Raw genomic sequence first — 72,089 nt, 5'->3', positions numbered from 1 at the left:
TTGCGAATGTCCGGTACATGCAGCACATTGTTGAGAGTGAGTTTCTTTCCTGATGTCATCTTGAGAACAATCTTTCCTTGTCCTTCAACTTTGGAGGTTGAGGAGTTGCCCATAAAAAGTTATTCACCATTGTCCACTGAAGAATAAGATGTAAACATCTTTTTATCAGCACAAATGTGGCGAGTAGCACCAGTGTCCACCCACCATTCTTTAGGATTTCCGACAAGATTTGTCTCGGAAACAACTACAGTAAGATTGATATCATCTATACCATTGGAAATATTATCCACTTTAGTCATGTGGGCTTGAGCAGGCTTCTTACTTGTTCTTCTTTTGTTTTTGCCTTTGCAACGGCAATCTTTGCCCGATGTCCCTCTTTGTCACGGATGTAACATTTGCCATTAAACTTGTACTTTTTATTTCCTCCCCCTTTAGAGCCTTGTGATGAACTTTCTCCAGAAGACTTTCGTTTCTTGATTTTTGAATCATGTTTCACCACATTTGCCTTAGACTCCATAGGATACTTACCAGCCCGCTTTTCAGAATTGCGATTATCTTCCTCAATCCTCAAACGCACAATTAATTCTTTCATAGAAATTTGTTTGCGCTTGTGTTTGAGGTAGTTCTTGAATTCCTTCCAGCCTTTTGGTAATTTTTCAATTAAGGCTGCAACTTGGAAGGATTCACTAAGAGACATGCCTTCTGCGTGAATGTCATGCAGAATGAGTTGGAAATCTTGAGCTTGGCTGATCACAGTTTTTGAATCAACCATAACAAAATCCAGGAATTTGCCAACCACAAATTTCTTTGAGCCGGCATCTTCCGTTTTGTACTTTTTCTCCAACGATTCCCAAAGTCCTTTTGCTGTCTTGATAGGACTGTAGACGTTGTATAATGTGTTGTCCAGTCGATTCAAAATGTAATTTCGGCAAAGGAAATCAACATGTTTCCAGGTATCAACCGCGGCAACCACTTACCGGTCGGTTTCATCCTCTTTCAGGATAGGAGCATCTTCACGAAGGAAACGAGCCTGGTTCAGAGTTGTAAGATAGAACAACATTTTCTGTTGCCATCTTTTAAAGTCAGTTCCTGGGAACTTCTCTGACTTCTCTCCATAATTTATTGGAATTGTCACCATAGGAGAGGGGGTTGTTGCAATTGCAACCACCATAGTAGTACTTGTTTGGGCATTAGTTTCAGTAGTCATCAATTCTAATATATCAAACAAAATTATAATTAGAATTTACACTACGCAGAAAATTAAACCAAATTCACAGAATTAAATTCTGTAAAAATAAAAGAAACAAGAATGTAACTTTTATTTTTCAATTAATTTGGAAATAAAATAAAATTTTATTCAACCAAATTAATTCCACACAAGAAATTAAATTTTTTAAAAATAAAAGAAATAAGAAAATAACTTTTATTTTCCAATTAATTTGGAAAGAAAATTAAATTTTATTCAACCAAATTAATTCCACACAAAAAATTAATTTATGTAACATTTCAATAATTAAAATACTAAAACAGAAATTTAAGTAATGAAAACTCAGAAAATAATTTCTAAAATCCAAAATTAATTTCTGAAAAAATTTCACAAAAATATATTCTGAATTATTAATGACACCAGTATCGTACTACTAGTTGTCAAAGAAAATAGACATTATATTACTACTATCTGTCAAATAGCATATAATCACTATTTGTTTTTCCAACCAGAATATTATTTTGAAAATCCACAGAAAATAATTTTCTTAAAAGAAGAAAGAGAAAAAGAAACAAACGAAAAAATTCTGTAAACAGAATAAATTCGAGTTTGTCTTAAGATTGTTAGAACAATCTTCTGTGTAAATAAAATAAATTGAAACAATCCAAACAAAAAAAAAATAAACTTACAGTATTTATTTTGTAGAACCGAATTAAAAGAAAATTCAAAGACCAAGTCGAGTGTGTGACACTCTGTCCTTAAGACAGATTCGCCCCGCTACGGTGCTTACGATTGAGTGGCGTCTATCTCCCAAGATACAATGATCTTCACAAATTTGTAGAATCACTTCAAATAAATTTGTACGGCGAACCGAACCTGTGTTCTATACTCTCTTTATTTTATTCTAAAACTAGAATGAAGAATAATGCACTACAATAAAATCTGGACAGCAAAAAGAATAATTTGAGACTGTTTTTTCGTATATTTAGACTGCTGGAATATGGCTCTATTTATAGACAAACACTACTGTCCGAACAGGTTCCAAATTTGAATGAACAGATGTGATTCAAATGAACAGGTGCAAACTGTTTCAAACAGATTCTGCCGTTGCACATGGAATAGTTTTTTCCTCCAAACAATTTGAAAAAATAGTCGCTGGTGGACAAGTTTCTAACCTGTTGGAATATATTTTATTTAAACTATTTGTATAGTTTAATAAAAACAAAAAACCTCCACTGTTTGAAATAGTTTTATTAAACTATTTAAATAGTTTAATAAATAAAGGAAAAGGTACAAATTTTAGGAAATCACTTAGGAACCCAAAATTTGAATTTAGAATTTAAATTAAATTCCCACAATAATTTTTATTGAAAAAATTCAAATGAATTTTATCTAAAAAATTAATGTTATACTCGAAAATGACGTCAACTTCCCATTCACTCATAAATGGTTTGACGTTCCGTCTTTACCGTGTGACTTGCCACGCGGCAAGGAACACTACACCTCTTTGGACCCACCCCAAAAGACGTTTGGGGCCCACTCAAATTTGGGCTCAAAATTGACCCAAAATAAGCCTATATAAACCAATTTTTCCAACAGTTATAACTTTCCCACATAATATACATATTATATTTGAAAGACTGAATGTGTAATCAATATCTTTCTCTCTCATAGACTCTCTATTCTTTCTTTCTCTATAGAAATACAGAATAGGCTTTGTGCTGTGAATAGTGTAGGTAATTCTCTACTAGTTCTACTATATTACTGGGAGGGAATTATTTGAAGACATTAATTGAGGCATGTGATTCACTCACATGATCTATGAATTTGGTTTGAGCGTAAAAGGAATACCGGAATCTGTTTATTTTCGTTGTATATTATTTTTTTGAATTTTTTGTACATTGGTATCAGAGCCATTGTTGGGTGTTTTCATATTATTTGTACATGAATATATATATATATATATATATGTGATTTGTGCATAAAAATTGATGTTTTTTGAACCATCTCTTATCGTCCTGAATTTTATATATGTTGCAGACCATATTATTTAGATCATATTTGTAAAGTTTTACAAAAAATCGGACGTTCAGATTTTGAAAAAAAAAATAGAGATTTATATTTAATGTTCGCAACTTTGACTGGATGTTGTTTTTACATGTTTTGTTTTTATGTTATGAAAATTATATCTTTGAAATCCTTATTTCGAGACTTTAGAAACGGTATATTATAGGTTTGATTCTGACTTATGAATTGAGAGAAATCATAAATCCTAATTTGGGTTCGTTTTTGTGTTTTTGGTGGTTCATTATAGAAGATGAAGTGCAGAAAATTTGCACTCCCACTCTCACTAGAGAGAGAGAGTGAATTATACTCTTTATTTTAAACTTATCAAAATAAAAAAATCCGAGACCACCATTGAATTTCTCTCAAAAAATTGAGTTAGATAGTCCCAAAATAGAGTTGAAACGGAGTCTGGGATGTGGCGCGTGGGCCCCATGCACTGAAGGCTGGATTTACGCACTTCCAAGAATTGACGTGCGTTGACACAATCGTTGACATGCTCTGACGCACATTGACGCAAGCGTTGATGTGCTCTGACGTGTGCTAACACGAGCGCTGCATGTGCGTTGACGCGCTGACAAGCTCACTAACGTCAACGCTAACCCAAGCTGCTAATGTCATCTACTGATGTAAGCGCTGATGTAGGCGATGTGACTGTTAAGGCTCTGTTTGTTTGTTTTAATTTAAAAACTACTTTAATTTCTTCTATATTATTCGTTATAATTTCAATTGAAGCATGGCTTATACCGTTGGGCTCGTAATTCATTTTTCTACAATATGATAAAAGTTCATAATTGTTTGAAAAATAAAATGTTTTTCATTAATAAATAATTCAATGTTTTTACGTTAAATTACTATTGAGGGAGCACGACTTGAATTTTGAACTTGAAATTTTTACAGTAGACTATTGATTTGTAATCTTATTTACTGGTATGATTTTTTTTTTTATTGTTTCAGATTTTGTAATATTTATTTCTGATTTTCTGTGTAATTATTAATTACTTGTAATTCTAGAAAATTTCAAAAAATTGCAGAAATTATTAAAAATATGTTGTGGCATTATTTAAATACTATATATAGTATGTTAAATTCTTTTAAATAATTGAAACTTGTAGTATGTTATTATTTTAAATAGCATGATTTATTTATATTGGTAAATTTTAATTCCATGATTAAATTTTTTTTTTTTTTTAATGAATTACATTGAGATGTTATCATGTGGAGTCAAATATTTTATTATGCTTTAGACATGCCCTAGTTAGTGAGAGATTATTCGGTTGAGAGAAATCTTTATAGATTTACTTCCGAAAATTAATATTTTGCGCATGAATTAAATTAAATTTTGGATAATTGTCACTTGTGACACAAGAGATGATTACGAGCATAGCGTATTTTCAATCTTGCGACTTGTGTAATATTGTTACTATTTAATTTAGATTTTTGCAGCAAAATTCTATTGTGATATGCTAATCAAATTAATCCCAATGCGCATTTTTTCCTCTAAATTTGGTTGACCTAGACTTAGTAGAGATGTTCGAATGTGAACAATATAATCCTACTATTTAGATGAGTAGAAAGTCTTGGAGACTTTAGGTCAGACCTTAATTGAGCCAGAATAAGGAAACATGACCCAACGTCGCCGTGGTTTTGTTGTCTTGATTGGTGCAATAAAAATTGATGTGTGCGCTATGATTAGCAACATGCTAAGTAACTTTGATTGACGCGTTTGGAGTTGTGAAATTAGTAAGCCCTCAATAGATCTAGATATGATCCTAACTATTGAGCTGAGCAAATTGACTTTGTAATTTGACTTGTAATAATGTTGCATTAGTGGATAAAACAACATCCAAGAGTCACGTCATCTAAGAAATGCGAGCTTAAATGAGTTAGTCATTAAGTGTAAAATGAGTAGCCAGTATGAACAGTGTTTTGCTCTCTACCCAATTAATGGAAGTGGATGGAGCAAAATTTCATGCACTATGATAGTGTGCGTTGAAGTATATCACTTGGAGTTAAAAGCTTAGCACTTTGAAGCTACAAAATCTATTAACACTAAGTGAGAAGATTAGTGCCTAGCGGCTACAAAATCTATTAGCACTGCGAACTTGTCTAAGCCTAGACACTTACTATTTCCACACTTGAATGTGAGACATGAGGAGGTGCTTCTTTGTATGATTCTTTAGCTAGGCTAACTCTTTTGAATGGCGTTTACTACTAAGTACAAAAATTGCAGCATAATAATGAAAAAGTCAAGGTCGACAAAGTTGTTATGACTTTAAGAATTTGACGCATTGCTCGTGAGAGTATTGTGTTGAATTAGACTCTTTAGCCTAATTCACGCTTAAATTGCTTCAAGAGCTGTTATAGATTGATAGCTTATTCTCTCCTTCTTAATAGTAGAATTAATTGCAATTAACTATGAAGCAAGAAATAGAGATGGCAAGAGAAGTATCGCCATGTTTCAACTAGATGCAATAAAGTGTATGGAGAATAAAATTGACTTGAAAGTGCAGGGGACTAGCACTTATTAGTTAAATATGCGACTTAAGCGCACTAGATATTTTCATGACATCCTTTTAAGATTTAGTGAACATGAGTTAGTCATGAGTCATTGCCTAGTTAGACCTAAGCCTTCACACTTGTCTTTGAGAACTCACATATTAGGATGATTGGAATTAGTTTATGACATTGGTCATGAACCGGTGGCTTATTGTACTTAATCACATTGATGAGAAGGTGACATGGATGGTTTGAGTAGGCCCCCTTGGACCCACTCGCTTGTGATATTTTGCTCTTATGTGAATGTGCAACTTTGTTCGCAATCGCTGTGCACAAGTAAGTTAGAAAGCCGCAAAAGGGCATCTGTATTGGCGCATTTGGTCACATAAAGTTTTCTTAGCAAATGTGATGTGAATAGAGTTTTGGAACTCTATAAGATAGAGAATTCTAAGTATGGTGTTTTATGTAGCCTAGTCGAGAATGGAAAGAAATTTTCAATATCCTAGGGACAGTGGGAGCGACGTGTCTGCTAGTAGATTACTCCATTAGAGAAGAATACTCTACATTTTTAGTTGTATGGTAGCGAATATGAAAATTTTTAACATCATCACTGGGTGATTGAAAGGGAAACATTCATGATTGCTCCGCAAAATGATAAAGAGCCTAAGATAGTATCAAAGGCTCTCTAGTTCTCTATTTTTTGAAAGTGGATCAATGTTGCGCATTTTAAGACAAAATCTTTGAGGATTAACCATTTCTTTGAAAATTAACCATTTGGTTGACTTTCCATTATGACGCAAAACTATTCTAAAGTTATGCGCGATTTGGATAGTCATTTTTGAGGCATAATGCTTGCTAGATATCGAAAAGTTGCACCATTGAGGAAGGTGTAGATCATGAGAAGACTTCCTCTTAGGGAGCAAGGCTTACTTCGACTTAGCTATGATTGACTTGAGTTCAGAATTTTACTTTGTGGACATTGTGACCTAACTTCTTGCTGGAGAATTGGATAAGTAGATCTGTAAGGATTTACCTTTTACTTTTACGACAAAAAGTTAGGTGCGCAAAAGATTGCTAGTTCCAATATATCTTTTACGGCCTAAAATAGTTATCCAAATAGTGGTTCTTAGATTTCATCGGGCCATGATGGACTAATGAGGATCGATGAAGACCACTGAGGCATGATCAATGGTCTAAAAGAAGTTTTTCCTTATTTAGTCATTATGAGCCATGAATTTATAGGGTTGTCGCTACCTAAGGTTGGCAATCCTCTGTTTTAGACATGATGGACATGGGTGATGTAATTTATATGCTTGGATGTTCGATCCTTAGGGATTGTTCTAGGAGAATTTTCGATTTGTCTTTAATGACTTACATAAGGAATATCCTAAAATGATTCTAGATGCGAAATTACAAATCCATTGACTTACCTATCGGTAAAAGCTAGAGCCTCAGCTATTGAGTGAATCCTTAGATTATCTTAAAGAGAAACAAATAACTTATATTCCTTAGCCTTTTGTTGTGAGAGCTTGAAGTATGTTATGTGGGCGAATTTGGCATGATGAGTGTTATCTTTTGTAGATGGTCAATTAAGTAGTTTAGACCTTGACATTGCTCATTAGACTATGGATAAGATACTCTACTAGTAATGTATAAATTTTCCCTTTGTAAGATTTAATGTGCTAATTGGGTGCATTTTGAATGAACGCAAATTGGTCACTAGAATGTCTTTAGAGAGGTAGTTGCGTAAGAGAAAGTAATCTTGAACCACTTCATGTGAGGTGCACATAGTAGATTCCGTTGTATATGCTTATCGCAAGAAATGCTGATAAAGCCTATGTTTGGAATTTAGAATTGCGCAAATTGTGGTTGCATTTTTCAATCGATCGGTTATTTTTGTGAGTTTATGTGATATTGATGCTATTATGATTTGTGTCATAATGATTAGCAGATGATGATGTCAGCAGACAAGATTGGCTCACTCATACGAATAATCTCTCTTGGCGCTTAGGAGCGAGTAAGGATGAGACTAGCGGTTGGTTTTATTTGGAGTCAAGAGAAACTTAAAATTATCTACTATGTATATCACCTTGGTTGCAGCCAAGATGAGTACACATCCTCAAATATTCATTTTGACACTCTCTCCTATTGCAAGTAGAAACAATATAAATCCCAAAACTTGAATTATTGTTTGAGAAACATAAGCTTACAATTTACAACACAAAGAACACAATCGTGAAGACACAACATGAAAAGTCAGTCAATTGGTTTCAGAGAAACCATTTTCCTTTAAAACTGCTGGCAGCCCCAAGAGAGACACAACATATAATGGAGGGTTTGCCAAGTAATGACCGTGATGATACAAATGCTTCTTTCCACAACAGAGTCATGAAGTGCCAAAATGAATTGAATAGCCACAGGTAGCATCTCAGGTTATTATACATCTGTGATGCAATAACTGTCTGTTCCAACCATCAAACACGTTCATTCCAATTTGCTTATACAACATTTTGGCTGACTCCAACATAATCTTTTGCTGATAATATATATATATAAAGATTTCATCACCATAACGAAATTGACAATCAATTCTTTTATCATTTTTCGTGTTCAGACGTAAGCCCCAGTTTTCAAATGACAATGCACAGTAACTTGTAATTGTGTACATCATGACCCAATGGAAAGTGGAATACTTCGACTGGACAACCAATCCGCCTCTACTCATGACTGACTTAAAACAGAATCATTAAAAAAACAAAAATTAGACTACATATATATGTCTGAGGCAGGCTGGCAGTATCTTTCTAGATTTCCCAGGAAGAAGTAGAGTCTGGCAAGGGCAAACAAAGATGTGCTTGTATACATCAACAACCATTCCTTAAATGTAGTGACACAAGTATTAATGCTTAAAAGTAGTAACTGAAGCTTACATGATACAATTCCCCACTGTGCTAAAATCTCAGTTGTATGACAAAGGATCAATTAACATCACAACAAAATTCAGTACCTGCGCCATCACAGTCAACCAGTATCCAGAGAGAATGAATATTCATAATGACATAGAGGACATCACAAATGGATTCACTGTGTTTTTGTTATGAATCCATCCACCTAAAAGACATTTTCATGATAACCTCAGTACGGATATGATCTTGGAGCCAATGACCCATAATAACAAGTTATCTTCCAGCAATGTTTTCCCAATGATGATTGTAAAATTGTCACATTGGGGTTCTTAGACCATGGCTAGTAAGCAATCCAGCGGTAACATGTACAACTCTCTCATTTTGCCTCCGTGTAGTTCAACATTGCTTCCTAAGCTAGCTCTATTGGCAATTACTACCCTGATCTGGGTTTGAAAAGCACTCAAACCATTGTTTTGGAGCAGCAGGGTGAATTCCAAAAACACGAGCTATAAAATTTTTCTCACTAGTCGCAATCATGCTTGAAAGAGAGTATTTTTTTGCACACAAACCCTTTTCAATAAGCCACATATGGAATCTGCACCTGGGTTTAATTCTTTTCTCTAAGTCATAGCACAAATAGGCAGGAAAAGGATCGAGGTACTCCAATGAGTATCCTATGTCCTGGCAAAGGAACTTCATTTTCTGTTCAATAATCTCTGTGTTTTGGTTTAGGATCTTTGGTGACAAGGTAACCATTTTACAGAGTTTTGAGAATTGAATCCCATTTCGAAGAAGGCAATGAAACCGCTCTTGTAATTCAGAACTAGTCCCATGCAAGTTCGCTAGGATTTTTATGGTCAAATTATTTTCTCCAAACCCAATACCGTGCAAGAAATTCAACTTCTGAAGTGTGTGAATAGAGGTTCTTGAAGATTGAATTATGTCCAAACTCCCTTTGTAGTCCTTGTCCAGGTCTTCATTGCCAACAACGCAAGTACATAGTAGACGATGCTTCCCACTTCTCATCTTATTGAAGAACCATTCCTGTAGATCCAATGCTCTCATCACATGAGGCAAATTAACCATTTTGTGTCTTCCCAAAACATAAGGATACTTTTCACTGATGAACTTTAATTCTTTTGTATTCATTCCAAAGTGTTTCAGCAGCCCCAACACTGAAATCATTTGATCCTCCAAATCAAAATCAAAATCCAAAATCTCAGGTCTCTCAAGAATCAAAAGACCAACATCACTCTTGTTAACACTCAATCTACAAAAGAACTCCACTTTATTGACCAAAACCTCTTCTGGGTACTCGAGAAAAATGCTTTTTCTCTTACCCATCAACTCCCCCATCTTCCCTTTCTCGCAACCCAAATCATAAAACACCTTTATTTTCCTACAAACCTCAATCCAAGCATTCACATTTCCCTCAACGCAATTCAACAAATCAAAATCAACAAACAACTTCCCCAAATCATCAAACAATGCACTAATTTCATTACCCAATTCAGTCTCCCCATTCAACACATAAGGAAAAACCAAACAAATCCCAATAACAGTCACACTACCAAACCCATAATCCTTAAACCCATGAAGCTTCCTACTTAATTCACTAGGGTTTTTGCTGAAAATCGAAATCTCCTCTCTATACAACTCTCCCAACCTATTCCAAGGAAACCCAAATCCCGAAAATGCGAAAGCCGCATTCAAAACCCGCGAATCCTCGGATAAGAAAAACTTGTTGGGGGGCAAAAACCCATTAATTTCATGATAATTAATGCCAATACTCTCATAGAAAAATTCAAATTCGTTGATAGGGTGGTACCTGAGGAACCTCTGGAAGGATTTGAAGAAAGTTGAGGGAGAGAAGTGGACTTTGGAAGCGACATCGGAGAGAGAGAAGAGGGCGTTCTTGCTGATGTGTTCGGCGTAGATGAAGGGGAGAGATCTTGTGGTGTGGAGGTAGTCAGTGAGGGCTTTCTGGGCTAGGTGGATTGCTTTGGGTCTGTATCTGGAGGGTATTTTCGAGAGCTTTGGGAGCTTTGTGGTGGAGGAGAAGTGGCGGGAGAGGGTGGAGTAGAGAGAGAATGTGGTGGGAGGATGGAAGTGCATTGCAGAGAGAGACAGGGAGAGAGAGATTGGTGTTAGGGTTTTACCAGTAAATTTGTGTATGAGATTTTTTTTTTTTCTTCACTTTAATATTCTAACCTTAATTTTGAATTTTTAATGTTTTTTTTTTTGGTTGGACATCCGAAAGATCTAATTATTTCCGCTTTTACCCCTTTCACTGACAACCCTGTCGGGATGCCCACCATCGCTCGGAGTCAAGAGCCTCTCCTTGCAGGTTTGTCCTTGCGTCTGTCCTTACAGGCCTTCGGGTCTACTTTTAGATCCAATTTTGATAATCTGAACCGTTCATATTTTATGATTTATTCAGTATATCATACCTGTAAAAAATCAAGTTGATCGGATATCAGAAAGCATGTGTTCGAAAATTGAACTAAAAACTATTTTTTAAAGAATTTAATAAACAGTTTTCTGAACATATATTTTCTGATATCCGATCAACTTGATTTTTTACAGGTATGATATACTGAATAAATCATAAAATATGAACGGTTCGGATTATCAAAATTGGGTCTAAAAGTAGACCCGAAAGCCTGCAAGGACGGGCGCAAGGATGGGAGCTGCAAGGAGAGGATCCTCATTCCATCGCGAGATCACCCTTTGTTGCTGAGGAAGTTGCAAGTACAGGCCAGTGGTTGTGTATGGCAACTACGGGGATGCATAATATTGTCGAAATTGTCAAAATTGTTAAAATCGTACTGTCAAGGTAAATTCGTTATTATTTGTCAATCGAATCATCAATTTTTGATAAGAAAAATGATAAATTTTAGTGATACTTTTATTAATTCGTCGGTTTCTATTTTTCTTTCAAACCGCACCGACCCGCACCACTATTAAATCATATTTTATAAGATTTAAAAAAAAAAATTTACTTAAGTATACTTGTTGTTCTATACTTTAGAATATAGTATTATATTACTGCTCGAGGGAAATTTAATATCAATAATCCAAAATAAAGTTGGATTCCAATTCAATTTTCAATCTTTTCTTTTTTTCTGGCGCCATGTTGCAAACTTGCATCAGCTCACTTTTCAATCTAAATACTTCTCAACAGTAAACATTTTCAATATATTGTAAATCCTGAATGATATTAATTTTATGTATTGTATTTGATCATTATAGCTTCCACAGATGCTTGTAATGAACTGATTGCATAGTCGTTGATATTATCATGTTGTTGCTACACTTGCTGTATCAGAAGAAAGTTTCACAAGATGCTTAACATCACGGTATCTCTCGTCTTTTTTTTACTCTTTGATTTAAGTTTTGTAATTTGAATTATATTTTTTATAAACCGTCAATCCGTCCGAACCGCCAAGGCAAATTCGTCATTATTTGTCAACCAAACCGCCGGTTTTTGATAAGGAAAATGGCAAATTCTAGTGACACTTTTATCAATCCGCCACCCGCCATACGGTTTTTATTTTTCTCTCAAACCGCACCGACCCGCACCGCGCACACCCCTAATGGCAACGATTGTGCTATCTTTCTCTCGATCCTGATCTATTCTTTGCTCCTTTCTCCAATCACGAAAAATCCCTTAAGCCAGCTCGAATTCGATTCTCTTTATCTATCAAATTTCTCATTCTGAATATATATATATATATATAGGGGGGGTGTGTTTTGCATTGATAAATACACAAGTAAGGTTAAGTTTGGCATCTTCTTAAAAAGATAAAAAGTAAAAAGTTATTCAAAAAGTTAAAAAGTTATTACTATTTATCAAAAAAAATATTAAAAAATTAATTTTCCATACATCCATACAACTCAACAATCATGTATGGCTGGCGCTGTGCAGCCTTTGTTAAGAAAAATTGCACTGTTTGAGTGTAATTTTTACACACTTCTGTTCTTTCTGTGGAGGCCCATCACGGGTCCCGTTTTGATAATCTGAACCATTCAATGTGTAGAACTCGTCGAGTACTATATGTCTGTAAAAAATCACATTAATCGGATATCAATAACTACATGATCAAATCAGTTTTGTATAAAAAAAATAAATGGTGTTATAATTAACGATTGAAAAAAAAAACAGATCAAATAGCTATCGATATCCGATCAACATGATTTTTTATAAGTATATAATATTTGACGAGTTCTACACATTGAACGGTTCAGGGACTCGTGATGACCTCCACGGGCCGAACAAAACCATCCAGTGCAATGTTCGAAAAGTAGCCAATAATTTCTTACCATCAATTCAGCTGTTCAGATTGTACAGCTGTGGCCCACACATCTCTAATTTTTTCCTACACACTTCTTTATATAATTTTTTAATACACATTTTTTCATAAAAAGTCAAAAAATTAACCCAAACATTCATATTTTTTTCCTCAACTTTTTAGTCTAAAAAGATAAAAAGTGCACTTATTTAGGATATCTATTTCTTTATCAATTTAATACATTATTTAATGGGAAGTATAAGCCAATGCTTGAAGTTGGTTGCTATGGAGATTTCATACCTATAGTGTTGTGGGTTTCATATATACTGTTAACAACTATAAATTGATCCTTTTTTAATTGGATTCTGAATCTCAATTTTGCCAGAAGAAGAAAGAGGAAGGGTGACGACAATTGGGATTAGAAGAAGAACAAAAAGATGATGATAAAGAAGGAGGAGTTAGGCTTTTGGCCAAAGCAACCTCGTTGGTTAGGTTTAGGATTTTGGCCATTTGGGTCATTTAGTTAGGAGACAAAATTGTATTAAAAACAACTAGAAAAATGAGATGTTTAACTTAATTTTTAGGGTGTATTTAGGTGATTCTACTTACACCACTATTTAATCTTTTTACACCCTCTATCTCATTACATCACTAAAAAAAATGTAATTCTCATTACACTTCCAATATATTACCAAAATTAATCCTAAATTAACTATTTTATCTCTTTACACCACTAATTTTGATAAAACGATGCTAAAAAATTTACATTATTTCGGTATTATGCTGTTGAAAAAAAATAGATATCTCCGACATTTTGTTGCTATACATTTACAGAGAGATTTATAAAACGGTGCTAAACAATTTACATTATCCCGCTATTCTGGTATTCTTCCAAACAATGATTTTTTTAATTTGTGGTGGGCTTGTTCGGTAATACAACGCTAATTAATTTGAATCACTCTAGTGCTATGTTATCAGACAATATTTTTTTTTTCAACATTATGTTGCCATCTAATTAGATGATAACAATAAATTAATTTGGGTCACTTGTGAAGTGCATGTTCAGTGATACATTGTTATACAAATAAAATTACTCTAGTATCATATTGCCAAACTAGAATAGAGTTGTCTAGGCCCCTATCGTTGTACATTGAAAAATTTTTTTTTTCCTTAAAGCATCCATAAAAAAATTCATAAATCAAACACGCATCCATAAAATCTGTCATTGTTTGCATTTATCAATAAAACATATTATCACAATTTGTCTTGGTAATTTATAGTTAATTTTTTCCCTCTTCATAGAAGTAGACATCTATACTTTTTAGAGCGTGTCAACCTCAATCGTTCTCCCTTGATCTTCCTGTTATTTCTATAGTAACTACTTCTTTTACACGCAAGTATAAGTCTTGATTTTCTGTCATTGCCTCCCACATCTGATGTCTTTATAACAATAACAAATTCAGTCTTCTTTCCAACATCAGAAGCCCATTTAATTAATGCTTCACGACTACGAAAAATTTAAAGATAATAAATACATTTATACATCAAATTATTAATAAAACTCAATACAAATTAAAAATAAGAAAAAAATCGTATTCATAAAAAAAACTTAACAAACCTCGTCTATAATGAATTCATGACTAGAGTCTACTAATATTGTAGTACTTGCGTTGTTGCAATGAGTATAAGTATAATTCTTCTAGGCAAAAATATAAAAAAATATAAAAAAATGAAACTGAAAATACATGATAATGAGAAGCCGAACAAATTAAAAAAATTCAGTTTGGGTTACCGAAAATGTATATTTTATTTAGTAGTTAGTTACCAGACTTATATTTTTTGTTCGGCAATGTGATGCCAGATTATTTTACTTTGTTCGATTTCAAACTACTGAACGAAAGTCGAACACCAGTCCAGAAAAACGAAAAAAAAACCTACTAAATAAATTTAAAAAAAAAAAAACTCACTATTTCATTTTTTTGATTGTTCACCACTGTTTCTTCATCCAATACTTTTTTTTAATGATCAAATTACTATGATTCTCACTTTTTGAAAAGAGATGTGTAAGAGAAAAGAAAAATTAAGAAAGGAAAAAGAGGAGTAGGGATTAAAGACTAAGGAGTGTAAGGAGATAACAAAATATATTTAATTTTTGTGCTTTGTCCTAAAAGGTAATTTCACACATGGATAAAAAAAAAAATTGGAAGGGGGGGGAGAAAAAAAAAAACTCATATGACAATTGTAAAGAGATAAAGTAGTGGTGTAAGTAAAATCACCCGATGCATTTAGAGCTACGCATATACTTTGTGGGAATTATATAGAAATTGACAAAACTATCCTTTATTGTTTTTAAAACAAAGATGGAGGGACGATGTAAAATGTATGGTTAAAATTTATAAATTAAAAGTTCATGGCATGTTTGATGATGTTTAGGTATTATTGGGTAAAGTTTATAGAAAATATTAAGTATGTTTATATTTATTTTTGATCAAAACGAAAACAAAACATGTTTGGTAACATGTTTTTAGAAATTTAAGCATTATCAAATAAGCTCTTATTATTACAATTGTTTGTTTTTATTTACAAATAAAAACTTATTTGAAGTGAATTTGTGTATGAAGATTGGAATGAATTTTTTTTTTTTTTTATTTCAACTTTAATTTTGAATTTTTAACGTTTTTTTGTTGGACAACCCAAAAATTAATCTCACTTTTACCCCTTTCACTGGCACACCGCTGAGATGGCCACCATCGCCAGATCCTACTCCTCGGTTGCCGAGGAGGTTGCAATACATGCCAGTGGTTGCCCCCGACAACGGTTGTACTATTCTTGAGATGTCTTTCTCGACCCTGATCGGCTTCCTCCGCGCTTTTCTTTAATCGCGAAAAGTCTCATAAGCCAATCCTAATTTGATTATCTTTTTTTATTTGATTCCTCAATCTAAATCTATACATATATATATATATATATTTTTTTTTTACATCGATAAATACGTAAATATGTATTATTTCTTTATCAATTTAATATTTTACTTAATAGGAAGTATAAGCCAATGTTTGAAGTTGGTTGCTATGGAGATTTCATACATACAGTGTTGTGGGTTTCATATATATCGTTAAGAATTATAAATTGAACATTTTTTAATTAGATTTGGAATCTCAGTTTTGCAAGAAGAAGAAAGAGGAAGGTGACGGTGACGGCGATGGCGACGGCGACGGCGACGCCGAAAACGGTGACAACTACGGTTAGAAAAAGAATAAAAAGATAATGATAAAGGAGGAGGAGTTGGGCTGTTGGCCAAAGCAGCTTTGTTGGTTGGGTTTAGGGTTTTAGCCATTTGGGTCATTTAATTAGAGGATAAAATTGTAATTAAAAAAGTTTAAAAAATGAGATGCTCAACTTAATTTTTAAGGTGTATTTAGAGCTACCCATATACTTAGTGGGAATTATATAAAAATTAACAAAACTAACCTTTATTGTTTTTGAAACAAAGATAGAGGAACGATGTAAAATGGATGGTTAAAATTTATAAAATTAAAAGTTTATGGCATGTTTGATAATGTTTATGTTAGAAATTGGGTGCTCATGTGACATGACCCTTTGAACCCTTTGAACCTTTTGAACTTGAACCTTTTTGAACATTATCCATGTAAGTTTGAATTTGAATTTAAAACTTATTTGGATAACCATTCAGGATATCTATATCCATCATATCAATAGATATGGATAGATGGATAGATAGATATTGGTGGTTATATATCTGATTTTATATTTTAAATAATATATTGATATATTAGATATCTATATCAGATACGTTATGTGATTTTTACCCATAATCTTTTTCTCAGACTCTCTCTCTCTGACTCTCTCCCATTAAACAACGATCAAGTCATTTTGCATTGTGACTTGTGTGGGTGATATTCATTTTGTAATATCACTTCACTGCTAGGTTGGTTGTTCACTTTCTAGAAGCACGTGATTTATCCACGAGATCCTTCACTTCAGACTCTGCTAAAAGGTATGACTATGAAATTTTTCATCCATTGCGTTTTACCCCAATTGACATTCGTATCAGAGCATGTATGGATATTTTCATGCTTTCTTTAATCATGTGTATATTTTTATATATATATGTACACATTATATACATGAATATTTATAAAGGAGGAAGATGTCCACTCTCATTAGATTAAGAGCGTAAAATACCTCATTTTTATGTTCATTAAATGTCATTTTTAATGCCATAAATGTATTTATTTTGGAAAATAAAGTCTGGCAGTATCGAAATTGGACTAGAAAACACCGTGGAAGACCGCGTGTGGGCCACACGCGCCATCTGACGCCGTCAGCTACTTCCACGCTCCTTCACGCGCTCTCACGCGCAAAGACACGCTTTCACGCGCTGCCACGCGCACGCTGTCCGTGTTTTCACGGGCGCGCCGGTCACTGAGCCACGCTTTGAGCCGTTCGCTGAACCGCATGCTGCGTCGCACGCTGAGCCACACCGTTTTTCCTCCGCGGCTTGGCTGGCTTGGCTGCTGGTACTAAGGCGCTGTTTGTTTTGTTTTAAATTCTGAATCGCGTTAAATGGTCATAATTAATTCGTTTTAGCTTTGTTTTAAGCATGGTTGGAACCGTTAGACTCATAATTAAATTTTCTATCTTCTGTAAAAATTTTCAAAATTTTATGAAAATAAAAAATATTTTTCTTGAAATAATAATTCATTATTTCTGCTTTAAAATGCATCTGGTGTTGCATGATTAAGTTTCTGGGGCTGAATTTTTTATTGTAGACTACTATTGTAGTTTACTATTTACTGGTATGGTTATTGTATTTTACCAGATTCTGGAATATTTATTTCTAATTTTATGTGTGTTTATTAGTTATTTAAAATACCAGAAAATTTCAGAAGTGATATACTTTCTGCTATGGCATAATTTGAATATTAAATACAGCATATTATTATTTTTTGTCTAAAATTTCTAATATGTTGTAATTAGAATAGCATGATTGTAGACGGTGCCCGCGTGGGCCTCGCGCTACAGTTCGGACTCGATTTTGTGTCACGGTTCTTAATCTGAACCAAAGAGTCCAAATTTGGCAAATCGTTTTGAGAAACAGATTTTTGAAAAAGTAGTGCCAAACATGGACTGCTTTGCCAGATACAGAGTCGCCACCTAAATATTTTTAAAATGGGGAAATTTAGGAAACCCTGACTCGGTGCCGAAGGCCACATGTCCGTCATCACCGGAGTTGTCTCGGCTCGGGAGCTTGGGTACGATCGGGGAAGGTCAGCTATGAGCACCCCCTTTCGCCCGGTCCGAAGACCGGCCTCTACTAACCATGATATCCGATTTTGAAAACGTTATGTGTTCTTATTCCAATTGTTAGCCTAGAATTACTATGTTATGCGCACAGCAAACAAGTATAGACTAGATTGCCTAATTTGGAAATAAACATTGCATATCCGTTTGGTTTTGAAAATGCTTTGGATTTGCTACTCGCAAGTAGGCTAAAATACGGATTTCAACGAGTTTTTCCAACTCAAACAATCCAACCTTCACCCACAGGCATTCAAAACAGTTTAACACATAAGCATCTAGCCACATGTTAAGCATGCTGTCATGGTAACATTCACACTCATGTGATATGCTAAAGCGGAAATACTTACATAGTACTCCACGCCAAAACAAAGAACTTGTTAGCAAACATGCATGATCCAAGTCCATGTTAAGTGCCTAATGCATCGCATACAAAATGTCGCTAAGATAGGCTCGGCTAATCCTAGACATATCATGTGAAAATGCACAATTAACACATATTCAATTTTTGAATTGAAGTACTGATGCAGTTAGCGTGATGTACCGAGCTTAATGCATGCAATACAAATGCATGGATGCACACATGCATAGCATAAGGTATGCTAAATTAGACGTGCCCTAATACTAACCATCAAAGCAGGTAAGTAAAAGGGAAGAAAGAAGTGGGGATTGGAAGACATTCACACACCCACACACACTTATTACAGGTTTGCCCTCGCTCGGAGGGACCGAATAAATATTACAAATTAATTAACTACGTAAGCTAATTAATATTACAAATTAACTAATTTAATTAACAAATTAAATAAATTAATTGAAACAGGAAAGCGTCTCGGGAAACGCGCCGCCATGCGCAAGCTGCCTCTGTTTTCCTTCCTTTCCTCCTCTGGAGGCTGTCAAAGCCTCAGGACTGCATCCTTGGACAGAGGGGATCACCACCGGCTGAGTGGGATCATCACCGGCAGTATAGTATGGCCATCGGCACAAAATAGGGTTTGTCGGCAGAGAAAATTGTGCCGGTCGGCACATTACACTGCCGGTCGGCAGAGTATTCCTGCAGAACCTGCAACTCACAGCAACAAAGGGCAAAACAAGGCATGGCAGCATATTTCAAGGCATGTATGCATCAACCATGTCTCTTATCATTGTGATGACTCAAAGGGACATGTGCCTCGGTTCTCGGACCACCAATCACGCATTTCCATGCATGATGGCCCAATGAACCAAGTATGCAACTTTGGTTTCAAATGCAATGCACACCAATCAAACAAACAAGGCCCAATTCCTATCACCAATTCAAGGAACAAGGCATGCATGCAAAATGTAATGCAACCTAGGCATACAAGCTAGGAATGCAACATGACATGGCAATTAACTCATGCAAGCATACAAGCATGCATATGGCAATACAAATGAGTGCAAAGATGGACTTAAACATGAATTAGGCGGCTCTAAAAAGGCCTAAAACAGTAGCCAATGTGCTAAAGAGTGAGGGCTAAATGGCATGCACACACACATGCACATAAGGACCAACACTCAAGCATGAATCAAACAACATTCAAGCACACTTGAAAGGTATAAACAAGAGCAATTAGCATGCATTATAAGCTCTAAAATCATGTTATAAAATGATGCCAAATCAAGTTATAAATCAAGCCAAAACATGCAACGAATAGTCCAAGTGTTCAAGGCAAATCAATAATGCATTGAACTACACTTATCTTGATCAAACGTGGCATGCATTAAACAACTAAAAACAGATTTTTAGCATGTTAAAACAAGGCCAAAGGACTCCTTAGATGGCATCTAAGTGGCCCAAATACAAAGGCATACACCATGACCAAAACATGGAGCATTGCAATACATGCTTTCAAAGCATTAAAGAGGCATGCAAGGCAATCAAACAAGCATGGAAATGGGACTGAAATAGCATGCAAGATGATTCCCAATCATCAAAACAATGCAAAGATGGCATGCTACACACGCACATACTCAAGGCCAACAAGCCCAAATGCAAAGGAGCCATATAATGCATGCAAAGATCAACCCAAACGACTATGGACAGAGCTAAAACATGGCAAAATAAGCACCTAATCTTCACAAATGCAAGCCTAAAACATGCTCCAACAAAGGCTAACAACCTAGATCATGTTAAGGCACAAACATGGCATTACAAGGCAACTATGCTAAACATGCATGAAGTTCCAAAACCAACTTTAAATCATGTTATATCATGGATATATAAGCATGAAAAACAAACCAAACATGCTCAACACACACTCAAGCATAGGCTTCCTTAGGAGGCCAAAATGTGCCCTTTTCAAGGACAACAAGGAGAGGGGGTGGCCCTCTCCTTCTTGGGACTTCAAAAGATCATCTTCACCACTGAAATCCCTCAAGATTTCAGTGGTGAAGAGACCTCAACACCAAAATCCCGGAGCTAGCACAAAATGGCTCAAAATGAGGCCTTTTGAGGCCTAAGGGTGGTCAACACCCCTCAAACAACAAAACACTCTTAATAAACAATAAAGAGGGGTTAAAAACAGAACTTTTTTATGTTATACAATAATCACAAAAACAGCTCTAAGACTAGTAGAAAATCAATGCAAAAAAGGGGGAAAAAAGGGCTAGTTTCTCACCCTTGATGCCTTCTTCAACAAAGATGCTCCAATGGCCTCCTTGAGCTTGAATCCAAGACAAAAACTTCAAAACACACTCTTTGGAACCTCAGCTCCTAGAGGAAGGTGAAACACTAGGTGTTTGTGTGCAATAGTAAGGCACAAAACACCTAGTGAAAAAATGAGAAGGAAAGAGAGATAGGTGAGTGTATCTAACCCTAACCCTAGAAAACCAGAGCTCTTCTCTGTATTTTCCTCTCTCAAAAATGTCTAAGCCTCCCTCTTTTTTGCCTTAGAGAGAGCTCTCTCTATAAGCCTCTTGTAAAGCTTACAAGACAAGCTTTGCAAGAGGGAGATCCCTCCATACACGTGTATGGAGGGGAGCAAAAGTTATACAGCTGTCTAAAAATATCTGCAAAAGCAGATGAACAGCAATCGGCCGGCAAAAAATGCCATCTTGGCCAAACAAAGTGCCAACCGGCACAAAAAAGTGCTGACCGGCAACAAATAGTGCCGACCGGCAGACTATTTTGCCGGTGACAGCAAAAACCAGCCGGTGGCATCTAGCCACTGCCGGTGATGGGTGGGGATGGTCTACAAGCCCCACCTTGCCTCTCAAGGGCAAGATGCAAGTGTTTGGTGCAAAACCAGACACTAAACGGTCGAGTTCGGGGATCCTGAGGCGGGGCGCGCGAGCCGAGACCTCCGGGAACTCCAAACGAACACAAACATGGATAATCACCGAGTGTTCAAATGGTGACGTCCAAGTCTTGAGAACGGTCAAAAATGGGGTGTCTACAATGATTAATTATTTTTTATTTTAATTCTGTTATTAAATGTAGCATAGTATGCATTGATTGTGAATCTACATTATGATGCTATTATATGGAATTAGAATATTTTATCATGTTTTTTAGACATGCCATAATCAGTGGAAGGTTGTTCAGTTGAGAAAAATCTTTGTAGATTTACTCCAGAAAACTAATATTTTGCGCATGAATTAAATTAAATTTTAGATAATTGTCACCTGTGGTGCAAGAGATGATTACGAGCATAGCGGATTTTCGATCTTGCGACTTGTGTAATATTGTCACTGTTTAATTTAGATTTTGTGGCAAAATTATATTATGTTAATCAAATTAATCCCAATGCGAATTTCTCTCTAAATTGATTTAGCTTATAGAAGTTAATTTGGTTGACCTAGACTTAGTAGAGATGTTCTAATGTGAACAATGTAATCTCATTCTTTAGATGAGCAAAAGTCTTGGAGACTTTAGGTCAGACCTTAATTGAGCCAAAGTAAGGAAACATGACTCAAAGTCGCCCTGATTTTGTTGCCTTGTTTGGCACAACAAAATTTGATGTGTGCGCTATGGTTAGCGACACACTACGTAGTTTTGATTGGCAAGTTTTGGAGTTATGAAATTAGTAAGCCCTCAATAGATCTGTATATGATCTTGGCTATTGAGCTGCGCGGATTGACTTTGTAATTTGACTTGTAATGATGTTGCATCATTGGATGAAGCAACATTCAAGAGTCACGTCATCCAAAAAATGCGAGCTTAAATGAATTAGTCATTAAGTGTAAGATGAGTAGCCAGTATGAGCAGTGTTTTGCTTTTTATCCAACTGTTGGGAGTGGATGAAGCAAAATTTCATGCACTATAATAGTGTGCATTGAAATATCACTTGAAGTTAAAAGATTAGCGCTTAGTAGCAGCAAAATCTATTAACACTAAGTGAAAAGATTAGCGCCAAGTGGCTGGAAAATCTATTAGCATTGCCAATTTGTCTAAGTCTGGACACTTACTGTTTCCACAGTTATGTGTGAGACATGAGGAAGTGCTTCTTTGTATGATTCCTTAGCTAGGCTAACGTTTTTTTAATAACGTTTACCACTAAGTGCAAACGTTGCAGCATAATAATGAAAAGGTCAAGGCCGACAAGGTTATTATGACTCTAAGAATTTGACGCATCGCTTGTGAGAGCATTGTGTTGAATTAGACTCTTTAGCCTAATTCGCGCTTAAGTTACTTCAGGAGCTGTCATAGTTGATAGCTTATTCTCTCCTTCTTGTGGATAGTAGAATTAATTGCAAGTAACTATGAAGCGAGAAATAGATATGGCAAGAGGAGTATCGTCATCTTTCAACTAGATGCATTAAAGTGTATAGAGAATAAAATTGACTTGAAGGTACAGGGGATTAGCACTTACTAGTTAAATTTGCGACTTAAGCACACTTGATATCTCCATGACATCCTTTTATGATCTAGTGAATATGAATTAGTCGTGAGTTATTACTTAGTTGGGCCTAAACCTTTAAAACTTGTCTTCAAGAACTCACACATTAGGATGATTGGAATTAGTTTATGACATTGTTCATGAACCGGTGGCTTATTATACTTAATCACATTAATGAGAAGATGCACGGATGTTTTGAGTAGGCCCTCTTGGGCCCACTCGCTTGTGACATCCTGCTCTCATATGAATGTGTAACTTTGTTCGCAATGGTTGCGCACAAGCAAGTAGGAAAGCCGTAGAAGGTCATTTATATTGGCGCATTTAGTCCACTATGATATTTGTGACTAGATATGTGTAAGGGTATGATAGCTAAGCCTCAATCTCGACACATTTATAGATTACGATACGCATCTGAGTCAAGATTATTTGATCTCCCATAAGTCAAAAGTTTTGAGATGATTTTTGACATTGCACATATAAAGTTGAGATCAATTAGATAATAGCTTTCGTGTTTTTAGTTTTGACCAAGGTGGTGAGTATCTATTTGAGTTATTTTAGAAAACTCTGTGAAAAGAAATGGATGCTTAGAAAATTGATTATTCCTAATACTCAACAACACAATGGTGTAGTAAAGATAAGGAATTAAGTATTGTTAATGTTAGGGGGATGATGGCACAAAATATTTCTCAATTGGGAATTACACTTTAGTTTGTTGCCTATATCCTTAACTAAATGTCCTCCATATCAGATTTTACACTCCATTTAAGTAATGGGTTAGCGGATAGCCATCTATGGGCGATCTGTAACCGTTAAGCAGCTTACCTTTATTTTTACTTCTCATAAGGTTGCGAAGTTAAGACCTAGGGTTTTATAGCGCATTATTGTATGTTGTCTTGTAAACACATAGGGTCGTGTGGCGCATTATTGCATGCGGTCATGTAAACCCTCCGGGTCATGTGCATATAGGTAAGCAGTTTTGTGGTAGTGTAACTAAGTCACATAAAGTTTTCTTAGTAAAGGTGACGTGAATAGAGTTTTGGAACTCTATAAGATAGAGAATTCTAAGCATAGCGCTTTTATGTAGCCTAATTGAGAATGAAAAGAAATTTCCAATATCCTAGGGACAGTAGGAGCGATGTGCCTACTAATGGATTGCTCCATTAGAGAAGAATACTCTACATTCTTAGTTGTGTGTAGCGAATGAGAAAATTTTCCACGTCATCACTAGGTGATTGAGAAGGAAACATTCATGATTGCTCTGCAAGATGATAAAGAGCCTAGGATAATGCCAAAGGCTCTAGTCCCCTATTTTTAGAAAGTGGATCAATGTTGCGCAGTTTAAAACAAAGTCTTTGAGGATTAACCATTTCTATAATTTGGTTGACTTTCCATTATGACGCAAAACTGTTCTAAAGTTATGCGTAATTTGGATAGTTATTGTTGAGGCATAAGGCTCGCTAGATATCGAAAAGTCACACCATTAAGGAAAGTGTAGACCATGAGAAGACTTCCTCTTAGGGAGTGAGGTTATTTCAACTTAGGCTATGATTGACATAAGTTCAGAACATTGATTTGTGGACATTGTGACCCAACTTTCTCGTTGAAGAATTAGATAAGTAGATCCGTAGGGATTTACCTCCTGTTTTTATGGTGGAAAGTTAGGAGCGCAAAAAGGTTGCTAGTTCTAATAAATCTTTTGAAGCCTAAAACAGTTATCCAAATAGTAGCTCTTAGATTTCGTCAAGCCATGATAGGCAAACGATGATCAATAAAGACCACTGAGGCATGATTAATGGTCCAAAAGAAGTTTTTCCTTACTTAGTTATTATGAGCCAAGAATTTATACGGTTGTCGCCACCTAAGATGGGCAGCCCTCTATTTTAGATATGATGGACATGGGTGATGTAATTTATATGCTCGGATGTATGATCCTTAGGGATTGTTTTGGGAGAATTCCCAGTTTGTCTTCAATGACTTACATAAGGAATATCTTAGAACGATTCTAGATGCAAAATTGCAAACCCATTGACCTATTAGTAAAAGCCAGAGCCTTAGCCTTAGCCATTGAGTGAATCCTCGGATTGTCTTTGGGAGAAACAGATGACCTATATTCCTTGATCTTTTCTTTGTTGTGGGAGCTTAAAGTACGCTATGTAGGCGTATTCGGCATGATAAGTGTTATCTTTGGTAAATGGTTAACTGAGTTGTTTAGACATTGACCTTGCTCATCAAACTGTGGATAGAATGCTTTACTAGTAGTATATTAATTTGCTCCTTGTAAGATTCAATGCGCTAGTTGGGCGCATCCAGAATGAACACAAATTGGTCACCAAAATATCTTTAGAGAGGTAATTGCGCAAGAGGTAGTGATCTTGAACCACTTCATGTGAGGCGCAAATGGTGAATTCCGTTATATATGCTTATCACAAAAGGTGCTGATAAGGCTTATGTTTGGAATCTAGAATTGCAAGCTGTGGTCATGTTTTTTAGATTGATCACTTATTTGTTGTGAGATGATGGGATGTTGACACTATTATGGTTTGTGTCATAATGATTAGCATATGATGATGTCAGCAGGCAAGATTGGCTCACTCATACGAGCAATCGCCCTTGGAGCTTGGGAGCGAGCAAGGATGAGACTAGTGGTTTATTTTTCGTTTGGAGCCAAGAGAGGCTTAAATTATCCACTATGCATGTCGCCTTGGTTACAACCAAGATGAGGTCGTGTTAAGGACCAAACATGGATGTTAGTACCCACTTTCCATGTTATGCCTGTTATGATTAGCCAGATGCGAGATCTCATTTGGCGCCTGGAAGGCGAACAAATAGAGAATTCGGGTTAGGCACTAGAAAGCGACTAGACTAATATTTGTACAGTGTATCGAGTATGACGTCACTCTTTTGGAAGAGTTACTCCACCGAAGCATGTATTCATATTATATGTGCTTGGCGACCGAGTAATGAGGTGAGAGAATGGATCCCTGTTTCCTCACCGTGTGAGTCTTACGTGTCATTATTGATATGACTTTCATTTATGTACCCTTTTGAGATTTTTGACTATGTCATAAGGTAAGGGGTTGATGTTCTGCTACTTTGGTATGTTGCCTGCGGTCATGTATGATTCGGCCTTAAGGGACATCACTGGGAAAGCGATCAATTCTAAACTAAATGGCATGAGGGCAAAAGGAAGATCATCTAGTATTACACCACTGTTGTATATTCACTGCCGGCAACTCACATCGCTCTGTATGAGAGTCGGATTGAATGTAAATATATTGCAAGAATTGAGAGGGTCAAACATACTCTTTTTGAGGGATTAGAGATGTTTTTTGGACCGGTGTAATTAGATAAGTCTGGAGTATATGAGACACTATTTCTATTCCTTTTGGGTTGATGTCTCTATGCTGACTCATTTTCAGTTTCTAGTATAGAACTCCCACATGCAGGTGTTCTCAACAGTCGCACGGTGCATTGACTAGTATGAGATTGTTCATTTTTTGGGAGATTGAGATAGAGATGTGGCAGTGTCATGCCAACTCATGTGCGAGTGGGAGATGTTAGAAATTGAGTGCCCATGTAGCATAACCCTTTGAACCTGCAACTACTCTCACTTTTGGCCACCATTGTTGGTAACAACAATCTGCACCTGTACACCACCTCTTGCCACTACATCTAGCCACCATATTCAATCCCATTTTACCACCATCACCAATTGTTAAGAACTATTTTGATCATCACCTTCGGTACCAAACAACCACCTATGGCCACTATCTCTAACCAGGGACAACACCTTAGACCACCATATCTCGCTGATAATCTCTTACTTGTTTATTTTTAACAATGTGCGTACCAAATAAGGTATTTTGTTTTCATTTTTACTAAAAATAACAAAAACCTATTTAAAATTATTTATGTAAAGCCAAGTTTGAAAACTTGTAAAAAAATCAAAAAGTTAAAAAATTACTCAAAAAGTTAAAAAGTTAACACTATTCACTAAAAGTCAACAATTACTGCTGCACAACTCCCAATTCGAATTTTTCCCTACAAATTAATTTTTATAATTTTTTATTACACATTTTTCCATAAAAAGTCAAAAAATTAACCCAAACATCTATATTTTCAACCTCAATTTTTTAGTCTAAAAAATACACTTATTTAGGACATCCCAAACAACCCCTAAATAAAAACAGTATAACGTAAGACAATACTTTAATATTTAATGGTGAATTCCTAGTTTGTTTGAGCCATAGCGTAATGTACATGTGGCCAGCAATTAGGGGATAAATACAAGTCTTAGGCAAGAGCCAACAAATAAATTTAGGTTGTGGCCAAATCATAAATTTGAAGAGTTTGTACAGAAAAAAAAATATTTATACTATTTATTTCTGATTAATTTTCACTGTTTATTCCCACAATGTACCTATCAGATGTTGGGTCTACATGAAAACAAAAAATACTGAACCAAAAAAGCATCCTAATAAAAACACATTCGACATGTGGCAGTGAAACAAACATAACAAAACAAAATTGGATACATCACATCAATGAGCAATTATATCAAGTAAGATCACAAAAAATTCGAAGCCTTATTATCATCAGGTTGTGCTACTCCACAGAGACGGGTTTCTGGGTTTTGAGGCCGAACAAATTTTCAAATAACTTGGGGGCCATGGGAGGAACCTGCATGGGCTGAGGCGCCATGAAATTGACAATCTTTTCATGTACATTGTACCTGATCTTGCGACACTTTGAGGCACGTCGATCAACAATCTTCCTTTTCTTAGTTTGCATTCTCTTGAGAGCATAAAAGGTCGACTCTGTGGATGATCAAACAATGAGAAGTTGAAGGAAAAACAAGCACTTAGTACAGAAACCCATAAAGGACAGTGTTAAACTAAACCACTAATTTGATAATATTGTGGGTCACAGAAGCAACAATAGATCATATTAATGGTTTGATAATTTGTCAGAGGATGCATATAATTAGGACTGCACAAACAAACCAAGTTCATATGCAGCTGGGTCTCCAATTGTTAATAAGGCTCATTTGAGTTCCTTTATATTATAAACTAACCAAGCTCAAGTTCTTTCTTTAAACTCATTTAGAAAATGAACTGAGCGTGAGGACAACTAAGCTTGGCTCATGAATAATGTGATGGCAATGATGAATGATGAATGTATGTGTATATTAAATTCCATGTTTCGTATTGTCAGTGCAAATGAACGATGGCATCATGGCATGAGATTTGAATGTTAATATCATGATGTCTCAGCTATTTTGATTTTGAATTCATATGTTTGAATTGATAATCTATGTCACATCAACTAGAACAAGACAAGTGGTAGACCATAAATAGAACTTTTGACATTGATCTGGTTAAAAAACCTTTGTAGCCCAGCAAACAAGAGCTGAGCCAAGTTTGAACAAAGATTCTCTGGCTTGATTCAAGCCTGAGCTCTTAAATTCAGCTGAGCTAAGCTTGAACAAGTCACTGCTAAGAACAGCTTAGTTCCTTTGTAGCCAACTTTGTTCGTTAGCAACAAAAATGTCAAACTCTGATCCAACTTCGTTTATTTCTCCAAATTAAGTATAAAAAAAATTGCTGGAGTACTTTACCAGATGATGCTGGGTCAAATGTCTCAAAAAATTCTTTCAGTAGCTGCTGGTAAAATTCAGAGTCATCCAGAAGCTCGGGGTCACCATCCACTTTTGTGTCCTGATCACACAATAGAGGAATGTATTGAACTGATATGTTTCACAATGACTTGATTCATGATGGTGATGGTGGTTTTATCAAAAGATTCCTCCCCTCCCCCCCGCGGAGGGGGGGGAAACAAAAAGAGAAAAGGACAGAAACACGAGCAGCAATATAAAATTTTCATATGGTGCTCAGACGGAGAAGAGAAATCTCAACTTCCAAAACTGCCACCATTTTGCAAGGTGTCCCACTTATTTTTTAATTCATATTCCTAGAATGGAGATCAAAATTAAAATGATATGCCAAACAACTCATTAAGTCACTAAAGTAGTATAAATTCAGACCTGTTCCTTGGTATTGCTCTGTGCATCTGGAACCTGTCATTAACAATAGCGCAGGTAATTGACGGTTTAACAAACCCATAGATATTAAAATAGGTAAAACATGCATTGTCCATAATCACATTACAGTAAACTCATTTAACTTTTGAATAAATTAAAAGGGCAGACTTATGAACTTACAATCCCAAATATAGCAACAGTCGACCTGCTCCGCTGCATTCCCTTTATCACTCTACTTGGATCCCTCATATAAGCAGCAACTTGCTCACTAATATTCTGTATGCGGATGACTGAATCAGATAAGTACCACGACCATTATACCTCTAAGATAGTGTTTGGTTCATTGGAATGGAAGTAGATTGGAATGGATTGGTCATTCCTTAACTTCCTTATAAAATGAGCATTTCTTTACAATGGTGAATGTGATTCCATTTGCAATACATTGTCTCTCATTTTTTTTCAAGAAACAAACATGAGAATGGACCATCTGATGGAATGATCATTCCATTCCACTCTATTCCAATGGATCAAACATAACATAAAAGTGCAAGGATATCACTTGAATCATGGAGGCAAACCTGATTGAAGGCATGTAATTTGCTTTTAAAAGCAGCAGCACCAGTTGTCACCTGGGACTTCCTCTGCCATTTATCTATCGATTTGTTTCTAAAATGAGCTATTCTACAAACACAAGAGCATCATCAGTCTCAGTAACATCAAGAATGCTGAATTTATGTGGACTGGACAAAAAATTCTAAAGAACGCATGCAGATAAAATAGTAAAACAGAACAAAATCCAAAAAAGAAATTGGAAGTTAGTTGGTCAAAATCTGATGAGCTGCTGGCCAACTTCTAGAGGTTGGATGTTTTATTTGGCACTTATATGCTTTCTGAATTGCAGACAGGAGTGATGCAATGCGGTGGAAGAGGTCTAATTTTGTCCTGATTAGTGTGAAGTCTTACTATGAGGCGCGTTTGGGTCATAAAGGGTCTTCCTTTTCTCGGAGGGCAATTTGGGATACTTAGGCTCTGTCTAGGGAAACGTTCTTTGTTTGGTGTGCGGTGCATGGAAATATCCTTACTATTGACAACTTGATTAAAAGAAGGTAAGTGCACGTTAATTGGTGTTCTATGTGCAAACATGACAAGAAGACAGCAAATCGTACTTAATCCACTGTAAGGTGGTGCAGGAGTTGTGATTTTTGGCTCTCACATTGTTTGAATTTGAGTGGGTCTTCTCGAGGAAGATAATGGAGCTTATTTGGTCTTGGAGGAGGTGTTCGAGTGCGTAAAAAGAAAAAAAAAAGGGCTTGACAATTGGTTCCTTCAGTGATTGTTGGATGATATAGGGAGTGGAATACAAGAGTGTTTGTCGGAAATGAAATGCCCGTTTTGAAAATTAAGATCCTTATTTTGTCTATATTGTATAGTTGGTGTTCCAGGATGATTAACCCATCCTTGAACCAATTTTTGGATTCTGTAGAGAGGCTCTAGAATAGGTTGTTCTTGTATAACGATTATAGTTTTTTGTATATGGGTTATGCACCCCTTTGGTGCCATTTCTTTTATAATATTTTACTTTATCAAAAAAAAAAAAAATCATGTCAACATTTTAGATGATAGGAATCTTTTGCCCTGATGCTGTGCACAGAATTCTCACATAGGATTGGTAAGGAACTTCTAGGACACTTCAATTGTACACAGATCTTCAACATTTTTTATTTTTTATTTTTTATAGCATAAAGAAAATAAGGCAAAGCTCTTAGTAACCACCAATTTATGTAAGATGGTGAAGTTTGTGTGCTCCCAACAATACAGAGTTACATAAGTTTAAAATTAACCATACAACATAGAAAGATAAACAGAACAGTGCCACCATTCCCCTACTAGTATCATAGTATGTGACCTAACAGACATGTTGGAAACACCTTGAAAGTAAATAAGCCCCCTTTTGCTAGAGTACTGAGTCCGACTGATCACAACCCTTCAAATGTCTTAACATTAAATACCTCTAGCATGACATGAAGCATGTAAAAACAAAATGTCACTTTACCCACAGAAATTGCAAGTTCAACAAAAATTTTACTATAACCAACAACTTAGTTCAAGAGGCTCTATCCATCTTAAATATTTAATGTTCTACAAATCAAATGCAATTGAATGTTGATTGTACAAATACCTTGAGTGCATTTCAGATATTTGTGACCATTCTTCATCATCTTCTCCATTTGAGCTCCTAGAAACTTCTGAACGCGTGGGAGGTTGGCCGGAGTTACCTTAGAAAGAAGAAAAACAACTCAACTCCTTGGGCATACGCATACTGATAATTACACACTCGTAAAAAATGTTCTAGATACCATCATATACAGAGTCACATAGACATATAATCCCAAAGTATAAATTGGGAGGGTTCAAAATTCCCATATTGACAATCTTATATATCATAGAGAGTACTACCTAACAGTTTATTCATGATAAACAGATTCTTCAAGAAAAATTTAAAGGATATACTTTCATAACTTTTTTGCTCAAAGCAAAAGAGGAGGACACAAACTTCATTATATTACTTGATACAAAGAATTTTAAAGAAAGTACTGCCTAACACTCCGGTTTCAGAATGGCCTACAAAAAATTACATGCCATACCATCTGCAGCTTGAGCAATGGATGGATTCTTCTCAAGTAATGCCTGTCAAAATAAGCATAACATGTAAACAAAGGAACAGAGGTTGACAGGTACATCAAATTTTAATAATGTTTCGAAAGCATCAACTACTCATCACATTGTTAGAATCCTACACAATACAGAAGGAAAAGAAAAAAGGCAAGTAAATGGGTAAGATGTTCTCTTACCTCCTGTAATTCCAGTAGAGAATCCAAAGTCTTCTTAGATGAGGTAATCAGACCTGAATATGCTTCATTCACCTTACTGTCTGAATCACAGAATGAAGACTTGAGTGGTTCCTGCACAATTCACCATGTTTCAATTAGAAGGTTCCAACAGAACATAAATTGCCATAGACATGCAAGATTTATCAATCAAACAGACCTTTGGAAGTCTATTAGAACTTGAGAATGCTTTTTGCAGCAAGAATCTCAACTCAAGAGTCTTGTCCCAGAGAACCTTGAAGGAAGAAAGACAAAAGGCAAAAAGGAAAAAGTTTAGCAAACGATATCAGAAAAGAAATGCAGAAAGCTGCTACAGGAACAAAAACCACAAACAGGGTTGATTACCATATACTTAAATAATTAAATTTTTTGATAATTATTGATGATGATGGGAATGCTTAGGAACCTAAACATTTTCAGGTCTACGAGAAAAGATTAAGGGAAAAGAAAAGAAGAAAAAGTTTAGTAAATGTTTTGCGAGAGAAGGAAAAAAAAAAAAAAAAAAGAGCTCAGAAAACAAATGCAGAAAGCTACTACAAGAAAAAACCACAAACAGATGTTGACTACCACAGATAATATGCTTTTTTGCTAATTATTGATGATGGCAACGGCAAAATAATCTTAACATTTTTAGGTCAAGTTCATGAGAAAAGATTACACAACAAGCAGCAAGTGCAGTTAAATGTGAAAACCCCACTCATAGTTCTTATCTAAAGCAACCATATGACCTCCAAAGTTTGGAAAACCAAAAACATTGCAAAGTGAGAAGAAGAAATTAATAGAGAAATGTTCAATTAAAGGCCCATTACTACAAGTGCTCCTGTCCAATGGAGGTTGGGAGAAAATTTTTACATAAGCAGCCATAAAGTACAATATTAAGAAGACACCGAACCTTCTGGTTTTTGACTGCTTGACCTTTAAGAAGATCCTCATCCTTGTGACGCTTTAGATTCCTCAAAAGGTCTCTGAAGAAAAAGAAGTGAAATATCATAACGAAATATATATACATACAAGAATAGATGTGTGTGTATATATTAATTCATTTCTAAGATACTCCTAAATCCTAATTATTCAAAGCAAACAATAACAAAGATAAAAGATTGGGCAAAAGAATTGCACATTCATGACCAACAAATGAGGTACAAATATAACAATATATGACCTTTTCTATCCTCTTCTATGTTCTTAGTGTACAGGGAAATGCTTAGCCTTTAGGAGCTAGTGTTTGTAGATGATACAAGTATATAGTATCTATTTTGTGGGCAAGAAGCCAAGCAAGAGTTAGCTATGCAAGATACACCTGGACACCATGAGAATGGAACGTAATAGAACATCTACATCATCATAAAGTAAAAACATAATTATTTCTCCTCATTTACTGTCACTACATAAACACAATCATGATTTGGAAAGACTTTCCAATACAACGTACTTCACAAAACAGCCAAAAAAAGACTCCTTAGCACTATACAAAGGCTTCTCTACATCTTGAAAAGATAACCTATCATTTGACAATTCTTAGATAAGCACAGCTCACCTAAACACATCAAGTGTATCACAATCATTAAGCATTTCCATAAATTATTTGTAGCATCTATTTAATGGTAAGACCTTTTCTTAGCATGGATTCTTATCCATTCCCAAAATTATTATTATATTTCTCCAAATCATTCACTATATTTCCTAACATATGAATTACAACCTATCCTGATATTCACTAATTCCCACATCCTAACACTTTCATAATTTAACAAGAAGAATAAATTGATACAACTTAGAAGGTAAAAACTACAAGCTTTTGCATTAATTTATGCTTAAAAAAGATCTTACTGCTCCTGGTGACGGAGGCCTGTCAATTCTTTATTGAGTTCTTCCATCTCAACGTCCTTCCGGATATCATTTTGATCATCACCATCTTCATCCTCCTCATTTTCCTCCACACTATCATCTTCCTCATCACTGTCATCGCTATATTCATTGCCATCGTCATCATACTCATTCTCCACCTACATTACAAAAACAATAATTATAAAAGCATAATCAAGAGAATGAGAAACATTAATGGAGCCCAAAAAATTAAAACTTAAAATTATACTAACATTTAGCATCTCTTCTGATTCACTATCCTCTTGCGAACCAGCATCACTATCTTGTTCTTTTCTTGGCCGCTTTGAGAATTTACCCATTTTGAACCCCTAGAATCCAAAGATCCACAAAATTGTTAACTTCTTCACCGCCGTTGTGCGTGAACTAGAATCTAAGAAGCACGGATACAGATACGGGTATGATACGATACGAATAGGGTGATACAACAAAATTTGAAAAACTAGGATACGGGTACGGCAGAGATACATTCATAAAAAATATTATTTTTACAATTTTTAGTAATGTAGCATACATAAAAATAAAACTTCAACAATATAACATCACCTATAACAACAACATAATGCAATTCAAATTAAGGAGGGGAAAATTTACAAAATTCATTTATTTATTAATAAGTTTATTTATTTATTTATTTGCTTATAAAAAATTAATTTAAACTAATATACAAAGTTCAACTTATTTTTATTCTTTTAAACTAATAATCACAAAATTTATAAATATAAAAGCTAATATATATATGATATCAAATGGACCAAAAGTTACTGAGTATACTTACAAAAATATATATATATATATATATATATCAAATGGGGCCAAAACAGATTGCATTATACATACAGTCTACAGAGGTCGAAAGGGAGAGCGAGAGATAAAGGGAGAGGTATAGATCGACCGAGAGAGGGAGACAGAGAGGGAGTCCGATCGAGCGAGATCTGTCCATCCAGACCAGAGAGATCGAGCGAAAGGGAGAGGGAGAGGGAGAGGGAGATGGAGATGGAGATGGAGATGGAGATGGAGAAAGAGAGAGCGAGATCGAGCGAGAAGAGGGACAAACCTGATCGATCGACGAGCTGCTGTTCGACGAGATGACGAGCTGCTGTTTGATAGAGACGACGATGAAGACGACTCCTCTCCTCCTTTGCTGTTGCTGTCGCGACTAGGTAGGGTTTGGTTGATTTGTTTTATTTTTGTTTTTTTTTATTTTACCTACTTTTGTTATTTTATAGTTTGACCCTTTTATAAGTTTTTAAAATTATTTTTATGCCCGCCGTATCCCGAAAGTATCCTGACCGTATCTTGAAGTATCCTCGCAAATCCCAAACGTATCCGAAATTTTAAAAAAAAAAATTTAAAATAGGATTTTTTTCATATCTGATACGTATCCCGCCGTATAGGCCGCATATCCGTATCCGATACATATCCAATACGCGTACAAGGGCCATTTCGAAGTATCCGTGCTTCATAGATTAGAATCCATAGCATATTATACAAATAGTTTGATGAAAAAAATCAATAAAGTTGTTGTATTCAATTGCAACAAACCAGAACAATTGATTTCTTCACTCTTTGATTTGATCCTCATATACCACTAACATAGTTCCACCCAAGGTTTAAAAAGCGGCCACAACCGTTACTTAGTGATAGTTACCGCCATCCGTTACAACCAGTATAGTAGTGTGACAAAAATTCACGTGTAACAGCCATTTCGGTGTTACGTAAAGGTCGTAGCGGTACCGTAACAGCTGTAACGGTCCATTACACACCGTTATACCCTTTTACAATATTCTGAATAGTTTTCTTTCCCCAAAAAAAATAATAAAAACTTACAAAAAAAGAACAAATACTCAAGTAATCTAAACCCAAAGAAAAAATCTTATATAAATTTTTTTTAAAATTTTTATTTCATTACATTCGCACGTAAAATAAAAAATATGTAAACAGTGGTTGCATTTATTTTGTAATCATTTTATTTAATATTTTTTATTTTGTTAATGTGTCGTCTAAAAAATGTCTTTAAAAAATAAATAAAATTGGTAGTTCAAAAATAATTTTTGTTCATGGCACAATTTTTCATGGCACAATTTTTATTTTTATAATCATTTCATTTGATACTTAATTGTAAATAATTGTATTTAATTAGCCGTAAAGTGTTGTCTAAAAAAATGCCTCAAAAATAAATTTTGTTTATGGCATAATTTTTATTTTTATAATCATTTAATAATTGCAAATATTTTTTATTCAGGTAGTTCAGGTATTGGTCAAAAATAATTTGTAAGCATTTAAAATCAATTATTCTTAAAGTCATTAACTATTGAAATAAAATGTAAAAAACTTTTTTCATAGTTATTTGAAAATATGTATATTGGATCATACTTAAAAATTAACAAGAATTGATTAAAATCTATTTTAAACCTCGTGATTTTGAAGAAAAAAAAATATGCGTACCGGTAATTTTTCTTCAAATTGTGCGAAAAATTAAAAAAATCACGATTCCGATTACCGCAACCGTTACGCTACGGCCTTTACACCCCGTAACCACAACCGTAACCGTGCCACCGCAAATTGCAAATTAGCTGGAAAAGAAGTGGAAAACGTACATCCTCATATTTTTTGGTCTCCTTGTGCAGTTCACACATTGAATTTGATTTTTAAAGATTTGGCCCAAACTTTTGATTGGTTCACAGATACATATCATAAGGGGAAAAAAATTGTCAAGTATTTCATAAATCATTCACATGCATTGACAATTTTTAGGTCACACTCAAAGCTAGAACTTTTGAAAGTAGCTAAAACAAGATTTGCTTCACATTTTATAATGTTGAAAAGACTTCTTGATGTAAGAGAGGCCTTGACAACAACAATTGTTTTAGATTCTTGGAAGGAATTAATGAAAAGTGGTGATGAACATAAAAGAGATGTGGGTGCTCTGATTACTAGATATATTGGGAGTGATTATTTTTGGGATGAGGTGTACAACATAGTGGCAATCACAAAACCAATTTATAAATTAATAAGGTTTTGTGATAAAGATGGTCCACTTATGGGTGAAATATATGAGGAGATAGATAATATGCTTGGGGAGATCAAAGATGTTTTGAAAAACAACAAATACAGTGATGCTTATAAACATTAAAGCTATAGTACTTGGTAGATGGGAAAAAATTAATGTCCCTATGCATTGCCTTGGATTTGCTTTGTCACCTCGATTTTATGATTCTACCTATGTAAATACTCCTGCCCCTGGTGGAACCATTAGAAAGAGACCTAATGAAGATAAAGAAGGGGTTTCTGGTGTCTTAAAAGCATTTGAAAAGATTGCATCGCATCCTGAGGAAGAAAGAAAGTTACGCAAACAATTTGTGGATTTTCATATGCGAAAAGGCCTTTTTTCTGCAATTGCTGCCTATGCTGATGCTTCTACTATGGGTGCTATAGAATGATGGGCAACATATGGGTCAGAAACACCAGAGCTAGCAGAAGTTGCACAACAAGTCTTATCCCAACCAATCACTACATCATCTGCAGAAAGAAATTGGAGCACATACATGGTTGTTAAAATCGCGATCCGGATCGTAGGATCGTACGATCCTACGATCCTACTTTGTCAAAACGATCCAAATCGTTGTAGGATCGATGTTATAACAGGATCGCAAGTAGGATCGTGTAGGATCGCATGGGATCGTGTAGGATCGTATGGGATCGTATAAGATCGTAGGTAGGATCGCAAGTAGGATCGTAGATTTTATAATTTTTTACCTTATTTTTAATATGTATCATTTTAATTTTAATTTTTATCTTTTTTTTTAACAGAAAGTAGGATCTTACGATCCTCGATCCGATCCACCAGTCCCTCTCACCGATCCTACTTAGGATCCCGATTTTAACAACCTTGCCGCCACCACCACCACCTCCACCTCCACCTCCACCTTTTCCCCTTTCCTAGCTATGTATTTTTTTTAGTTTTCTTTGTTGGTTTTTTTATTTTTGTATGTATATACTCTGTTGCCTTGTTGTCATGTTGGAATTTTGACAAAACTTGATATAATTTCTTAAATGAATTATCGGCATCAAGAACGAATGCTTATATATATATGTGTGTGTGTGTGTGCGCGCTCTTTTAAACCTGTAAAATATAAATTTTGATTTTGACTTTGATTTAAAAGTATATATGTTGTGTACGGCTCGAGTAATAAAGATAATAATTTCAAAAATCAAAATGTCACATTGTGTCAATACCATCTCAAGCATTTATATATATAATAGTATAAATAGAAAGAAGATAGATAATAGTGTATATATATATATATATATATGTTTGTATATAAGCATACTAGGGATTGTGCAAATGTGATGGATTTAGATTTTATATTGAAATTTTTGAATGGTTTGATAATTAAGGACTGTTTGATGATGAAGAAAAATCATTATTGGACGTGAATTGACAAAATTTACAATGGCTCAAGAATCTTGTATAAGCTTCGTAAGAATAATTTACAAGACAGAACTAATTGATCATAGATCAAGTTCAAAAGCTTCATGGATAGTCAGTGTATTGGGGAGCATAATTTTAATCTAAGTTACCTAGATCGCGAATCGTTGTGGTACGTGGAACGGGAACGGACACGTAGTACGTCATGTCGTGCGGAACGTGGTACAGTAAGGGTAGGCTTCTACGAATCGCTTAGTCAGAATGAAATACGTTTGTTCGGAATGTGGAACTTTTTTTGGACCGTTTAGTAATATTTGTAGAAATGTATGATTGTGTACATGTAAGTACGAGTGTCCGCGGTTCGGTTTGGACCCACCCGCATATATGCGGTTTGGAAAAAAAGTCAACCCGCAACCGCCCGCAATGCGGTTTGCGGTTTGTGCAGTTAGGGTTTGCGGATGTGCGGGTGGTTTGCGGATTGAACTTTTTTTCCAAAAATTTATTTTTAAACCTTTTTTTCCCCCATTTTGTCAATCTTTATTTTGGACCTTTTTTCTCATATTTTCTAAAATGCTCCAACATTAATAATTAATGAATTAAACTTAATGAATTAATTCAGATTTCAGAATCAATTAACATACAGTCACAGAATAGGCAATTTTCAGATTCAGAATCAATTAACAAAATCAACAGGTTGTCAATTTTCTGATTGTTAATTGATTTTCAGAATTTGAATCTGAATTTTCAGAATCAATTAACAATCCATGTGCATTATTTAGCTTAATTTTCTCAACTAGGTTTTAAACCTTATCTGGTTCTTCATAGGCAATTTCTGCAAAGTATGATGTTCACACACTTCACACGGAGTTGAAAATCATATCAACTGGGATCAACAAAGATACATTTATATTATCATGTCATTCATGTTTTAAATACAAATGTATGCTTTAAAATACCCAAAGCAAAACACCCAAACATCTAGATAAATAAAATACAAATGTATGTTTCAACACTTCTAGCTGCTGAGAGCTGCTACACTATGTTAAAAATTATCACCCTAACTGAAATCCTTCTTTTCATTCTAAACCTTCTTTTTCATAATACCCATTATTTTAAACCAGGGTTCACAGTTTAATACTAGTACACTAGCACATTTGATATCTCTCAATTATACTAGCACAGTTTAATACTAGTATACTATGCCTCTCAACTAGTCAATTAGATCATTATAAAGAAAAAGAAAACTACTTCATCAGGTAAGTAGAATCCATGTTGTCTACAAAAAAAAATGTAAAAAGTCTTCATACAACATTCAAACCCATCACAAAGATAGCATGCTTATCAATTAACAATCAGAATCAATTTTCAGATCAAACAAAACAAATTCATATTTCAGATTCAGATTTAGATTTCAGAATTAATAAAATTAACATACAGATTTCAGATTTCACAACTAAGATCAACATTACACAGTGTGAGACACAACTAAGATCAGATTTCAGATTACACAGTGTGATCAACTAAGATCAACATTTCAGATTCAGATTAACATACAGACATTACAGACATCACAGAATGAGGGAGACATTACACACACAGATTCGATCGGTGCAGTGCGGAGATGAGAGATCAGGGAGAGAGAGAGAGAGGCTTACCTGTGAGACAGTGTGAGTCTATCGGGGCGAGAGAGGGAGAGACAGAGATGAGACTGATCTTATGAGATGAGAGAGTGAGGGAGACAGATTAGATCAGTGATATATCTGATATATATATATATATATATCAGATATATATATATATATATATAACAACCATCGGGCCGAGAGAGAGAGACAGAGATTGAGAGAGAGAGTTTACCTGTGAGTAGATCGGCGGTGCGATGATCGGTGCGAATCGATGAGATGAACAACGAGAGAGTGAGAGAGTGAGAGAGTGATCGGTGCAAAGATGAACGAGATCGGTGCAGAGATGAACGAGAGGGTGAGAGAGAGAGAGAGAGAGAGAGAGAGAGAGAGGCGACTGAGAGAGTGATGTGAGGGAGATGATTAGATTTAGGGTTTTTTGTTTTGTTTGGTACAGTATAGATAGATGAGGACCAAGTATAGATGGAAGGTTAGATTTGTTTGAAAATAAAGAAATTAAAAAAAAAAATAATGTGGGCGGGTGCTATTCAAACCCGTAATTTGAAATTTATGAAAAATTCAAACCGCATTCTATCCTAATGTGTTATAAAACCGCCCACATGCGTGCGATTCGGATCGAGTATGGCGGTTTGGACGGGTCGGATAACCCTATAGCCAACCCTACATGTAAAACTTTTTATATATATTTTTAATCAAATGAGATTTTTTACATAACAATGGAATTCTATAAATTAAATTACTTGAACTAATTTCCATACTTGCAACAAGTTTGTTCCAAAAACATTAATAACAAAACGATCCAAAGATTAAAAGTACTGCAATAAAAAATAACTAATGCAAAAATAAAACTAAAACTAAAAATAAAAAGTTCATCATAAAAGGTAATTATTCCTAACTCTTAAATTGAAAAAGAACAAAAAAAGGAGAAGTTAGGCCAGCCTTTTCCCTTTATCTTTTATGGATGATGATGCTCCATTTTGTCTAATAAAACTAGAAATTTGAGACTGTTGAGATCTCATTCGAGGTGCAGGATTAGAAGTTGTAGCTAATGATGTTGAACTTTGTCTAGGAAATCTCGAACCAGACGTAGTATGTTGCTCTTGGGTCCTTTAATCTAAATGTGAGTGCTCTTGCTGAGTATCATCTTTATCATCCTCTAAAGATTGCCATCGTATCTCTTCTAATCACACTTGGGAATCATCAATCATTGTATCTTCTGGATTGATGTCCCATTTTTTGAATGGCCCTTCTTTGTAGTTTTCTTGAAATCGTGATAATAGCCGAATGTTGGAATGAATAAACACTAACTTGCTCACTCGTGATACACTTAGCCTATTTCATTGCCAAAGATAAATAAATAAATTAAATTAAAAATAATAATAAAAATAATATGCAAAACAATAAATAAAATAAGATCCAAACTATAAAACAAAAATAAAAACAAAAACAAAAAACTTGCTCCGTTTAACAATGTGAATATACGAATATGTGCTCCAATTTCTTTCTGCACATGATCTAGTGGTTGGTTGGGATAAGACCTTTCGTGCAGCTTCTGCTAGCTCTGGTGTTTCTGATCCATATGTTGCCCACCATTCTATAGCACCCATAGTAGAAGCATCAACAAAGACAGTTGCTGTAGAAAAATGGCCTTTTCGCATATGAAAATCCACAAATTGTTTGCGTAACATTCTTGCTTCCTCAGGATGCGATGCAATATTTTCAAATGCTTTTAAGACACCACTAACCACTTCTTTGTCTTCATTAGGTCTCTTTCTAATGGTTCCACCAGAGGTAGGAGTACTTACATAGGTAGAATCATAAAATCGAGGTGACAAAGCAAATCCAAGGCAATGCATAGGGACATTAATTTTTTCCCATATACCAACCAATGTTTTCAAACCCGGATTGGATCGGCCAGTTGGATAACCGGGCCTTGTTCCAGTCCGGTCAACCCACTAAACCCGGAGTGGGAGCAAAACCGATGAAATTCGGTGACCCAGTGGTCGAACCGCAAAACCGGTGACCCGGACCAGGTCGAGAGGGTCGAACCGATTTGTGTTTTTTCTGATTTTTTTATTTTTTTATTTTCTTTCTTTTTTATATATTTATATATATATAAACTAGTGAATGCCCGTGCCTAAAGGCACGGTATAAGTAATGTTAGGATCAAAATCAAACGACACTAACTAATAGGGAAAGAAAAAAAAAAAAAGGAAAAACAAAATCTAAATCAACAACTAACATAAACACTCAGTGATGCGCTTTTGTTACAATAAATCAAAAAAAACAACTCCAATTTGGCCAGAAATTGAACTCATCTTGGTAACCAATGGTGTTCTACACAAAAGAAAAGAAGCAAAGAATAATACTCAATGGTATGGAAAAGGTTGTACACAATTAAAACTGTTAATTAATTGTAGTGATATGAAGAATTAATTAAGTCTATATCAAGATACAAAGTAATAACAACTTAGTATTAGGACTATCAACTGATAAAACCAAACGACACTAAGTCATTATATCAAGATACAAAGTAATAACAAATTAGTTTTTAATTTTGTTTTTTATATAACTTTTCTGGGATTTAGAGATTTTTTTTAATAAAGATTCTTACTTTTTCCCATTGCCTATAGATTGACTTTTAACCAGGCAAGTTCAGAACTTGTGTTGCAATTATTTGCACTCACTCAGGTCCCATCTTTCCCCAAGCTTCAAGTCTCTGGCCATGCAAGGTGTCAACCATTACACCATTGCAGCTTCAATCCTATCACAATTACATAGGAAAGAATTCAAACAGAATTAGTTGCACAGTAACTCAAAACATTGATCAAGACAAAGATGGTTGACGCATATCTTATAAACACCATATTATGTTATCTCAAACAAAATTTTAAGAGAAGCAAAATCAGTTCTCTTGACTAATAATATCAATATACATATCATTCTAATTTCCACCCCATTAAACAAAGAATTTTTCTGCACATGCCGAAGGTCGTATACAATACACCCTACTTTGGATCTTATCAACCTTGATAAAATGTCATTTTAAACAGTTTCTCTCTCTCTCTCTCTCTCTCTCTCTCTCTCTCTCTCATGAATTACAACGCCACAAGCTGACTGAATTTAGGAACCCCATACAAATGACGACTAACTATAATCATTATCATCCTACATTAGAATTCTCTAAATACTCTACACCACCCCAGTAGTTCCTTCCATCAGTAGCCAAGCCTTTGCACTGGGACACCGCCATGATTCACCCGTGCAAAACTAAAGAAAATTCGGGAAAAAAATTACTGAACTGGTAACCTCCAAAAATGTATGGAAGAGAAGATATTCCAGGTGTCCATAGCAAATTTGGAGTTAACATGAAAACTGTTTCCATAACAAATTAGCTATGTATGAGTCTACCATCTCATCTTGCATTTAATTTGGATTTAAAATATACCTAATATATTACAATAAATTATAATAAGAGGGACCCATTTTTTTGAGTCTATTTTCAATGGATAACAATGTTAATTTTTTTAAATGGATCTTTTAATTTTTTAATGGGTTAATTTATTTTAAGTTAATTTGAGCCTTCTTTAAATTTTTTTTTTTTTTTTTTTTTTTTAACTTAAAACATACCTAATATAATATACTAAACCATAATAGAAGGGGACCTATTTTTTGAATCTATTTTGAGGGGTCCTAGGCCATAGCCTTAGTGACCCATGCCCAGGGGAGGCCATCGCCGGCACTGGATATAAATTCACAAAATGTTATATGCTGTATATATTATACTATTTATACTAATTAGTGGCAGTGGTGGTGGCGTTAATACGGGTGGAGTGTAGTTTGATTGGTAAAAGTTGATACCCAAAACATTTTTTACTTTTAAAAAAATTAAATTAGTTTCGTAATTATAATGATATAATTTTATCATATTTATTTTATAAAAAATATATAATTTTTTTAAAAAAATTGTATTTATCTTGTATATTTTAAAATAAACATAATAAATTTGTTTAACATTTTACAAAAATCTATATATAAAAAGAAATGATATGATCTAAATAAATGTATTTATTTTAATCATTCCCAAACAATCCTTAAATAATAATAATTAAAAAAAAAAAACTACGAAATAAATAATAAAAAAAACTCCCCTAAGAGAGATCAGTGGGATTAAAACCGTTGGATCACGGCGGACTCAAGGCGCCAGTTAAAGTAGTCGAGTCGAGTGCGCTCGGAGCTCCAAAAACCTGCATCCTTTACCCAACCCAACTTCCAACTCTTTCGTTCTAGATCCAATCAACAGATAGATTTAACACTCAGATTCAACAGTGTTTGTACATATATAATTATGTTGTATCTTTGTAATTTATAGTTTGCCAATCATCGATCAGTTTCAAGATATGGATCTATAGATTCGGCCTCAAATTCTAGGTTTCAAGTAATTCTCAAGAACTCATCTCTTTTTTTACTTCAGAACAGTTCCCAATATTCGATTCAACTCTAAAAAAAATTCAACATCTACGGATCTGAGTGAAGAAGCTCTGCACTTATGCTAATTTTATGCAGCTTATTGAAATCATAGCTAGTGTTCACATAAAAAACATTTCAATAACAGAGGAGAGAAATCGAACCTTGCGAGTGGTGATGATGAGCAGCGGCAAAAGTTGAAATCGATTACCCAAAAGCAGCAACCAAAACATTGCAAAATCAGAGGAGAGAAAAATACAACAGAGAGAGGGAGGGAATGACCGAAATTACCTTGTGTAAGGAACAACCGAGGGTGGGAGAGAGGGAACCTTGCGACTGGTGATGATGAGCAGCGGCAAATCGATTTCAACAAAGACAACAACGATGAACAACAGAGCCAGATGCAGAATCCAGCAACAAAAACATTTCAATAAAACAAAATACAACAGAGAGAGGGAGGAGGGCCAAAATTACCTTGCGAAGCGAATAACCGAGAGTGGGAGAGAGGGAGGAGGACAGGAATAAAGGTGGTCGGTAGTGGCGATGGCGGTGGTTGAGAGAGAGGGAGAGAGAGAAATAAAGAGGAAATGGGGAGGCAGTTGGTTTTGGTGGTTTTGTTCAAGAAGAGGGAGAGAGAGAGATAAAGAGGGAATATGGAGGAGACGTGAGAACGGGAGGGAGAGAGAGATAAAGAGGGAATGACAGGAGACGTGTGTGGGTGGGAGAGAGAGAAGAAAGTGTTTGGGCGGGAAAACAATTAATCTCAACCTTTAGATATTGATTAGAATTAATCTAGACCATTCAAACGAATTGTATCTCTGATATATTTTGACATATTTTCAAAAACTGTTCTATCTTATTATATAGATATATTTCAAAATTTTGCCTAAAAATTCTTATTTCAAGAGTCTCCTCTCATAAGGAAGAGTCTCATTGAAAGCTTGAGAAGATTATGAAAGTCTATTCCTATTTATAGGAAAAGATTTTTCAAAGAGAACCTACAAAATTCTATGTGGGATTCAATCAAATTATTTGAAACATATTGATTGGAGGGAGGGTTGAAAATTTCATTTCCCTTTAAAATTAAATCTAACATTTAATCAATTTGTTTGGAGAGAATATTTAAAAAATTTAATTTTTTTTAAAATAAGTGACTTTTTTTTTTTATCAATTATGACTTTATTAAATATTATTAATAAATACTATGCAATAATTTTTATTTTTATTTGATTATTTATATATATATTTATTTATTTATAATTTATAGTTATATTTTATAATTATATAATATTAATTATGACGTCACGGTTCGACCTCTTTGTCCCGACGGTTGAACCAGTGACCCGTCCACCCAGTCCCTTTTCCGGTTCGCTCACCGGTCCGGTTCGCTCACCGGTCCGGTTTTGAAAACATTGCTACCAACCACTATAGCTTCAATTTGTGTATATGTATCACTGTATTTTTTGTTTTTCAAAACATCTTTGATCTCCCCAAGCATATTATCCATCCTCTCATATATTTCACCCATAAGTGGACCATCTTTATCACAAAACCTTATTAATTTATAAATTGGTTTTGTGATCGCCACTATGTTGTACACCTCATCCCGAAAATAATCACTCCCAATATATCCAGTAATCAGAGCACCCACATCTCTTATGTGTTCATCACCACTTTTCATCAATTCCTTCCAAGAATTGAAAACAACTGTTGTTGCCAAGGCCTCTCTTACATCAACAAGTCTTTTCAACATTATAAAATGTGAAGCAAATATTGTTTTAGCTACTTTCAAAAGTTCTAGCTTTGAGTGTGATTTAAAATTTGTCAATGCATATGAATGATTTATGAAATACTTGACAATTTTTTCCCCTTATGATATGTATCTGTGAACCAATCAAAAGTTTGGGCCAAATCTTTGAAAATCAAATTCAATGTGTGAACTACACAAGGAGACCAAAAAATATGAGGATGTACCTTTTTCACTTCTTTCCCAGCTAACTTGCAATTTGTGGCATTGTCAGTAACAACTTGGATGACGTTAGAAGGACCCACCTTGTCAATTGTTTCCAGTAGCAATTCAACAATATTGATTCTTGATTTCTCAACTCCAGAATAGTTTTCAGCATATAAGAACATGGCACCACGACTATTTACTGCTTAAATATTTATCAGTGGATTCTTCCTCACATTTGACCACCCATCAGAAACAATTGGCACTCCATCAGTGTACCACGTGTCTTTTACAGGAATCAATTCTTTCTTAACACTTGTTTTTACTTAATCTAGCTAAGTAGTTCTTGCCTTTTCAATTTGTAGCCCTTTGGTGCGTTATTGATGGCTGTCACCATTCGACAAAAGTGAGGATTCCTAAGAACATTAAAAGGAATTCCATTTGTACATAATGCTCTTACAACCAATGTTTTGAAAAGCGCGCTTAGGCGCACGCCTAAGCTCAAGGCGAGGCAAGGCGCAGCTTTGTGCCTCAGGCATGGTGAGGCGAGGCGACATAGGGGAAACGCTGCCTAGGCGATGAGGCGAACACCTTATTATGAAGCGCAAGGCGAGCGCCTTGTGCACCTCGGCTTTCTGTGTGGATACCCACATGGGATGAAATCACATTTATAGTATAAAATTTTCAAAACGTGAGCCAAAAGAGCAAAAACATTAAATAAATAAAAAAATCCTAGTGGAGAAGAAGAAGATGACGCGACGAGTACATGCCACGCCACGCAGGTTGTGCTCTCTTCTTCTCTTCTTTACTTCTCTTCTCTCTCTGCTTCTTCTCTTTTCTTCTCTTCTTTCGTCGTCTTCTCTCTCATTTCTGTCTCTCTCGCGATCGCTCTCTCTCGCCTTCTCCCTAGCGATCGCGATTGCGATCTCTCTCTCTCTCTCTTCTGTCTCTTTCTTTATCTTTCGGATTCATATATACATATATATAATATTATATAATACCTATTATATACTATATTTTTTTTGATCAGCACCTACTATATAATATATAATATATATTATACTTACAAATATTGGATAATATATAAAATATAATTGATTCATATATATATAATATTATACAATATCTATTATATAATATATAATATACTTATAGATAATATGTAAAATATAATATATACTTATACATAGTAATAAAAAAAAACACACATGTATACAAAATAAACTAAAAAAATTAACTGAAACACATTATTTAAAAAATATAATAAATAAATAAAATAATATATATATTAAAAAAATTAATTGTTGTTTTTCTTCTCTTCTTATTCAAAAAATTAATAATATACATATTAAATATTTACTAATGTTGAAAATTGTGCTATATTAATATTTTGCTTAACTTCTATAACTTGCGCTTCACTTTGGTGAGGTGCGCGCCTCGCCTCGCCTCGCCTCGCGTCTCGACGCTTAAGCTCCAGGTAACCTTGGCGTTTCGATGTGCCTAGAGCTTTTTAAAACACTGCTTACAATAATGGCATCCAATGCATGTCTATCCATCAAGGCGAATGAATCTTTTGGTGGAGCTTTGCTTCTTGGTACATGGCGATGAGTAAGTTTTAAATTTTTAAGAGAAGAAGAAGCACCACCTTTTTTCTTGACGTTTTCAACCTTTTTATGCATCCTTTCCAATTATGTGCGATTTTTCAACAAAGTAGGGCACCTTTTACTTCAGCTTTTTTTCTAGTAGAAGCACCAAAAAAGTTTGTATGAATACGAGTATACGTACTCACAAAACTAGCATTACAATCAGTGGCGGAGGGAGTAAGGAACCAGGGGGGTCACGTGCTCCCCTGATTTTGGGATTTTTTTTTTTACAAATATAAAGAAGATATTTTAAATAAAAAAATTACAAAAACATTATTAGAGTGAAATGTCAATGATATTTTAAAATTATGAGAACAATAATGGTTTTCTGAGTAAAAATGAAGAGACTACTATAAATCATATTATCTATGAAAATTTTATGAAAAATTTGGAATGTAACGGTGATGTCATTATTATTGATATGCAAGTATAAGTAATCTCACTATAAATATATGAAATTTATTAAATTGTTAGTTACATTTGACATGTGAGATTCACTCTCTATGTGTTTATTTACTATTAATTGGTGATATCACATACTAATGATGACGTGATATTACCATTATATTGAATTTTTAATCAAATTTTGTATAAAAAATAATTTATCGCTGTATAATTTATTTAAAAACTTATATGCATATTTTTTTATATTGCCCATGATACGCTAGTTATAAATAACATTATTTTTCTGATATTTCTCGAAATCAATTGTAAAAACTTGCGTGAAATATTTTTTGTAAAAATTTTTAATATTGTAATTAATAAGCGCTCCCTCTAATTTAATTTTCTAGTTCCGCCACTAATTACAATACTTACACTCCCAATGTTTGGCACCCCCGGGATTTTTTCCGCTTGCAACATCTTTCATAATAACTTCATCCAACAAAGGATTAGACTTCATATCAACCTGATTCTCTCTTGACTCTGTGAAATTTCTTGCTTGAGCACCAATATTACCACCATCTTTGTCATTCTGAATTACATCAATTTCTTCAACATTCTCATCATCACTGGTTGGAATATCTTCATACATCATTATGTCCTCCTCGTCTTCTAAATTTTTAGGAGCATCATCCACATGCTTTTTTCCCCAAAAACAATGGTTCTATGAAGCACGGATACGGACACGGACACGGGACATGGTAATTTTCAAAAAATGGAGGCACGGACACGGCAGGAGACACGGCGTATTTTTTTATTTTTTTTATAAATATTTTTATGTGTTATGTAGATTCATATTATATTCATCCTAAATTAAAATTAACAAATGCTAACATAGTAACATTAATTCAATAAATATAAGAGAGACAAAATTTGAACTAGACATTTTTCTAATCTAGTCACATATTTCCACAGTGGCTTCTTATCTTCACCATCAAAGGCAGATTGGGTGTTATTGGCAGAATTTGAACTAGACATTTTTCTAATAAATTATAACCATTATAAATTAACATTAACATTAGAATGATTTAAAAAAAATGAGAACCATTATATATAAATGAGAACCATTATAAATTAATATCAACATTAACATTATATATAAATTATAACCATTATATATATAAACTCATAACCATTATATATATAAACTTACAATTTTTTTTTATAAAAAAATACAGTTTTAGATATATATATACATGTATATTAACATATAATTAAAAAAAAAAGTCTTACATATATATATATATATATATAAACGTATAAAAAAAAAACAAAAACAAATATCAACTCAGTTGAGCAAAGAGCAAAGGGAGAGAGAGAGAGAGAGAGAGAAGGGCTTACCTTCGAAGTCGACTGGATCGGAGGTCTGAGACAGAGACTGAGACGAGTGGTCTGAGACAGAGATTGAGGCAGAGACTGAGACAAGTGGATCGGAGAGCTTCGATCGACTTCGACTGAGAGAGAGAGTGTCTTCGATTGAGATAGGTCTTCGCAGGTCTGACTTCCTTCACTCTTTCTTTGTTCGATTTAGGGCTACAAGTGTTGTTGTTGTTGTTGTTTTTGTTTTTTTGTTTTTTTTTTGCTTTTAATTTTTAAATATTACACTTTGCCCCAAACAAAATATAACAAATTTAAAACTGAGTCTCGCCGTGTCCCATGGTGTGTCCCTATGTGTCCCCGCCGTGTCCCCTTCCAAAAAAATCATTAAATTAATCGGACACGCCAGATGCCATGTTCCGTATGTGTCCCCGGTGTGTCCCCATGTCCTTGGCGTGTTTGCATGTCGGACACTGCCACGACACCAATTTTGAAGTGTCCATGCTTCATAGCCATGGCTCCTAATTTTTTTGTTTTGTTTTGTTTTGTTTTGTTTTGTTTTTTTTTTCTTGATGGGAATCAGCCTTTTTTTCTTATGAAAACAGCTAGAGAACCAATCTAATTTAAAGACAATTATGTTGCATGAAAATATTTGTTTTCTATTTTTGTGTTATTTCTTTTCTATTTTGAGAGAGAACAAACATTTAAAATTGTGTACTTTCAAAAAATTGTTATTCATATTTGTCTTTCCTATTTTTTTTGGCTATTGTATTTATCTTTTCTATTATTATGTATAATAGAATATATAATTGTTTAGGAAACTGTGTAATATAATTTTAAAATTGCGTATTTTTAAAAAAATGTTATATTCATATTTATGTTTCTTATTTTTTTGGTCATTGTATTTATCTTTTCTATTATTATGTATAATAGAATATATAATTGTTTAGGAAACTGTATGATATAATTTTAAAATTGTGTATTTTTAAAAAATTGTTATTCATATTTATCTTTCTTTTCTATTTTTTTTTGGCCATTGTATTTATCTTCCATATTAGTATGCATAATTGAATATATAATTATTTAGGAAACCGTATAATATAATTTTATATCTAGTATATATTATAATTGTTTTGGAATAATAAAATATTTTACCCAATTATTTAGGAAACTTTACATTTAATTGGTTCGGAATCTTAAAATATAATTTTATATACAAGATATTTAAGGTAATTGTAAAGAAGACCAAGGGACCTTTTGAATTAACACCTCTCAATTTCTAAAACAGACGTGTGTGACAGACCATGGTTGTAATAAATTATAACAACTTCCCAAATATGTGCCTATGTATACAATCACTCCTCCTTTAGTTGAACTCTACGACTTCTCATGTATGTTTCCAATTATTTGACTGTAGAATTGGAAGAGGGGAGACGACAAATCTTTTTGTTTGGTTGAGTGGATTAGAGTATGAGATTGAGATTATTAATTTGTGAGTCTAATTATTTTATGTTTGTTTTAATATTTTAGTTTATGATTATTAATCTAATGAATAATTAATCTAATAAATTTGTAAGATTATTAGTAATGGGGTAGGGGTGAGATTATTAATCCAATGGATATTAATCCAATTGAATAGTGAATACCACACTAATTTAATAGGATTATTAATACTTCACTATTAATCTTGCGAATCAAACATGACCTCAGTGTACTACAGACATTAATTAATATATATATTGGTGTATCAATTAATATTAACTTTATTTATTATACAAATTATAAATATTTAAAATTATATCATATAATCCGTTAATATATTAATTAATACATCCAGTACATATAGCATTATTCAAAATATTTTCCAAAATAAAAGCTATTCCCAAATTTGCTTCTTTATATTTTACATATTTTTTTCTCAATCGTTCAATCATCTCTTGTATGGGCCTGTTCTAGTTGAAAAATGTCGAACCCTTCATCTTTGACAATCGCAACCTCTAGGGTTTCCATTGGAGACGAAGAAGCACCAACTTGTTTCGAAGATCTGGTGGTTGACGATGATGCGAAAAAGACAAATGATGACAGCGACGCATAGGGAAAGCACTATAAGTTTCTATTTCTTTCTTGTGTTCTGCGTTGATTTTTCATTGGAACGCTCAAATCTGTGATCCAGTTCACAAACAACCTGCGATTGGGATCGTACGATCCAGATCGCAAATCCCCACCTCCTTAGCGATTTCTGGTAACTTAGGTCTGGTGAGTCTTCTCTTTGCTTCTTTAATGCAATTTAATGGAAGTATCTTTAACTTAAATTCTGTAATTTCTTTGCCCTAATTGATTTTTGGTTTCATAATTTCTACAATTAAAAACTATCAAAAGACAACTTCTTCATCTCATCATAAAAGAAGTACAGGATTAGGGAAATACAAAAGAAAACATTTCTGACTTCTGTGTTATGGTAGTAGTTCCATTCGGTAGGTTCTTTTTTGTTTTTAGGTTAATGGATGTAATTTGGGAAATATATATATATATATATATATGTATGTATTCGGCGCTCTTTGAACACCACGTTTCAATCATCTTTATTTTGCTTTGTCTTTCAAAACCCATTAGATTCTTATTGTGTTGCTCTGCTTTGTCCTAATTGTTGTTTTTTTAAGTTTTGGTTTCAATCTTTGGTATTATGTGTGGGAACATATTTTTTGAATAATCTGAACATAACATATCTCCTCTCTCTCTCTCTCTCTCTCTCTCACACACACACACACACACACACATGGAAACTTAATCTTTGTAGATGTAATGGGTTTGATTACATAATTTGTGTCTGTGGGTTGTATTTATGTGGATTGGAATATGACTGATTGATTATATAATCATGCTTCCTAGAAAGTAGATGAAAAAGAAAAAAAGAAGCAAAAAATAAAAAAAATTAATCCAATCTTGGGAGCTCTTGATAATTTTTTTTTTAGTATGTAAGAAGGCCCCATCTTAATGAGTCTCCTAGGGCCCCATACAACTCAATTTTGTTCCATTTTTTATTGTTAGATAATATCATTTGCTTTAGAGATTGGATCTTGCAAGCTGTTCCCATGGTCAAAATTTCTAGGTTGGAATTTTCTTCAAGTTTCAACAGAACTGCGATGTTTGGATTTTAGGATCTAAAAGGATTTTTCCAAACTTTATCATCACGGAACAATGTTCCAGAGCCAGTACGTATTTGAGTTTTGTAATCAAACCTGTCACTTTATTGGACCACTTTAAATAGCTCTAAACTTGGGCTGCCATCATTATCATATCTTATGGTAAAGCCCCCCAGTCCCTTTTTTGAACCCTATCTAGGAAATGCTTGTACTAAAAAAAGCAGCAGATTTCTCACTGAGCTTGGTTTTTTGTGATGAGTATGTAGTAGAAAGCTCAAACTAAGTATTACTATGTATTATTTTGTGAAAGATTGGATTGGATGGATTAATTAAGGAATGAAAACATTTGAGTGATATGATTTAAGGGTGAGCTGCATGTTGAGTTATTTATTTGTTCATTTACAATGACAGGTGGTGTTTTTCCCTAGTGTTAAACCAACTATTAACACCTTATTATATGCATAACCTCCATATAGTGGCTTTAAAACTTCTTGTAAAGTGTGGCCTTGTTCCCTTAATCCTTTAAATGAGTTCATTGAAGAAGCCCTTGTATCCTGATTTCTTCGAGTATGGTTTCCCTTTTTTTTTCTTTTTCTTTGGTATGGTTTTCACTTTTCCATTAAATAGAAGAAAGTAACTTAAGGTTTTGGCATCTGGCATAAGTTTCATAGATTTCTAATTTGTAGGCTGGCCAAGAATGTTAGTTACTAGTAGTACAAGCTCATTTAAACCACAATGTGACTTATTGCTAGGTACCTTTACTTCATGGGATGGGTTGGGATACATCATACTTCACATCTTAGTTATGATTTGCATTGTAGAGTTTAGCCTGCATGAGCCTCATGTAGGGGTGTTTGTGGGGTGGTTTGGCAAGGGTTCACCCTTAATCCTCAGCGAACCGACACATTCAGATTGGAAAATCACTGAACTGCCATCAACTGACTTCCTCTTTGAAATCGACCGAGTCAACGGACTCCGTTTGGCTGTCGGATCAGTTGAATTCGAAAATCTCTTAGATAAAGAGAATGGGGAAAAAAATATGAGAAAAATGGAATTCAAACTTCACAATAAACAGATCTTAGACTCACGTGTTGGTTTATGTGAGAGAGAGTGAAGAAAAGAAAATGGGACAAAGGGAGGGAGAGAGGAGACTCACCATGTCACTGACCGCCACAACTTCCTCCATCACTCATTGCTGTCATCGCTCATCACCGAGTGTATGGGAAATTGATACAACATGCTGTAAGTGTCAGATGATCTACCACAACCATCGCCATTAATTGAACAACACCACCATTAATGTTTCCGGGGAAAAAAAGAATGACAATTAGGGGATTGAAGAGGTAGATTGAATTTTTGGGAGGAGATTGAAGGGTTTTTTCGGTGGGGGAATTGAATAGCCAGCCTATGGGAGAAATATAATCAATGTAGTGGAAGGAAGAGAGACTCGAAGGAAGAGAGAGATATTGATTAATGGAAGAGAGATATAAATGCAAATAAGGATATTTTTTTCAAACGGAAGAGTAGAGATGGGTAGAAGAGGAAATTTATGGAGAGAGTAAGATAGTAGATGGAACAGTGAAGAGAGGTCAAAATAGGAGGGTGAGTCAGAGTAATTAATTTATAGGAGAAAGTGTAATTAATGTTGAATGAGAGTGTGTAGGAATTATTGTAGGAATCAATGAGTGCACAGAGAAAGAGAGCAGCAGCATTTTCGACGGGAAAGTTGGTGAAGCACCCTAGAATAGTGATGAATATAATATGAGAACATCAATTACATATGACACGTGGAGATATTTTTTAAATATATAGGTCGGTGGTCGGGTTATGTGGGTTTCTTTTTGCCAAACCCATTATTCAACAAACTGCTAAAAATATCCATGTTAACCTGTAGTTGACCGAATATAGTTTCCAAACCGTCTGTTTGTGGTCTGGCTGGTTGGATTCATTGGGCAGGGTGGGTATTCGAACAGCCCTAGCCTCATGAAGTATTTGTATGATTTACATTATAGATAGGGCTACTACTTAAATGTTAGCTGCTCATTTGGTCATTTTTTGTCTATAGATGGAGTTGTGATCAAATTCAAAGAATAAGAAAAAGGTTTTGTTTGGACTGCATTTCCATGACTTGCAGTGTAGTTGTAAAAATAGCACAGGGAATAAATTGAGGACAATAATCTATTGCACCTTCCAGATATAGCACCGTAAAAAAAAAAAAAATCCAATAAGATTATTATGTCTAGAAATTAATATAGAGCCATATCATGTCCAGGATTCACATCCAGATCATAATCTTTGCAAAGACTTGTCAACAGTAGTAATGTGAAAGATCATAGACTCGTCAAGGGACCGATGGATTCATGGTTTTTGATTGCTTTGGACAAGTGGATTCCTACTGTACAACCACTTGCACAACATCACCGCCATCAACCACCACAGTGAGCCACCAACAAATGCCATCAAGAGACCTACTGTATGTTGAAGTCTTCACCACACCCCAACTAAGAGATCCACCGTTAGAGGGACATAGAGATAGAGAAAGAGAAGTAAAGAGAGGTTTCTAGAGAGTGAAGGGTAGGTTGGTGGTGATGCTGAAAGTGAGGGTAGGGTAGGAAGAAAGAAAGTGTTTGGATACTGATGTAGTATTGAATTTTAAAATATTTAATGGAGAAAGGGTAATTCTATATCATCCATTAGTGCTGTTTACTTTTTCGTTATTAACCTTAGGGGCTCACTATATTTTTTATTACTCACGGTCAAGGGTGGTCAATGTAATTTGTCCTTTAAAATTTGTTGTGGACAAAATTTTAAAATATTATGTTAGGGAATATGTGCAAGATGTTTATTTTATTATTTTATTCTTAGTTTATTTCAACATCAACAAAAAATAATCGTTTCTAATGATTTTTTCATTCGAGTTATGTAGTGATATATATTTTAAAATTTGTCTTGCTGACTTTTTGAAATATTTCAATGGTGGACACCTTGAGACATTATTAATTATTAATTTATAAGAAATTTCGTGTCAGGCGAACCTATCAGAATTGCAAGATGTTTATTTTATTATTTTATTCTTCTTTTATTTCAACATCAACAAAAAATAAATAGTTTCCAATGATTTTTTCATTCGAGTTATGTAGTGATATATATATACATATATATTTTAAAATTTGTCTTGCCAACTTTTTGAAATATTTCAATGGTGGACACCTTGAGAAATCATTAATTATTAATTTATAAGAAATGTTGTGTCAGGCGGACCTATCAGAATTGGAACAGATCAATTAGCATATCCACCTATCATCGGAGGCATAACCATAAAAAATATCATTAAAAAAGCATGAGTTGTTATTAAAACATTATAAAGTTGATGATTCCCACCAAGAATTTGATTGCCTGGTCGTGCTAATTCCATAGGAAGGGTCTTTGTTTGGATTGTGTATCTAGGTTATTTTTATTATCAGTATTTTTTTTCTTGTTGTATGGGCTATAAATGACCTCATGTTCCATAATGGTTGCTTGACATAGAAATGTGACTAAATAATCTGACTCCATTTACGAGTTTATTCAAGTCTCCTTTTAGGCTAATATTGTCGAGGAAGTGACTAATTATTGCATATGAGGCTGAAGTGATCATTTTTACTAGTAAACTCGGTCAAAAGTTACAATTAGATATCAAGAGTAGGAGAGTTCCTTGACTAATTTTGTAAGTGAAGGAGTTTCCTTGCCTGATTCACAAACCTTATGGAAAGTCCCTACAATTTTCACTTGAATTACACTTAAATCAAAACTTCATCACTCTTTCATGTATAATAACTCCGTCAATTTATTCACTGTTGAATTTTTGTTTAGGGCTAGATGCTGAACAGACGGGAATGCAATATTCTACTTTGTACTGTAATTTCTCTGAAAGTAGAGGAAGTTGTTTCTGTAGATGCATGCTAAATATAGAAAGAGCGCACTCTGTAATATAGAAAGGGCTTTGCATTTCACTCTTTGTTGTGGGGTTGTCACCGATTGACCGGCCATACGGATAGGGAAGTCATCCAATAAGTGGTTTTAGCATATCTTATGCAATCAATTGATTCTATCATGTCTATTCTTCACTAGCGCTTAGGCTCTGGCTTCTTCCTCTAGCCGAGCCACTACATGCATATGTGTGATTCGTGGCAGTTTTTTTTTAAATTTTTTATAGAGTGCATCATTTGTGTTCGACTCAGGTAGCTAAGAAGGACTTTTTCCTTTCTTTTTGCATGATATACCAATTTTTGAAGAGGATTGTTTTTTATGGGTTTGGGTTGTTTTCCCGGTGGCATGCCTTGCTGTTTCTAATATAGTGGTCATGATCGATTCGATAGAAAAGAAGGAATAGTTTGTATTTTTCGTTGGGATTTCTTGGAAAAACTTGTCGTGTCTTATTCTGATTTATTATAAATGATATTCAATCTGCCAAAATAAAAGTTAAAAGAGGGTATGTATGCTCATTGTGTTCTTTATATGGAAATCTGAAGCTTGGGGGCATTCCCTTGACTTGTACTGGTGAGAATTTTACTCCACAAGAAATTGAAGAAAAAACTGCTAAACTGAAGAATCCTCTTTTTTCTAGAAAACTCGCATTGGGTTTAGGGATAATTAGGCTTGAACTGATGACTTCCACCACGTCAAGATGACGCTTTATCGCTGAGTTTTATCCCTTCTCGTCTAAGAACTAGATTTGTCTCGTCTTCATCTCTCTCCCATTCCGTTAGCATTTCTATCTTGTTACCAAATCCTTCAAACCTAGGGCATGCCACTAGGAAAGGTCTTTGCATACCTTTATAAGGGAGTTTCCGTGGCTGATTTGTAGCGGGCCTGGCGTAGCGGTAAAGCTACCCCTTGGTGACCTGGTGGTCACTGGTTCGAGTCGTGGAAACAGCCTTTCCGTTTGTGGGGGTAAGGCTGCGTACATAACCCTTTCCCAGACTCCACTTAAGCGGGAGCTTTCATGCACTAGGTACGCCCTTTCCCTGCCTGATTCGTAAACCTTTTGGGAAGTCCCTACAATTTTCTCTTGAATTACACTTAAATCAAAACTTCTTCACTTGTTTCATGTAATGTAACTCTTTCAATTTATTATCTATTGAATTTTTGTTTAGGGCAAGATGCTGGTATTTAGAACAGATTGGAATGCCATATCCTACTTGTATTATAATTTCTCTGAAAGTAGAGGAAATTGTTTCTATAGATGCATGCTAAATGTCCTTACCTAATGAATGATTATCATAATAAGTCCTTTAAATATACTACTTTCATGTGTGACTGTATTTGATGAATTCCAACTGAACATATATGTAAATCCTGTCATTGGAACAACTGGCCTACTTAAACCAGTTAAAACTACATGAACGCCGTATCATCAATTTCCTGTGTGTATGTTCCCCAGGAGAACAAAAAGGATAAAAGTGCAGGTGATGTTAAATGTCATGTTTTTGGACCTGTTTGATACATTTCTTTATCAAGTGTTTCTTGTTCCTCTTAGGCTGTGATTGAATCAAGGATTTGAGGAGGGATTTGAGAAGGAGAAGGAAATAGGAAGAGGAAAAAATGAATGAAATAGAAGCTAAATTTTGTCACTTTTTCCTCCTTAAATCCTAGACCGAAACACAGCCTTAAAGTTTCGATGAAGAACAAATGTCTTTTGGGTCTGTTAATTAATTAAAAATATAATTTTCTTTATACCAAGCTTCATAGGCTTTTTAATTCCCCTATGTTCCTGCTGGCTGCCTTTTCCCCAAATCTGTGCTACTAATGCAGTTGATTGTTTCTAACAAAATTGTGTATTTACAATTAACATGTTCCAAATGCCAAGATTTCTATTTGGATCAGATGATCATTGATTGCATGGACAAGGTCTCTGGCTGAAGTATATGTTGTAGACCCCTCTGGACCAGTCTCTTGTTGTGTTGGCACTACATTTTTCTGAAACCACAAGGACTGTCTAGTTAGAAGTAGACTACTCTGTGCTTATTGCCATGGCTGCTTCAGCAAAAACTCTCACAGTTGAAAAGCCAAATCCAACTGGAGACTGGACAATTGTTTTGCCTCGTCGTGGTAAAAAACAAAGAAGAAATCTCAAATCTCAGATCCTAGAACAAGAACAACCATGGGTTCCAATCGACCATGAGGTTGATTCTGACAGAGAATTGAAATTGATGCAGAAAATGCAAGTCTGCATGAAGAAAGTTGAGACCTCTCTCTTCTTCTATACTTTTATGGATCAAGCTCGGTCTCCTCAAATCTTGGATTGTCTTTCAAGGCTTCTGGGCTCTGAACCAAAGATGAACATGGTGATATATGGTATTGGTAGCATTGAATCATATGACCCCCCTCGATTTCAGCTTAGCCTTGCGATTTTGATGAAGAAAATGTTCAGTTGGATTGGAGATCTAGAGGTGTTTGATCCGATTCTTTCTGGTACAGAAACTCGGGTTTTAGAAAGTCTTGGTTGTTCTGTTCTATCAGTCAATGAACAAGGTAGGCGACAAGCTTTGAAACCGACATTATTTTTCATGCCACACTGTGAGGCAGAGTTGTATGACAATCTCCTGCAGGCAAATTGGAGATCGGACATGTTGAACCGTATAATATTGTTTGGGAACAGCTTTGAGACATATGAGCAATATGGGTTGGTGTTTAAGAACTCGAATGTTGTTAATTTGAGGAAGCATATCTTGGCTGTTAGGAGATTTACAAAAGAGTTTGGAATCAAGACGGTTTCGGATGATTATTTTCGAGCTTTTCATGATTTAAGTTGGCATTTTTTCAGCATTGATCCAGAGATGTTTGATTGATTGAGCTTGGTGACTAGTGTTCTGAATTATTGAATTGTCTATTTTTTGCTTACAATAATCTTTTTAAGACCTGTTCTATTTTTCTTTTCCATTGTTTTAGGAAACAAACTCATTGTTTTCAATGCTTGTGTTTTGTTTTTGGTTTTGAGTGAAAGTTTATACTCTAATATGTGTGTATATATATATAGGGTACATTGGATTAAGCTCAGCAGATACAAAATTAGAATTGGAGTGGGTGGATTGTATGAGTTTAGATCATCTGCCATGGTTGTTTTGAACTCTTTTTTTTTTTTTTTTTTCATTTGCTAAGAACCCTAATTCTCAAAACAGAGGAGACGAATGAAGAGAGGCAGAGGCGAAGGCGAAACGAAGGAGGTTAAGGGCGGTGAGGTGACGTCGGTTGGCAAACCCTTGTGTTTGATTTTGTCTTGGGTTTGATTTCTCACGTGTTTCATTTCTTGGGTTTTCTGTTATAAAAAAAATGATTTCTTGGGTTTTCTGAAGCTCCAAAGATGAACAAGAAGATTGAAAGATAATTAACCTCTTTCAAACACAAGAAAGCACTACACAACACTAAGGAAAAGGGTTTTATTCTCTGCCTTTCACTTTCTCCTTGCTTTGAAGATGGACCATGTATTACAACAGCAGAACTTTTGTATAAAATACATATACAGAGAGAGAAAGTTGTAGAGAGAGAGAGAGGAAAAGAAGGGAGGGATAGGAATTAGGATCCAATGTGGAAATCAGAGGTGAGTGGGGGATTATTTCAGATCTCGAAATTTTAATTTCAACACTTCAATCATTCAAAATTTCATAAACCCATCTCACAAATCACCCAAAATTATATAAAACCAAAGAAATCAGAAATTTATACATACATGTAATATATACATAAAATATAAAGAAGCAGAACATCTTCGAGTCGCCGTTCGTCCTTCACCGGTTGTCACTATTCTTCGTTCATTCGTTCATTGATGTTGATCCAAATTCCTGGCCTCATGGGTCTTTTTCTTACTTTCAAATGATTTTTTTTTTTATTCTCTATGGCCTTGATTCATTGCCGTCGCCGTGGTGTACGAGTTAGGTTCTTAGCTCTCAACGAAAATGGGGAAAGGAAAAAGGAAGAAAAAAAAAAAACTCAAAATGACATCGTTTTGAACCATAGCAGGGAATGCTGCAAGAAAACATGGCAAAGGATCCGAACTCAATTCGTATATCCAATTCTGTTGCATTTTGCTTTTGGTGAAATAGGGTGTTTCAGAAAATACTCTATGTTTGGTTTGATTTTTTAAAAAATTGTTTATAGATTGATTTTCATTTATCTATAGTCAATTTTTAAAAAATATATTTTAGTCAATTTTTTTTTAAATGCACCGTTGTTATTGCTATGTGAGACTAATGGTTTTGTTGTTTATAAATAAAAACTTGTTTTGTTTTCGCTTCAAAATGTATTAAGTTTTCACTTATTTATATAATGAAATAATCTCGAATAAATTTTAATGAATAAGAGTCAAATTCAAGTAATTTAATTTATTTAAAAATTTTACACATAAATGTTAAAAGAATCTAACAATGTGTGACATATGTGAACCTGACTGACTTAGAGCATCTTTAGTGGTTACAAATATGTTTTGTGCTACTTTAGCATAGAAAAGTTGCAATTTATATAGATTTATTCAACATGTGTAATATTAAGTAAAAATAGCACAGGATTACCATCAAGCATCCAAAATTACCATCAAGCATCTATATCAGTAAGCATCTATTGGGAGTTTTACCAAGAAGGACTTAGCCCGAAAATGACGACGACCAGCATAATTATTTGAATTTATCAGAGATAAAGCTTCTCCTTCACGCCTAAAAATATGTGTCAGAATTCACACCAAAAAATGACAAAAATTATTGTAATTATTTGTGTCTGTCAGTAGTAAGGTTTCTTCTTCACTTACTGCTTTAATAGAATAGACGACCCCTACTTTGTTCTATTAAAAAAAAGCTATGAGAATTCTTACATGTGTTATATTTTTTCTTTTCTTTTCTTTTTGTAATATTTTGTAAACAAAAAACCAAGAGAGGGAGGATTGAATGATATGTGACGGGGTCCAAAGTAGTACCATGCATCATTATCCTAATCCTTGATTGATTCTTTCGGTAGTTGGTCTTTAGGAGTATTCACCACTATAAATAGAGAACACTCTTTAGTTAGAAGAACAAGAAAAAACATTGTCCAACCTTCAAGTGTCTCAACTTTGTCTTCCAAGTTTCTAAGTGTCCTAGAAGTTGTAACATAATCCTTGTAAGTATTTTGTTATATTAATATGAAGTGTGAGTATATTATCTTTTTCCTTATTTGGAAAGGGCAACTCTTCTATTCTAAAATTTATTTTCTTTTTGAAAAACGTTTATGAAATGTTTGCTTGCTCATTAATATTACATGTTTTGAATCTTCATAGTATCTATTGTTTTTTTTATTCTATTACTGAGTGACCTTAGCTGAAGAACTTGTGTGAGCCGTGATCAGGCATTAGAGGGAAATTGTTTTGTAGCTAGAAAGGGAAAGGTAAGGAATAGGAAAATAAAAATATATTATGTCAAACGAGGCTTAGTCTCAAAGTGGGAGCACATGTAACGAAAGCAAACATCACTTAAAAATAGTTTTTTCAAAATAAAAGAAAGAATTTTAGAAGGGTAAATTACACTTTGCACCCCTGCACTTTACACCAAATCTCACTTTGGCCCCTACAAATGAAATCATGACAGTCAACCCTCTGCACTTCTGGTCAAATCCTACTTTGGTCCTTGTACATGAAATTGTGATAGTCAACCCTTGTACTTTTGGCCAAATCTCACTTTGGTCCCTATACAAGTGTCAACGTCCCCTTTCTTTTACTTAATTATTTAAATCTTTAATAGAATCTAATAATGTGATAAGAATATAACTGCTACATGAGGGTAAGAAAGGAAAATCATTTACATTTTCTACCAATACACACTTTATCTTAAAATTTACATCAAAATATGAATACATTAGGCTAAAACAAAACGCAGATTGTGAACAATTAAGAAAATGAACCAGGGTTTTGCATAAATTGAAATTACGAAACTCTGTTTTTCATGATAACATAGTCTTCTGTCTATTCATTTTTTCTTTCTCTTTGATTTCTTTGTTGCATTTTTTTTTTTATATATATATTTCAAAAGCTCTACTTTCTTGTCTTTTCATCCTAATTTTTACCATATGAACGTATATATATTGTATTATGTAACAATAATGTGCTTATCACAAAGACAAAATGTATTGGTGGAAAACATAGATGATTTTTCTCTCTTACACTCATTTCGTAGTAACATTTTTGTCACATAACTGGATTTTTTTAAAGATTTAAAAATGAAGTTATATAACAGGGACATTGACACTTACGTAGAGACCAAAGTGAGATTTGAGTAAAAGTGCAAGGGATAGACTATTACGATTTCATGTGTAGGGACCAAAGTGGGATTTGACCAGAAGTGTAGGGGGTTGGCTGTTATAATTTCATGTGGAGGGACTAAAGTGAGATTTGGTGTAAAGTGAAGGGGTGTAAAGTGTAATTTATCCATTTTAGAATAAAAGGAAAGTGACCTAAGTAGAAATACCAAAGGAATATTTTCAATATAATATCTTTTAAAGCCAAATTTTCATGCTTTTGGAAGAAGAACTTAAGAGTTAAAATTAAAGCCAGTAATAAACATATATGAGAATTAGAATATTAGAAACAAAGATATCAATTTTTACTATTATTAGCTACAGGTAGATCTCTAGCACACTATTGCTTGAGAATCACACAAATTGATAGACAACTAGCAATAAAACAAGAAGCTTTAGAGCAATTAATACAACAACTTAAGAATTTAATAGTAGAATAATTGTAGAATTAACCAGATAATTCTCAGTCCAACACCAAAATAGTGGTAAACCACTAACTAACTCCTTCCCAAATTAGTATTAGAGTAATGTTCGGTTTTAGGATAGCTTATGTTAGTTTGTTCATTTTGCTTATGGAAATAGAGTAGTTTTTATTATTGAAAAATTTAGTTATAAGTTTCATGTTATAGTAGGTTTTAGTAATTTTAAATTAGGATTTAATTTTTTGTATGAAAAAACTAGAATACTTAGATTTAGACCTCAACAATTATAATAACCATCGCCTTAATATAGATAAAAATAGATTTTGTTGTAATTTTGAAGGTACTTTTATACATCAGCTTCATAGCGAACACAATTTTTAGCTAAATAGTATTATTGACCATCAGATTAATTTTGCAAAAGATATTAAAAAGGACATAGATAAAATCAATAATCTCATTAACTTGTTTATAGACCATCTTTGAAGTACTTGCAGTATAATTAAGGAGCACGATAAAAAATTTGATTATATCCAAGATCAGTGTAGCTCGATTTTACAGAAAAGATTAAATTTAAATTTAGAAAAAGTTCCTACTAAGCTAGAAATAGAAAATTTAATGTCAATTATAAATATAAGGCATCCTAAACAAATAGAATTAGAATCTAACCAGTTAATAGAAAAAAACCCATAACCAGATAAATCAAATAGCTCGACAAATTGAACAGGTCAATTAGATTCAAGATAGTTTTAAACAAAAGTTAGAAGAATTAGAGAAACTAATAAGATCTTAATTTATGAGTAGTGATAAGAAAGCTAACAGAGATTATTTGGTCATTTTAAAACAAGTAGAAGATTTTCATAATAATCCAGAAGGAATTAGTAGTTATTAAGGAATAAATCAGTCAGATAAAGTATTTGTAAAACAAAATAATATAGAAATTTTATTTCTTATTAGGTTGTGTGAAAAATTTGAGGAATTATCAGAACAACTACATAGTTTGGAAAATCATATAGCTTCTTTAGAAAGATTAGTACATCAAAAGGAAAAGAGGTTGAAGGACAAGCAAGTAAAGTGCAGTCATAGATAAATGAAGAAAATATAGCTAAATATTTTGAAAAACTTAAAGTACCATCAAGATTATCAATAAGAAAACATGTTTGTAGAACCTATAGAAAATAAAAATGTACAAATGGCTTGTAAAAGGAAGTAGCAGTAAAAAACGTAATGAAGATGAAAATGTTAAGGTAGAAGAGTTCATAGATGTATAACACCAAATAAAGAAATTTAAAAAAGAAAAATTAGAGTTAATTCCAGCTAAGTATGTATATAAGTTAGGAAAAATTCATAAGAAACAATATTTATTTAAACACTATAGTGAACAAATGATTAGCGTAACCCAAAAAGATAAAAAAATAGAGCTAAATTTAATAAATAGAGAAAGCTACAATTATGCAATAAATGAACATCTTAAAATGACCCATTTAGGACTAGTTATAATAGAAGTTAATGCTTTAACCAGAGAAAATTTAAGAGCTAAGGTCTTTGTATGTCTTTATGATGATAGGTTTAATGGTGTAGGACAAAATATATTAGGAAGATATGAATTAGATATGAATTCGAAAGGAGGAATAGTTTATTTCACACCACATTTTCTTTTACCATCCTTAGCCTTTCATAAGAAGATAAAAATAGGAATAAAAAGTAGAGGATATAATATGAAAAATGGAGAAAAGAATTTATTAATTTGCACAGGGTTTTTAGGCTTAGCGGTCTCAAAAAGTAATACCCATTATAAACTTACGAATGATCATATAGTTAAATTATTAGGAGTAAAAGGAATAAGGGCATTTCTAGCTAAAAAATATAATTTAGAAGATAACGCAGCCCTAGATTGGAATTTAGGAGATTTCTTAGGACAAAAGAGATTAGTCCCTCAAGATAACTTACTATATCAAAAAGCAAACGGTAATTATGTAGTAAGATTTACTCAATATACATATATAGCCCCAGAAAGATCCGAAGAAGATGAGTTCAGTAACATAGATAAGGAAGAAAATCAAGATAATCATAATAGCATAAATCAACTTTACATAATGATAGAGGAAAAAACAATATTACAAAATAAGATATATAATATCAATAAGATAGATTTGGATAGTTTTACTCTAATGGATATGAATAAAATATTAGATACCAGATACTATGAATACATAGCTAGGAGAGATACCCATGATGAAGCAGTTTCTTTTTTAGATCAAGAATTTCATACCGAATAAGTAGATGATATTTTAGAAGATAAGATATATACTAGTAAAATATTTAAAACACCTAAACAGTCTAAAATAGAAGACACCTTTTATATGAATACTCAAACATTCCCTCAAACAACTGAAAGTATAGGAACCACTAATCCATAGCCTACAATAGAAGATCCAATAAAACCAATGCAATATGAAGTAGGAAGAAGATGACCACTAACCAATACAGGACGTACTAAAGCATATCCCAGTAAACAATATAAGTTTCATGGAAACGTAGACAACCAGATATTAGCATACAATTACAACCAGCTACTAATCAAGGAACCTTTTTAGACTTAGTGAAATTCGACCCACAGATATGGCAAGAGGTAATAGAAAAATGGGCAAAAGACGCAATAAAAACATGAATGAATAATCCCTTTGAAGGAAATATGTGGGAATACATGGAAACACTTTTAAGAGATTCGACTTTTAATATATATTTAACTTTTAAAGGATAATACGAGGACCATTAGACATCATTAGGAGATAACCCATAGAATTTTACCAATTTTATAAAAGAAATTCTTATAGGATATGACCCCTCTAGAAGAAATGATTATATGCAAAGCATAACATTAATTGAACTAGATCAAATAACATTAGGAAGTTGGAAATATATTGTACCTTTTAGTAAAGAATATCTAGCCATAGCAGTCAGGACAGCAAAAGTTTTGATGAATAAATAGGGAATAAATATTTTAAAAAGCTACTTGGAGAATTAGGGAGAGAAATAGAGAATCAATGGTCAATCTATTATACAACTTTATTAGCGAGAATGGCTTCAAGAGAAATAAATATAAGAGGAAATTTAGGAATAGAACCTATAATAGTTTTTACATTTTGGAGGCTTAGAGAAAAATGTATAGAAGTCAAAATACAAAAAGATTTGAAAAAATAAAACTATGGTTTCTGTAGCAGCATAATATACAATCCAAAACAATATGAAGATAAATATAATAGATGAAAATACAAGAGATATGGAAAATATAAAAAAGAAAGGTACTGGAAGAGTAAATATAGAAAGGAAAAAAATAAAAATTCATTAGAAAGAGTAGAACTTTTAACAGAAATAATTATAAGTGTCTACCTAAGGATGACAAGGATAAAAGCAAACAAAGATATATTAAGAAACCTAGTAATAAAAAATGTAATTTTTTTTTATATGTGGAGAATCTAATCATTTTGCAATACTAATAAACAGATAGAAAGGTTGCATATTATAGAAGATTTAGAAGTAGATTTCGTAAGCATAAACAGTGATGACTCAGTAGTATATAACATAGTGAGTGATTATATATATCAAATAAAGGCTACACGTTCAAATAGTGATTTAGAAAGTGATATCGATACAGATAATCTTTTAGGACAACTTAACCAAGAAATAGGAATACCCTCTTCTCACAACGGTTTCTTTATGATGACAGAAGAATACAATCCAGATAATGAATGTCAGCATAACTTTATTGTTAGACTAGGATTTGATACCAATCGATACAGTTATTGTAATTGGTTCCAAGATAAAAATAAGAGAACTCAATGTATATTATGTAGTGTAACTTATATACAATTTGTTTAGAAAAATTGAATATGACACATAAAGTAACACTAGAAAATAAAGAGGAGATGCGAGAAGATCATAGTCTAGAAAATAGAGAATTGCGAGAAAGAATTAGAGTATTAGAGATACAAGTCAAAAAGCTTAAACTACAAATGCATGAGGCAGAAACTAGAACTAATCCTGACATAAAATTTTTAACATTAGAAAATAAATAGCTTAAACAGCAATTAGAACAATTTCAAAATAAATACCCTTAAAAGATAAACTTGTTGAGGAACATATGCACTTTTTAGAATTAGCCAACCTAATTGATTCTCAACCCTTTAACCAATATTCCCAAGCACAGTCTGACAAAACATATTCACTATTTAATTACTCCGTCATACCCAAACTAGATTTAGTTGAGATATCTTGTGTAATCAAAATTTCAAAACAACTCTTAGTATAAATGCCATGATAGATACATGAGCTAGTAAATCATATATCCAACAACATATAATTCCGCAAGGATGGAATTCACCTTTAGTTACCCCAACTTTAGTCAGCATAGCTATAACAACCCCGATCCATGATTAACGTTAAGCCATGATTTCATATGTCTAATAAGTTAATAAGATCAAATTTTGAATTAATCATATGTGTGTTGCATTATTTGTGTTTATATCTGTTTAACGTAGGAAAATCTGTTAATGTTTCTGTTTTGATTTGCAAAATTGAAGGCCTTATCAGCATCCAATTCAGAAATTGACTTAATTGATGTGTTATCTAGGATTTATGGAATTTTGTGGTAGGTTTAACTGAAATTCGAATCGGAACGATTAAATTAGAATAATTAGTACCCAATTGATTAATTAATCAACAAACTAATCAGGCCAATAGCCAAGCTTATATAAGGCCACCTCAACACCTCTATTACACTTTTGCACCCTCATTTCCTCTTCCTTGAGCTGAAAACGGGTAGAGAGAGAGTCTAAGAGAGAGTTAAATTCAAGCAAAGGAATTGCTAGGGGACTTGGAGTTTGGCTTGGAACTTCAAACAATTACCTCAATAGAGCATAGTTGATCATCTAAGGTAAGAAATTCAACCTTCTAGTGTGGGATTAAGTCACTTAGCACTTGAGATTAAAGAATTAGGATGTGTAATACTAGAATTGAGCTAAAATGTAGGAGTTTAGATCATTCCATGCATGTATGTTTATATCATGGTATCTTGGGGAAGCTTCAAAGAATTCTCCCATGCATGTTGTCATTCTACCTTAGCTTTGAAAATTCATTTTGCTTTCCATCAATTCATCTCATTTGATCATGTTTTGAAAACTAGGAACTCAAGTGAATATATACATGACAAGTTCATATCATGTTCTCATATTTCAAGTTAAATTCTTGCATGTTTGACATACTTTTGGGCCTTAATTTTATGAAATGGTCTTCAAATATTAATGTTTTACAAGTCCCTACATGTTTCCCAAAATTTTGGCCCAAGCAAATGAGTTTTGAGGTGTCGAATTCGAGTTTTGAGCTAAAAAGAGCAATTTGAAAATTCCAGAATTTTGCTCCCCGCTCGAGCGTGAGATTCTGCGCTTGAGCGGCCACCTTTGTTTTGTATCTCCGCTCGAGCGGCCAGAAGTTCGCTCGAGTGTGAAATACATGCTTCTAGAAGTTTCATGTTTTTGCAGACTGCTCGAGCAGCGAGAGTTGCGCTTGAGTGGGGACATGAGCCTCACGCTCGAGCGATTATTGAGTGTTCATCGGGTGTAAAATTCACATAACCAGTATTTTTTTCAAAATTTGCAGAACGCTTGAGCGTGGGAAGTTGCGCTCGAGCGCCCCCTCACATATTGCATGTCCGCTCGAGCAGGGGAAGATACACTCGAGCAGGGACCTTGTTTTCAGAAAAAATTGATCAAGTGTTTTCAAATGCATTTTTGCATCCTCTTTTCACCCTAGGCATTCCTAGCACATGATTAAGACTCAATAAGAGATTAAGACCTCGAAACACACTAGGAATGAATGAAAGAAGTTAAGTGCCAACTGAGTGTGTGTTTCATTATGTGTATCTGCTATGTTGATGTAGGTCACGCGCCGTAAACCGTTTGATTAGTCTGTTCTATCTGTCTACACCCGAAGCCAACTGTGAGTAATAACTTAGTAAAGCTATATTCAACTTCATTTATGTTTTATATGATGAATTAAGATCTATTTTCAGAAATGATATGTTCTATACAATGAATGATTGTCTAATTTCTGACAATGTATTCGTGGCATCCTTAGCATTATGTGATATCTGTTAGCTGTTACCTGATATCGGAGGTTCCATTATGGAACTTATTATGTCCGTCATTTGTTACCCGTACCGGAGGCTCCATCATGGAGCTCAGTATGTATATTCTCTGTTACCCGAATCCAGAGGTTCCTTCATGGAATTGGTTATTCATAACCACCATATGTTCTACATCTGTTCTGTATCTACTCTGTTAGCGCTAATGGATGTACCACGTATGATTAAGCATGAACTCTGACATCTGTGTATGTTTTGAACAAGGATATGAAAATGAATCTGTTTTTGAATCTGAATTATGATTTCTGAATCTGGTATGGACTTCATTTATTAAATCGTTTACTTTGTTATTATTTACTGGGCTTCCGTTCACTATTTATATTATGTATGTAGGTGATCAGGCACGTGACCAGACCCAGAGTTGAGGACCTGGAGTCTTAGTTTTTGTCAGCCAACCTTTGTACCTCTCGAAAAGGTTCCAAATTAAGTCTAGTTTAGTGGCTATTTTTGTAAATGTACTAGACTTTGTTTCTTTTGATTTCCGGGCAAGATTTCTGATAATATGTTCTTGGAGTGATGTGTAAGTACTATATCTTTTGAAGTCACTCGCAAGGTTATAAAAGTTTTGAAATTATCTATCCCATGTATGTTTTCACAGCTCAATAGACTACGTATATTTTATATATTTGCTTTTGCAGCCCCTAACTATATGTTATTCTGTTAAGAGGCCTTTGGTAATCCAAGGATTACTGGCCGGTTACGACGTTAAACCTGTAGGGGCGGGTTTGGGTCGTGACAATAGCCGACGGCACTAGACAAACATATACACATTGCATTAATGGAGCACAAATTAGTTTTCATCATATAGGATCTCAAATTCAACATATCAAATGGTTCCCTTTACCCTAGGTTTGGATTGAGAATGTTCGGCAAAACCATCCTTTATCTTAGGACTTAATTTTATCCTCATCTTACAAGGTAGCATGTTCATCGGCCATACTAGCGTTAGTTTCTTCAAGCGAATAGTGCATATACCCACAACTTATGCCCTTAGCACCATCACTCATTCATTAGAGTTGCATGCGAAGCGTAGTACCATAGGAGTAGATTTAGTTCCCGCTAGTCTTTTATTTCCTAGTAGAATTTTTTTTCCTGAGTTAGTCCAAAAATGTATACTAGGTGAGGATCTAACTAACAAATATTTAGAAGATTTAGAAGTAGAAGATCTAGAATTAGAAGTTTTGAGAAAAAACGACTCTTAGAGCTTAGAAGAATTTAATCACCTTGTTAATTTAGAATTAATTTTTTGCAAAAAATAGGAAAGTTGAAGCAAAAACTAGTATATAGAAGAACATAAAAAGATTTAGACGAAATAATAAGATTAATTGAAACAATAGAAATTTTAGGAGAATAGCCCACGAAATATTGAGAAAAAAATAAAATTTTAGCTAGTTTAGATATAAAAAATAAAGACTGCAGGATTACATCAGCACAAATAGATCATACGCTAGCAGATATAGAAGAATTTACAATACAGAATAAAGAATTATTAAATCTAAGAGTAATTCGACCCAGTAATAGCCCTCATTGAAGTGCTGCATTTATGGTAAAAAATCATGCAGAGATAAAAAGAGGGAAAGCTCGAATGGTTATAAATTACAAAAGGTTAAATGATAATACAGAAGATGATAAATACAATATACCAGATAAAGATTAGCTCATAAATAGAATACAAACAACTAACATATTTAGTAAATTTGACTGCAAGTCAGGATTTTGGCAAATAAAAATGGATAAGTAAAGCATACCTTGGACAACCTTTTGTTGCTCACAAGGACACTATGAATGGCTAGTCATGCCTTTTGGACTTAAAAATGCACCTTTCATATTTCAGCGTAAGATGGATAGTATATTAAATAAATATAAGTTTGTGTTGGTATACATAGATGATATATTAGTATTTAGCCCAGATAAAAATAGTCACATAGATCATTTACATGCAGTATTAGAAGAGTTTATAAGCAATGGAATCATAATTAGTAAAAGAAAAATGGTCTTAAATAAATCTCATATCTAATTTTTAGGAATGGAGTTAGGAGATGAAAAAATAAGACTACAACCACACATGGTGAAGAAAATTTTAGATTATTAGATAAATTAGAGAATACAAAACAACTTCAGTCATTTTTGGAAATTTTAAATTACGCAAGAATGTACATACCTAACCTAAGTAA

The 72,089-nt window shown here is 34.1% G+C and overlaps 3 protein-coding genes across 11 annotated transcripts; 1 reads left to right on the top strand and 2 right to left on the bottom strand.

Moving 5' to 3' along the window:
* Nucleotides 1-8,348: 8,348 nt before the first annotated feature.
* On the bottom strand, nt 8,349-10,888 carry SHOT1 (Mitochondrial transcription termination factor family protein). Its single transcript, XM_082916463.1, has one exon. It carries the CDS (start codon nt 10,789-10,791, stop codon nt 9,097-9,099), a length of 1,695 nt encoding a protein of 564 aa, XP_082772589.1. The 5' UTR covers nt 10,792-10,888; the 3' UTR covers nt 8,349-9,096.
* A 16,610-nt stretch (nt 10,889-27,498) lies between these two features.
* On the bottom strand, nt 27,499-40,527 carry LOC114278212 (uncharacterized). 9 transcript variants are annotated; one of them, XM_082916461.1, is made up of 15 exons: nt 40,251-40,479; nt 40,049-40,106; nt 39,200-39,276; nt 34,177-34,272; nt 33,908-34,083; nt 32,970-33,042; nt 32,238-32,312; nt 32,042-32,152; nt 31,835-31,877; nt 31,369-31,465; nt 29,768-29,870; nt 29,370-29,465; nt 29,193-29,225; nt 28,767-28,866; nt 27,499-27,966 (listed from the first exon to the last, which is right to left on the bottom strand). In XM_082916461.1, the coding sequence occupies exons 4-15, from the start codon at nt 34,261-34,263 to the stop codon at nt 27,755-27,757; spliced, it is 1,206 nt and encodes a 401-aa protein (XP_082772587.1). In that variant the 5' UTR covers nt 34,264-34,272; nt 39,200-39,276; nt 40,049-40,106; nt 40,251-40,479; the 3' UTR covers nt 27,499-27,754. The 9 variants fall into 9 exon arrangements, with proteins under 9 accessions (XP_082772587.1, XP_082772585.1, XP_082772588.1 ...); XM_082916459.1 differs by lacking the exon at nt 39,200-39,276 and adding an exon at nt 35,019-36,537; XM_082916462.1 differs by having other exon boundaries at nt 40,049-40,101; nt 40,251-40,475.
* An 11,231-nt stretch (nt 40,528-51,758) lies between these two features.
* LOC114278211 (protein SENSITIVITY TO RED LIGHT REDUCED 1) lies at nt 51,759-59,982 on the top strand. Its single transcript, XM_082916453.1, has one exon. The coding sequence runs from the start codon at nt 59,010-59,012 to the stop codon at nt 59,826-59,828; it is 819 nt and encodes a 272-aa protein (XP_082772579.1). The 5' UTR covers nt 51,759-59,009; the 3' UTR covers nt 59,829-59,982.
* The last annotated feature ends 12,107 nt before the right edge of the window (nt 59,983-72,089 follow it).

Source organism: Camellia sinensis, chromosome 2, assembly GCF_055761805.1.
Source record: "Camellia sinensis isolate YWXY chromosome 2, ASM5576180v1, whole genome shotgun sequence".
Classification (NCBI taxonomy): Eukaryota; Viridiplantae; Streptophyta; class Magnoliopsida; order Ericales; family Theaceae; genus Camellia; species Camellia sinensis.
The sequence above is the reverse complement of the archived record's forward strand: the minus strand, read 5'-3'. Positions and strand labels throughout refer to the sequence as shown.

Excerpts from the sequence above, each read along its gene's own strand:
- SHOT1 (XM_082916463.1), bottom strand. The coding sequence starts at position 10,791 with ATGCACTTCCATCCTCCCACCACATTCTCTCTCTACTCCACCCTCTCC.
- LOC114278212 (XM_082916454.1), bottom strand. The coding sequence starts at position 34,263 with ATGGGTAAATTCTCAAAGCGGCCAAGAAAAGAACAAGATAGTGATGCT. Across the intron at positions 32,153-32,237 it reads GTTCTAATAGACTTCCAAAG|GAACCACTCAAGTCTTCATT; the intron begins GTCTGTTTGATT and ends TGAATTGTGCAG. Across the intron at positions 27,967-28,766 it reads ATTTGACCCAGCATCATCTG|AGTCGACCTTTTATGCTCTC; the intron begins GTAAAGTACTCC and ends GATCATCCACAG.
- LOC114278211 (XM_082916453.1), top strand. The coding sequence starts at position 59,010 with ATGGCTGCTTCAGCAAAAACTCTCACAGTTGAAAAGCCAAATCCAACT.